The sequence below is a fragment of the Pongo pygmaeus genome, chromosome Y (assembly GCF_028885625.2).
Source record: "Pongo pygmaeus isolate AG05252 chromosome Y, NHGRI_mPonPyg2-v2.0_pri, whole genome shotgun sequence".
NCBI lineage: Eukaryota > Metazoa > Chordata > Mammalia > Primates > Hominidae > Pongo > Pongo pygmaeus.
In genome coordinates, this window is record NC_072397.2 from 31,380,854 (window position 1) to 31,452,942 (window position 72,089).

At 38.0% G+C, this 72,089-nt stretch overlaps 3 pseudogenes; all 3 read left to right on the plus strand.

Moving 5' to 3' along the window:
• Positions 1-4,077: 4,077 nt before the first annotated feature.
• Positions 4,078-4,554, plus strand: LOC129025909 (testis-specific XK-related protein, Y-linked-like; annotated as a pseudogene).
• A 14,295-nt stretch (positions 4,555-18,849) lies between these two features.
• Positions 18,850-19,974, plus strand: LOC129025910 (actin, cytoplasmic 2-like; annotated as a pseudogene).
• LOC129025734 (PTPN13 like Y-linked pseudogene) lies at positions 32,282-47,378 on the plus strand (annotated as a pseudogene).

Consider the following 72,089-nt stretch of genomic DNA (forward strand, 5'->3'; position numbering starts at 1 on the left):
TTGTTCTGGCTAAGGACTCTTATTGTTACATTAATAGAAGTAGTGAAAATGAACATCCTGGTCTTCCTTCAGATCTTCACAGAAAAGCTTTCACCTTTTAATTCCCTTTGAGTGTGATATTAGCTAAGGGTTTGTATATATGGCATTATCTGGTTATTTGGGTCTATGTCTTTTGTTGTGTTGAGTTACAGTTGCTCCACGCATAATTTGTTAAGAGATTTTATTGAGAAAATGTTGAATTTTGTCAATTTTTTTTTTCACTTATTGAAATGACTGCATGGATTTTGTTCTTTATTTTGTTGATATAATGTATGACATTTAATGATTCTAGTGTGTTAAACCATTCCTGCATCCCTGTAATCTCACTTGATCACAGTGAATGATTTTCTAAATGGTCATTATAAGTAATTTTCCCAGTATTTTATTGAGGATTTTTACATTATGTTTATCAGATATAATGGCCTATAGTTTTCTCCTTTTTCTTGTATCCTTGTCTGGTTTTGTAATCAGCATAATGCCATCCCGATGAAATGAGTTGGAACAGTTCCCATATCTTCCTTTTTGTTTTATGTTTTGACTAGGTTAAAAAAAAAGTGGCAGTAGTTTCTTTTTGTGGTAGGTAGAATGAAGCAGTGAATACATCAGGTCCTGGGCTTCTTTTTCATAGGTGACCTTTTATTGCTGATTTGATTTCTTACTATTAATTTGTTTCTGGATATCAGTGATGGTATCTCTTTTATGGCTCTGATTTCCTTTATTAGGGACTTTGTTTTCTTTTTTGTTTTTTTTTTTATTTTTGAGTTTAGATTTTTATTTTCTAATTCCTTCATTGAAACATCAAGTTGTGTATTTGATATCTTCTTGTAGTTGAAGGCATTTATTGTCATAACTTCCCTCTTAAAACTGCTTCGGTTGAATCTCATAGGTTTTGGTGTGCTGTGTTTCTATTTTTGTCTCAAGAAATATGGTGTTTCCTCTTTAATGTCTTCACTGACTTATTGGTTATTCAGGAGCATGTTTAATTTTAATATACTTATGAATTATGATTTCAGAAGAGATACTTGATATGACTTTGATCTTTCCAAATTCATTAAGATGTGATTTTTTTCCTAATGTGTGACATATGCTGGAAGATGTCTCATGTATGCCGTGGATAAAAATGTTTATTCTATAGCTCTTGGATGGATAGTTCAATAACTGTTTTTAGCATTTTCTCTACATCGCATTTTCATCCAATGTTTACTTATTAAATTATGTCTGCATTATCTATTCATTGCTGAAAGTAAGGTGCTGAAGTTTTCTAGTATTATCTTGCATTTTTTTCTTCCTGTGGATCTATTAACATTTGTATTATGTATATGCATATATTACTCATATAGATGAATTCCTGTTATAGTATGTTATTTTTTTTCTGCTGCTTAATTCTGTATCGTCTCTTTGTCTTTGATGTTTAGTGGCTTGATAATATTAAATCATGGGGATCTTTTTATAGCAATTGAATGCGATTGTAAGCCTTCGATATTCCTATAGCAGAATATTTATATTTTATTTAAGTTTGAAAGGCTTCTGTTATTATTTCTTCAAATAAGCTTTGTACTCTTTTTTTATATTTTTTTTCTGGGATGCAGGTTTGCTCTTGTCTCTCAGGTTGGAGTGCAATGGTGGGATTGTGGCTCACTGCAACATCGGCTTCCTGGGTTCCAGTGATGCTCCTGGGTTCCAGTGATTCTCCTGACTCAGCTTTCTGAGTAGCTGGGATTACAGATGTCCAACAATACACCCGGCTAATTTTTGTTTAATGATAGATAAACGGTTTCACCATATTGTCCATGCTACTCTCAAGCTCCTGATAACATATGATCCACCCACCTTGGACCCCAATGTGCTGAGGATATAGGCATGAGCCATCACACCCAGCTCTACCACACTCTTCAATGCCACCGTCTGATATATTTGCTCTTTGGAGGTTATCCCATTAATCTTATGAATCTTATTTATGTTTTCTCCTCTGACTGTACATTTTAAATTGACCTGTCTTTGAGTTTTGATGCTTGACCACTTCTATAGTCACTGCTGTCAATTGCATTTTTTATTTTGTTGTGTTTTATTCTTCAAGATTTCTGTTTGTTTTTTCCTCCCATTTTTTAATCTCACCTGTAAGTTTCTCTGATAAAATTCAGAGTTCTCTGTGTTTTGCTGAAGTTCACTGCATTGTCTTAAAACAAGCATTTTGAATTTCTTGTCAGGCCATGTGTCCATGCCCATTTCTTTTGGGTCAGTCACCAACAGCCCTTTATTTTGACCACTTGATGACATCATATTTCTCTCATTGATCCTAATGCTTGTGACTATGCATCAATGTCTATGCAGTGATGTAGGTGCCTAATTCAGTGTTTGTAGTTTGTCTTTGTTTGGAGGCTTTCTTCCACAGTAAGGCTGTCCAGAGATTCAGGGCAAGGAGAAGAAGGAAATTAAGGTCTTTAAGTCTATGATAACTTCAGCCCTGGTAGCATGAAGGGAAACATTAATGAGCAGACTTTCATGGCTGGAGTAATTTGACCGACAATGTTGACTCAGTGCAAGGTTGCACCTGCATCACACAGTTGAGCACTGGGTGCACTCAAGGCCTGTAGCTTCCATGGTCTCCCCTCTGACCTTTATTTGGTGCCTGAGGTTACTGTAGTCAATCAGCAGGAATATTGACTGGAACTCAGCTCCATTCTGCTGAGGTCATAGTTTCTTATCTGTTGCCAGCGTTGGTCTACATGATTACCCCTGGGTATCAACCTCATAAAGTGCTGGGGTAAGGGGACAGGCAAATAAAAGTCCCAAGGCAAAATGTACTATGCCTACTTCCTTTGCCCAGGCAAGCCTCCCACCTCCACCTCCTGAATAGTTGAGACTACAGGAAAGTGCCACCATGGCTGGCTGACATTTTTGGTGTTTTGTTGTTGTTTTTCTTGGGCTCAAGTGATCTACTCACCTCAGCATGATAAAGTGCTAGGGTTACAGGTATGAGTCACCACAGCCAGCTAAAATTTACTTTCTAAAATTTAACTTTTAGGTCATTTCTTTTTTTCAGTCTTATTTCTCATAAATGCAGTTAAGAATGTTATTGCTTTAGAGTTTCTCTTTGGGTATTCCTGAAGGAATAAATGGACTCTTGATATTCATTTTCTAAATAGTGTTAGAAAATGAACAATTACTTTAGATGAGTAAAGACTATTTGGCCTCTTTTTGTTTTCTGACTTCATTTCATTGTGTATGAAGACTGTGTTATTTTAACCCTCCTGTATACATGAAATGAATTTCTACTTTTTCAACTGAATGTAGTAGAAGATTGTTTAAACTGATTATTCAGCTACTACATAATTTTGGTTTTCTTCCTTGTGCATATTAGTCTAGTTATTGGGATAACAATGTCAAAATTAAATTAATTTTCATCTTAAAAAGTTTCTGATAAAATTACCTAAATACACACAAACAAAAACATGCCCACACATATCACTTAATTTCTAAAACTTTTAATTTTTCTGCTTCTCTAGCACCTTGTATTCCATCACTCAGCAAAATCTGGCAGCACCACTTCCAGAATTTACTTGGACTCCACAGATTATTTCTGATTTCCTGTTATCACCATTACACTGTAATTTCCTACTTTACACTCTAACTTTCCATAAAAAAGAAACTACCTTTTCAATATCTAGTTCAGGTAATTTTATTTGTTCTTAATTGAGACTTCTTTCTAGGTGCTGTCACACCTTATAGCATCAGATATGAATGTCTCTATCCAATTTCCTGTGTTCCAGTTATTTTATTTTGAGGGAATGTGTATATACATTTATAAATTTGGGTATGTGTGTATTCACTTATTATTTGTTTTTCCCAGGTGTAATATATGTTTTGCATGCAGATATTTACTAAATCCCTGATAATGGAAAGATAACAGTTTTTTTTTTTCCTTTTTGTAAGTAAATTATTTTCTGAAGGAGGTGGGTTGGGAGAAATATATCTTAACATGGCAAGTTTAAAAGAGAAAGTGGCCATTACTAATGAAAATTATTCTCTAACATTTACATGTTTATCTTTAATAGCATTGCTGATGCATATTCCCTCTTCTCAGTTGTGTAAGTGCCATTCACTGCAACATACTGGCCATCCACACTGTCAATGACTTTGCTGCCATTAAGCTACAGGTGATAAAATTCATCTATATCTTGATATGGCATTCCTTGGTGATTATCTCACATGTAGAGACTGTCATTTTTCCCTGCATCTCTGAAACAGGGGAGCTTACATTTTCTATTAATCACATATTTTGTGTTATTGTTGACACCATGGCTGGAGTTTTGGAAAAGTGGAGCTCATCTTCCTAGCAACACAGAAAATAATTCCAGCTTGGTGGGTAACTATGGATGCTTATCTTAATCATGCTAGTATATGCTGCCATCAATTCTCCTGCTGGTCAGCAGTGAAACTGCAGCTGTCAAATCAGGAATTGATAAGAGGCCAACGTGGGCCATACAATCCTACACTACAGTTTTCAGTTTTTAGAAAATGTGATAATAATAGTGATATTTAGATACTCTGGAGGAAACACTTTACTGAAGTCTTGCGACTAAATAACTGCTGTGTAGCTCATCATAACCTACATAGTAGCCATTGGCTTTATGCTCCTCTTCTGTCAGTATTTGCAACCAATGTGGTCAGTCAAAGTATTGCCAGGAGATACTGAAAATCATCCAGAAGCACTGTGATATAGTGTAAGCATCTGGAGAAAATTCCATTAAAATAATAAATGTAAGCAGCTGAGGAATTACTATCACTCATGGAGAAGGGTTAGATATTTTCAATAAATGAGTATGCTATATCCATATATACTTTCACAGAAGATAGAGAAAAGAGGGTGAGTGTGACTTTATAAAGATACTCATAAAAAATTATAAACAACAAAATCTTAGAAGTAGTTTCAAATAAAATTGACTTTTCTAATGTGACTATGCATTAATAATTTTTGTTTTCTTAAATATAATTGTACAACTTATTAAACAAAACAAAATCCAAACTCCATCTGGCTCCAAAAACTAAGCAGAAAAAATAACCATAATACATTTTTCACCTAGTACATTTTTGGAACTTATACCTTTAATTTCATAAGTGTTTGTAATATAGCATATAGATTATCAGTGAACATTTTCTTTTCACACTTTTCCCTCTGTGGTGCAGAAACACTTCAGTTTGATGTAATGTGATCCAATTGTTTTTTGTTGTGCTTTTGTAGTCTGTGCTTTTGGGGTCATAGAATTGAGTTTTCAAAAATACAATTAAATTAAAAATAAGAATTACCACATAATCCAGTTACTCTACTTCCAAATATGTACTCAAAGGATATAAAATTAGCATGTCAATGAGATATCTGCACTTCTGTATTCATCTCAGCGTTATTCATAACAGCCAAGATACGGTAACAACCCAAGTGCTCATCAATGCAGCAACAGATAAAGTGTGGCACATATACAGAAGGAGATATACTATACAGCCTTAAAAAAAGGAGAAAGATATTTTATTTATTTGTGATCAAATGAATGGAATTGGAAGATATTTTGCTCAGTGTAATAAGAGAGGCATAGAAAGACAAGTATACAATGATCACAATTATATGTAAAATCTAAAAAAGTTGAACTCATTCAAACTGTGAATATGACAGATGTGGTGGCTCATGCCTGTCACTCCAGCACTATGGGAGGATGAGGTGATTGGATAACTTGAGGTCAGAAGTTTGAGGCCACAGTGAGCCATAGTTGTGTCACTGTACTTCAGCCTGGGCAATGCAGCAAGGCCCTGACTCTTTCTACAAACACACAAAAAGTAGTCAGAGATTGGAGTGTGTGGTGGTGATGGGAGTGGATAGAGAAAGGGGAGGTGTTCATCAAATGACAACAAATTTCAGTGAGACAGGAAGAAGTTCTGGTGATCCTTTGCACCGAATGGTGATCACAGTTAATAAATGTCAACTTCAAAATTGTTTAATAAAAGAAGGTCAGGCATGGTGGCTCATGTCTGAAATCCCAGCACTTTGAGTGGCCATAGAGGGAGGATCATTAGAGGTCAGGAGTTCCAGACCAGCCTGGCCAACACGATGAAACACTGTCTCTACTGAAAATATAAGAATTAGCCAGGTTTGGTTGCATGCACTTCTCACCCCAGCTACTCAAATGGCTGAGGCAAGACAATAACTTGAACTCCGGAGGTGGCAGTTGAAATGAACTGAGTTTGCACCAGTGCACTCAAGTCTGGGCAACAGGAGCAAAACTCTATCTCAAAAATACAGATTGTTTAAAAATTAGAATTTACATATTCTTACCTCAAAGAAAGAAATAGTATGTATGTGAGGTAATGGATATGGTAAATAACCCAATATAATTATTTTGCAATATATACATGCATTATAAAATCACTTTGTGTCCCATAAATATTTATATTTCTTCATCTAAAATACAAATTTTAAAAGAATGACAGTTAAAATAAACTTGGCTTAATATATATAGATAGTAATATATGCTAAAGTTTTCTTCTATTTTGAATATTTGGCTTCTGTTATTTCTTGAGGAAACAATAACCATGGGAAGGGACGAAGAACACTAAAGCTTAACATTGTATAATTTACATTATTTTGTTGTGGTTGGTGTTTCTCCTTTTTTCCTTTCTACCAAAGCAATGGTGACAAATTTCTTTTTCACACTTTCTTTTGTGTTTCTTTCTCCTAAGAAATCACCACCAAAAAAAAAACTTGTATAGATTTGTGTGTACTTTTTACTGCTCCTTGTTATGACCCTCTTTGCCTTTGCTTTGAATTTCCCAGCTTCTTAAAACACTGATTTGCTTATTATTTATTGTCTCCTTGTACCATTACTTCTTCATTCTACCTGCAGGACCATTTCTTTTTATTTTAGTTTAGTTTAATTTTTTTGAGAGAAGGTCTCTGGCACAACCTTGGTTCAATGCAACCTTGGCCTCTTGGATTCAGGTGATTCTCCGGCCTCAGCCTCCTGAGTATCTGATATTATAGGCATGCACATCCACGCTTGGCTAGTTTTAGAATTTTTAATTGTGATGGTGTTTCACTGTGTTGCCAAGGCTGGTCTCAAACTGACCTCAAATGATCCACCGCCTCAGCCTCCCAAAGTGCTGCAATTACAGGTGTGAGCCACCAAACCAGGCTTGATCATTTTCTTTACTAGATCTACATCTTGCTTGTCTTAGTCCTAGATATGCCACTGTCAACTCATTTATTTAAATCCTGTGATAGGAAGACTCATGGAAAGAGTTGGCCCTGACAAGGTTTAATTTTATTTTTCTTAACTCTCCTTTCTTAAGGAATTTACCCTGTTTTTAGAATCATATCTTCTACTTGTCACTAAATCCCATGTATCACTTGTCTTTTGCATATCACTCAGTCATGTGTATTTGTAAAACTGAGTCACACCATCATTCTTGAAATACTATTTTGCTTTGGATTACATGACTCAACTTTCATCTGATTTCTCTATTTAGTTGTCAGTGTGTTTTGTTTCATTTTATCTCATAGATGTCTGTTCGTTAGACCACTAATGTAACTACACAGAATACCTCTTTCTACTTCCCTTTCTCCTTTCCCTTTTCCCTTCCCTTTTTCTTTCCTTTTCTTTTTTAAGAAAGTGTCCTGTTACCGAGTCTGGAGTGCAGTAATGAGACCTTGACTCACTACAGCCTCAAATTGCTGGGCTCAAGCAATTTTCCTGCATTGGTCTCCTCAGTAGCTGAGACTACAGATGCACACCATCACACCTGGCTTTTTATTGAGGTTGTTTTGAGAAAAAAGCCTCTTCAGTTTTAAATCTGTGGTTCTAAGGAATTCAACCAGTGATATGATCTCTGAATTTCTATACATTGTTTTTTTTTTCTTACGAGTGCCCCAAGACTAAGACAGCCAAATTTAAAACTTCCCCTGAACTTCTTTACACTTTCTATATGCCTCTCTCTTCTGTTATTTTTTTTCCAAAAGTGCATCACCTATACAACATAAAAACTGGGGATATTCCAAATACACTTATTTTCCCTCATCTCTTTCATATTTTATCTATACCAATATTTTATCTATTATCTACTGCCTACAATTTTTTTTCTTGTTGCTGTTTATGCATTAAAGGTGAGGTCATCATTTACTGTTCCCAAAATGATAGTATTAACATCTTAATTTACTTCCTTCTTCTGTGTTACCCTGATCAATTTATTTTTCATTGAGGGTCTAGAATTATTCTACTTTTCAACGAATGAAACACATCTCTTTTCTTTTCTGTTCTTGTTCCTTTCTGCTTTACTATTAACTGTTACTTTATGAAGTGAGGGGCCATTTCAGTGTTATTTACTATTATATCCACCATTTTAAGCTAGAATTTTGAGATATAATAATGTCTCTCTAAGTGTTTAATATTATAATAAATAATACAACTTTGTAATTTCAGTATTACATTTTTGAATACTAAGTCTATATAATATTTATGAAACAATATTTTAGTTGACTTGCAGATAAGCTTATGCTATCTTCTCACTCACTCCTTCCATTTCTATCCAACCTAGCTATAAGACCCTTAGAGGTGTGAACTTGACATATTCTTCTCTATACTTGAGAGCCTGTTATATGAATAAAGAAATGTATGCTCACTATTTAATTCATATAAATAAATATAAATGTTTAAAATTTAAAATGTATTTAAATTTTTTTTTATTTAAATATATTATTAGAGTTGTCATTTACATTTTTTATTATTCAAAACACAATACGGGAAACAAATGTGGAAATATCTCAAGTAATTCATTATTTATCATTCCTTTTATCATAGAGGTCACAAGCCTTCTCCTTACTGGTTAGGGTCATATTTCCAGAACAGTTGTAACATTTCAGTTTTCATTTCCCAGTGAAATCTGAAGAGTGTCTTTTGAAATCTATATTGATATGCCTACATCTACCAAGTGTAATTCTGCCTTCTTAGGAGGGTATGACTCTACAAGATGAATAGGATAGTGTCCTAAAATATCACCCTTACATTTAATTATATAAAACAACACTAATGTAATAATAATATATGAGCTGCACATTATATAGTCTATTTAGAGAGTTAATTTTTACACTCAAATACTTTAGTTAGGGACTGTGAGATTAAACTGGCCCAAGATGGAACTTAATTATTTATAACAACTACCATACTGTTGTGAAATGAAGTAACTGAACTCTTAATAATTTGGAAAATAGTAAAATCATATCATTTAAAAGTTGCTAACAGAAACATATATTCTTAAACATTTCTTACGGCATGAAAGACAGAATGGCTTTCATGATAATGATGGAAGCAGTGTCAAATAAAATCTTACAAAACTGTCTGGACAGGATGGCTCCATGACTGTAGTCCCAGCTCTTTGGGAGGCTGAGGGAGGTGGATGACTTCATTGCAAGAGTTTGAGATGAGTCTGGCCAACATGGTGAAACCCCTACTCTACTAAAAATAAGAACATTATTTAGGCATGAGGGTGCATGCCTGTAACCCCAGTTACTCAGGAAGCTGAGACAAGAGAATCCCTTGAACCTGGAAGAGGCTGCAGGGATCCAAGATTGCACCACTTCCCTCTGGCCTGGGTGAGAAAGTGAGACTACATCTCGAGAAAAACCTCTCTGAACATTAAAAAGCAAGGTAGATTTAACCAAGTTTCTATTTTAAGCTGTCATTAAAGTTAATTGAGTTAAAAGTGAAGATCTATAAGGAAGAGAAAACAACATCAGACTTGATTTTTGGAGCTCTGGAATCTAATAACATAACTCAGGGGTGTGTTTAATGAAGAAAGACCTGACCTCTAAGTTTGGGCAAGACAATATGTGGCATTTTAACTGACCATCATCACCAACTCCTTGGCTTCATGACAACTGTGAGGAAGATTAGATTCTAGATGCAGATTTTGATGCACGTGTGGAAATATGGAGCTTATCTCAAATAATTGTGGTTGTGTGATTTAAAATGTCTGAGGATCCCTTGGAGAATATTAGCTCAGAAGCTTTTCTTTAGCCCACCTCAGAGCTTTCTTGGGGGCATAAGTTGACTCCCAGGAGACATTTGTGGAAAGGAAATATACTAGTCGGGGCCACTAGTAGCAAGGAATAAGAGTCAGGTCAAGCAGTACACAAACAAAACGCCTAGAAATAAGAGTCTGGTAAAGAAAATTGATGAGGAAAATCACCTTTGAAAAATTCTCACAGTTTATTGCTGTTTATATTGGATTTGGTTTTAAATAGTCACATAACTTGCCCTGTGGCCCACATTGGAATCCTGTGGCATGATCATGGCCTTCTGCAGCAGCAACCTCCTTGGGTTCAAATGATCTTGCCAACTTAGCCTCCTGAGCATCTCACCTCTCTGGACTCCACCAATCCTTCCCCCTCAGCATTTCACAGTACAGGCATGGGCCTCCAAAACTAGCTTATTTTTGTATTCTTTTATACAGAAGAGATCTTGTCATGATGTCAAGGCTGGTCTCATAATTCTGGGCTCAAGTGATTTGTTCTCCTAAGCCTTCTAAATTGGTGGGATTACAGATATGAACCACCGCACCCAGACTCCTACTGGTATATTTAGACGGATAGAAGTATGCCCATTTTTGGATGCATGCATGGAGAAGACCCCAAAACTTTTAACTTTTTCCTGACTTTGTACTAAACACTAGAGTTCCTGAAAGAGTCCATATGCAAATTCTGGACAGTTTTTCTTCTCTTTCTTTTCCTTCCTTGGATTTTTTTTTTAATGTGTCAAGGAAAAGATATGAACAAAAATATGAGAGAAAACAGGTTAAGTGGCCATACATGACAAAGAACACAGACTACAAAACTAGCTTTAAAGAGTTTTAAACAAGTACACAACCCACAAACTAAGCAATTGTGGAGGTCAAGAATTTTTTATCTAAATATGCTGAATAATATCCAAAGTGTTCAAAATTCAACAATAAAATAAAAGCCATTCAAAGATAAATGCAAAAAAGCACATTCAAAGAAAACATGATTAAAAGAAACTATTTCAGAAAGCCCAGGCATGGTACTAACTAGGGAAATCTTTCAATTCTCTTCATTTTAATGTTCTCAAAGACCTAAGGGAACCCAGTAGAACAGTGATTCAAAATTGAAAATACCAATAAATACACATACATTATTTAAAAAATGAAATCTGTAACTAGAAAGATTGAATTGCTTGTGTGAGCATGCAAAAAGCATAATGAGGCAACTTGAAGATAGATTGTTTGATATTATTCAGTGTATGAAACAAAAAGAGAAGCAAGAATAATGAACAAAACTAAGGTTGCCATGGGATTCCATCAAGAATATCAACATATTCATAATGGGAGTTCCACTGATAAAAGAGAAATATGAGGTGAAGGAAAAGAATATTTGAATAAACAGTGGCTGAAACTTCACAAATGTGTTGATAGATGGAAATCTACTCATCCAGGTATCTCCAAAGAAAAAAAAAAATTCTCCAGGAAGAATAAACTCAAGGACATCCACACTGAAACACATGCACTGAAATTGACAGAAGACAAATAAATAGAGAACTTTAAGGAAATGTCACTGTGATGAGATCTTCAAAGTGCTGAAATAAACAAAATTAAGTCAATCATAAACTCAATATCTGTCCAAACCAAAATTTAAATTTATGAGCAAGTAAGGCATTGCCAAGCAAACAGAATTAAAGAGAGTACATTACTACTAGATCAGCCTTACCAAACATGATAAAAACATATAAGGAGTGAAAGTAAACCCGTACCTCATGTGCAAATCAAGAAATGAAATAAAGAATATCAATAAAGTAATTACACCAGGAAATAGAAAAGCCAATATTATTGTATATGGGGTTTCTGTAACTGTATTTTTCTACTGGATTTAAATGACAAGAGGAAAGGCATAGTATCTCACAACTGTAATCCCAACCAAAGATGAGGATTTCCTTGAGCCCAGGAGTTTGAGACCAGTCAAGGCAAAAAAACGTGACCCTGTCTCTACAGAAAATCAACAATATTAGCCAGCTGTGGTGGCATACACTTCTGTCACAGGTACATGAGGGGCTGAGGTGGAAGGATCCCTTACGCCCAGGAGCTCAAGGCTGTAGTGAACCATGTTTAGCCTATGTGACTGAAACCCTGTCTCAATGAAGTAAAATAAAATTCAATAATAAAATGAAGAAATGACAAAGAATAAAACAATAATTACATATCTGTGTTGTTACTACATATTGTATGACAAACAATTTTTGACAAAAAAAGTAGAAAGGTAGGGAGAGCAATATAGGAAAATGATTTGTGTATGTCAATACTCAGTTATTGTAATTCACACTGTATTATTATAAATTTCAGATATTAATTATAGTGCCATTAATGGCCAATAGGAAAATAACTGTTCAATATACTGAAGAGAAATGAAGGAGTCAGAATTGTACCCCAGAAAAACAAATGTAAATATGAGCAGTTTTGGAGGAATGAAATATAACAACAACAAAACTTGTAGAAAAAAGGACAAAAATAGGAAATTAAATTCTTGTCAGCAATTAATTTCAGTCCAAATAAACTCCAGTTAAATGTCAAAGACTGGCAGAATAACTTTTTAAATGTTTTAAAAGTGAGGGAAAAAATAACTCAAACTGTAACCAAAATAGAGGTGGAATTACTAGATAAATATCAAAATTGTTTAACTAATCAAGAAGATATATCACTTACATATATACCTAATAACAGATCCTCAGAATATGTGAAACAAAAACAAATAGATTTGTGGAGCTAGACAGTTCTGCAATAATAATAATAGTTGGAGATTTCAACAGCCCACTTTCAATAATGAGTGAAGCGACCACATCCAAGTTCAATAAGAAAAAAAAAGGTCTTGAAAAGCAGTATAAACTAAATAAGTCTCTCAGACATATACAAAACAGTCCACAAGCTGACTACACATTCTTCTAAACTGCTTATGTGTTATTCTCTGAGCTATCTTCAGAATAGACTTTATGGTAGTCCACAAAGCAAGTGTAATTATATCTAATATAATTGAAATCACACATAATGCTTTCTCCAACCACAATGGAATAAAACTAGAGACCCATTTTCTTTTTTTTCTTTATTTCTTTTTTTCTTTCTTTCTTTACAAAATAAATAAATAAGTTGGAGTTTCACTCTGTCACCCAGGCTGGAATTCAGTGGTGTGATCTCGACTCACCAAAACCTTTCATGTTCAAGCAATTCTCCTGCCTCATACTCCTGAGTAGCTGGGACTACAGGCACACACCACCATGCTAGGCTAATTTTTGCAGTTTTAGTGGAGAGGGAGTTTCACTGTATTGAGGAGGCTAGTCTCAAACTCCTGACCTCAGGTGATAAACCCACTTCAGCCTGTCAAAGTGCTGGGATTATAACCATGACCACCACACCTGACTGAGTCTCATTTTCTAAAAACTGAAAAAATACATATTGTTTGGAAACTAATAAACACACTCTTCAACAACCTATGGTTAACTGAAGAATCTGCAAGGAATTAAATAATTTTCACAAATAAAAGGAAAATTAAAACATACTAAAGCTTTTGAAATGCACTAAATCAATTTTGAGAAATATATATGTGTAAACATATAAATAAAAAAGAAGAAATGTAAAATTTATAACATAAATGTATACAAAAAGAAGCAGAAAAAGTTTAAACTAGAGTAGAGTACTTTTATAAAAAATATGGCATAGTAAAGGAAGCTGCCATCAATTGCCTCCAAGCCTAACCCCCAAAGAACACCCACAGAAAAACTGAGTATACAGTGCTGAGATTATCACCATCAATAAAGCAGAGATCAAAATTGAGAATGAGGCTGCTCCTAGGGTGACAGAGAAGTGAAGAAACCAGGCAAAGTGTAAAAAATTTGACCTTTTATATTCATGACACTTGTCCCCTATTCTGCTGACAACCAAGTGTGAAAAAAAAGAAAAAAGTTTGGTAGGCAAGATGGCCGAATAAGGAAAGATTCCGCTCTACATCTCCCAGCATGAGTGACACAGAAGAAGGGTGATTTCTGCATTTCGATATGAGTTACCGGGTTCATCTCACTAGGGAGTGCCAGACAGTGGGTGCAAGGCAGTGGGTGCAGCCCACTGTGCACGAGCCAAGGCAAGGCAAGGCAAGGCATTGCCTTACTCAGGAAGTGCAAGGGGTCAGGGAGTTCCCTTTCCTTGTCAAAGAAAGGGGTGACAGCTGGCACCTGGAAAATCGGTTCACTCCCACCCTAATATTGCGCTTTTCTGATGGGCTTAAAAAACAGTGCACCAGGAGATTATATCCCACACCTTGCTCAGAGGGTCCTATGCCCATGGAGTCTCCCTGATTGCTAGCACAGCAGTCTGAGATCAAACTGCAAGGTGGCAGCGAAGCTAGGGAAGGGTCGCATGCCATTGCCCAGGCTGGCTAAGGTAAAGAAAGCAGTCAGAAAGCTTGAACAGGGTGGAGTTCAACACAGCTCAAGGAGACCTGCCTGCCTCTCTAGGCTCCACCTCTGGGGGCATGGCACAGACAAACAAAAATACAGCAGTAACCTCTGCAGACTTAAATGTCCCTGTCTGACAGCTTTGAAGAGAGCAGTGGTTCTCCCTGCACGCAGCTGGAGATCTGAGAATGGGCAGACTGTCTCCTCAAGTGAGTCCCTGACCTCTAACCCCAAGCAGTCTAACAGGGAGGCACCCCCCAGTAGGGGCAGACTGACACCTCACATGGCCAAGTACTCCTCTGAGACAAAACTTCTAGAGGAACAATCAGACAGCAGCATTTGCAGTTCACCAATATCTGCTGTTATCATCCTGATACTAAAGCTGAGCAGAGACACAACCAAAAAAGAGAATTTTAGACCAATAACCTTGATGAATATTGATACAAAAATCCTCAATAAAATACTGGCAAACCAAATCCAGCAGCACATCAAAAAGCTTATCCACCATGATCAAGTGGGCTTCATCTCCGGGATGCAAGGCTTGTTCAGTATATGCAAATCAATAAATGTAATCAAGCATATAAACAGAATAAAAGGCAAAAACCACATGATTATCTAAATAGATGCAGAAAAGGCCTTTGACAAAATTCAACAACACTTCATGCTGAAAACTCTCAGTAAATTAGGTATTGATGGGACGTATCTGAAAATAATAAGAGCCATCTATGACAAACCCACAGCCAATATCATACTGAATGGGCAAACATGGAAAGCATTCCTTTTGAAAACTGGCACAAGACAGGGAAGCCCAATCTCACCACTCCTATTCAACACAGTGTTGGAAGTTCTGGTCAGGGCAATTAGGCAGGAGAAGGAAATAAAGAGTATTCAATTAGGAAAAAAAGGAAGTCAAATTGTCCCTTTTTGCAGATGACATGATTGTATATCTACAAAACCCCATTGTCTCAGCCCAAAATCTCCTCAAGCTGATAAGCAATTTCAGCAAAGTCTCAGGATACAAAATCAATGTATAAAAATCACAAGCATTCTCATACACCAATAACAAACAGAGAGCCAAATCATCAGTGAACTCCCTTTCACAATTACTTCAAAGAGAATAAAATACCTAGGAATCCAACTTACAGGGGACGTGAAGGACCTCTTCAAGGAGAACTACAAACTACTGCTCAATAAAATAAAAGAGGATACAAACAAATGGAAGAATATCCCATACTCATGGGTAGGAAGAGTCAATATCATGAAAATGGCCACACTGCCCAAGATAATTTATTGATTTGATGCCATCTCCATCAAACTACCAATGACTTTCTTCACAGAATTGGAAAAATCTACTTTAAGGTTCATGTGGAATCAAAAAAGAGCCCGAATCACCAAGTCAATCCTAAGCCAAAAGAACAAAGCTGGAGGCATCATGTTACCTGACTTCAAACTATACTACAAGGCTACAGTAACCAAAACAGCATGGTACTGGTACCAAAACAGAGATATACATCAATGGAACAAAACAGAGCCCTCAGAAATAATGCCACATATCTACAACTATCTGATTTTTGACAAACCTGAGAAAAACAAGCAATGGGGAAAGGATTCCCTATTTAATAAATGGTGCTGGGAAAACTGGCTAGCCATATGTAGAAAGCTGAAACTGGATCCGTTCCTTACACCTTATACAAAAATTAATTCAAGATGGACTAAAGACTTAAACGTTAGACCTAAAATCATAAAAACTCTAGAGAAAAACCCAGGCATTACCATTCAGGACATAGGCATGGATAAGGACTTCATATCTAAAACACCAAAAGCAATGGCAACAAAAGCCAAAATTGACAAATGGGATCTAATTAAACTAAAGAGCTTCTGCACAGCAAAAGAAACTACCCTCAGAGTGAACAGGCAACCTACAAAATGGGAGAAAGTTTTTGCAACCTACTCATCTGACAAAGGGCTAATATCCAGAATCTACGAAGAACTCAGGCAAATTTACAAGAAAAAAACAAACAACCCCATCAAAAAGTGGGTGAAGGACATGAACAGACACTTCTCAAAAGAAGACATTTATGCAGCCAAAAAACACATGAAAAAATGCTCATCCCCACTGGCCATCAAAGAAATGCAAATCAAAACCACAATGAGATACCATCTCACACCAGTTAGAATGGTGATCATTAAAATGTCAGGAAACAACAGGTGCTGGAGAGGATGTGGAGAAATAGGAACACTTTTACACTGTTGGTGGGCAGCTATAAAGACACATGCACACATGAATGTTTATTGCAGCACTTTTCACAATAGCAAATAATTGGAACCAACCCAATTGTCCAACAATGATAGACTGGATTAAGAAAATGTGGCACATATACACCATGGAATACTATGCAGCCATAAAAAATGATGAGTTCATGTCGTTTGTAGGGACATGGATGAAATTGGAAATCATTATTCTCAGCAAACTATAGCAAGGACAAAAAACCAAACACCACATGTTCTCACTCATAGGTGGGAATTGAACAATGAGAACACATGGACACAGGAAGGGGAACATCACACTCTGGGGACAGTTGTGGGGTGGAGGGAGTGGGGAGGGATAGCATTAGGAGATATACCTATTGCTAAATGACGAGTTAATGTGTGCAGCACACCAGCATGGCACATGTATACATACGTAACTAACCTGCATGTTGTGCACATGTACCCTAAAACTTAAAGTATAATAAAATAAAATAAAAAAATAAAATAAAATAAAATAAAATACTCATCTGTATTCACATTAAAAAAAGAAAAAAGAAAAAAAAAAACTCCTCCGACTCTTAGTTACTACACAGAACAAAATAAAGTTGAAGTGGATAGACAGATTCCCCATCACTGTGGATTCCCTGGCAGGAGACTTATTCTTGTCTTCACCCAAGGAAGCCCTGTGAGTGCTGAAAAGAGAAAAAAAAAAAAAAAAAAAAAAAACCTGAGGACAACCAGGCATGAAGTAGAAAGGCAGGACTACCATCTCCAGCCTGGATATCTCAGTCACAGGAGATGTCAACCCTGAGTGCCTGTACAGCATTACCATAAGGTAGGAGGTATAGTGCATAATTTCCTTGATCACAAGCCTATGGAGAGCCTTCCCACACTCTTAGGATATCCCTTTCAAAATCTCTCAGATAAGAGACTGGCAGTGTTTCAAAGTTTGTTAGAGCCGTGATAAACCTGGGCTTAAGGCATCATCTACTGCCAAAACAGAGGCACTGACCTAGCCAAAATCAAGCAAACAATACCCCACAATACTTATGTCTTAAAGAAAGCTCAAAATGCAAAATAAGACAGAGAAAACAATAAAGTAAATAACTACTCCTTCAATAAAGAGATATAGATGTACAACTACAAGAAATAATACCAAACAGGAAATTATAACCTCCCTAAATGGACAAAACATAAACCATTGACCAATGCCAATTAATGAGACGGCTATCAGTGTTTATTGGATCAAGAATTCAAGGTATCAGTTTTCAGGAAACTCAGATCTCTAAAACAACACAGAAAAGGAACTGATACACTTCTGAAAGAAATTTTTAGAAATGGACTGAAATTATTTAAAAATAAAAAAAGTCCCAGAACTGAGAAATATACGAGTTGAAGTTTAAAATTCAGAAAGCTTTCAACAGCAGAATAGATCAAACAGAATAAAGAATCAGTGAGCTGTAAAATGAGTTATTAGGGCCAGGTGTGCAGGCTCAGGCCTGTAATCACAGCACTTTGGGAGGCTGAAATGGGTTGATCACTTGAGGTTAGCAGTTCAAGACCAGTCTGGACATCATGGTGAAACCTTGATTTTTCAGGGAGTCAATGTGGTGTCATTGAACTCCAGCCTGGGCAACACAGAGAGGCTTTGTCTAAAAAAAAAAAAAAGAAAAAAAAAGAAAAAGAAAAAAGAAAAGAAAAGTAAATTAACAGAGGTTATTAAGAAATTCACAAAGAACAAAACAGAAAAACAATCAAAAAGAATGAAGAACATTTACCAGATATACAGAATTACCTTAAATAAGAAAATCTAAGATTTAGCAATATTCATGAAAGAGTTCAGCAAAAGGAAGTTATATACAGCATATTCAAATGAATAATAACAACTTTCAAAAATTTGAGATAAATATAAATATATAGGTTCAGAAAGATCGGAAACTACAAAAAAGATTAACACTGCATAAAACTATCCCACAACAAACAAGAATCAAACTCTCGCTCCCAGTCACCACTGCCAGCTCCTCACCTTGTTCTTCTGTGGCTCCACTATCCCACTCCTCCGCCCATCGCAATAGAAGAAGTGATCGCCATGCTGGTCATTGACAATGGCTCTGGCATGTGCAAAACTGGCTTTGCTAGGGACAGCATTCCCCGAGCCATGTTTCCCTCAATTGTGGGTTGCCCCTGACACCAGAGCGTGATGGTGGACATGGGCCAGAAGGACTCCTAAGTGGGCAAGGAAGCCCAGAGGAAACGCAGCATCCTGACCCTGAAGTACTCCATCAAGCATGACATCGTCACCAACTGGGACAACATGGAGAAGATCTGGCACCACTTCTACAATGAGCTGCATGGGGCCCCAGAGGAGCAGCCAGTGCTGCTAACCAAGGAACCCCTGAATCCCAAGGCGAACAGAGAGAAGATGACTCAGATTATGTTTCAGACCTTCAACACCCCAGCCATGTATGCGGCCATCTGAGATGAGCTGTCCCTCTATGACTTTGGGTGTATCACTGGCATTTTCATGGACTCTGGACACAGGGTCACCAACACGGTGCCCTTCTGGGAGATCTAATCCCTTCCTCATGCCATCCTGAATCTGGATCTGGTTGGCTGGGACTTGACTGAGAACTTCATGAAGATCCTCAACAAGCTAGGCTACAGCTTCACCACCACACCCAAGTGGGAAATCATGCACGACATCAAGGAGAAGCTATGCTAGATCTCCCTGAACTTCAAGCAGGAGATGGCCACTGCCACATTCTCCTCTTCTCTGGAGAAAAGCTATGAACTGCTCAATGGTCAGGTCATCACCATTGACAACGAGTGGTTCCAGCGTCCAGAGGTGCCGTTCCAGCCTTCCTTTCTGGGCATGGAATCTTGCAACATCTGCGAGACCACCTTCAACTCCATCATAAAGTGTGACGTGGACCTCTGCAAAGACCTGTATGCCAACATGGTACTATCTGGCAGCACCACCGTGTACCCAGGCATTGCTGACAGAATGCAGAAGGAGATCACTGCCCTGGTGCCCAGCAATATGAGGATTAAGATCATTGCTCCACCAGAGCACAAGTACTCAGTTTGGATTGGTGGCTCCATTGTGGCCTCACTGTCCACCTTCCAGCAGATGTGTATTAGCAAGCAGGAGTATGATGAGTTGGGACCCTCCATCGTCCACCACAAATGCTTCTAAATGGACTGAGCAGATGTGTAGCATTTGCTGCATAGGTTAATACAGAAGAAGTATAAATTTGCCCTTAGCAAATGCATACACCTCATGCTAGACTCATGAAACTGGAATAAGCCTTTGAGAAGAAATTGTCTTTGAAGCTTGTATCTGATATCATCAGCACTGGATCATAGAACTTGTTGCTGATTTTGACCTTGTATTCAAGTTAGTTGTTCCCCTTGGTATTTGTTTAATACTGTGTACATATCTTTGAGCTCAAACTTTAGTGCACGTGGCTTGGTCACTTCATGACTGAGGTAAGAATGTGCTTGTGGAAGACAAGCCTGTGGCTTGGTGAGTCTGCATGGCCAGCAGTCTCTGATCTGTGCAGGGTATTAATGTATCAGGGCTGAGTGTTCTGGGATTTCTCTAGCGGCTAGCAAGGACTCCTGACTTAGTTGCTTCTGTCCTGCCTCTCTGTCACAGTTGAAAAGCCCAAGCCATAGGACCCAGTTTCCTTTCTTAGCTGATGTTTTTTGCCAGAACACCCTGGGCTGTCACTTGCCTTGAGTTGAAAGCAGTTTGCATTTACACCTGTAAATGTATTCATCCTTTTAATTTATGTAAGTTTTTTTGTATGATATTCTAGATTCTTTAAAGACATGATAACAAATTTTTGTTTCTACTGTTATATGAGAACGTTAGGACCCAGCAACACATCACTGTGTAAGAAAAAATAAAAGTGCTGCCAAAAAAAGAATCAAACTCTCAAAGGTTGAGAAATAAAGAAAATTCTAAAAGCACTAAGGGAAAATAAACAAAAAAAGGAGGAGCTTGAAATCATTCAGCAAAAGACTTGTCACCAATAGGATTTTAAGGAAGACACTGTATTAAAAGACATAAATTGTGACATCAAAAACATAATTGGAACAGAGGGTAAATGTCTATAGTTTTTATATGACAAAAGTTGTCAGCTTAAGCTAGTTGATAATTAAGTATAAGATGTTTTCTCTGAGCCTTTGAAGACCATCAAAAACTACAGCAGCAACACTAATGATAAAAACAAAGCAATCAAAGCTTATCACTACTGAAATTATTTAAATGCTAAACATTTAAAAGCAGACATGGGAGGAAGAAAGGAAAAAATGATGTATGACTCAATCAGAAACAACTAACAAGATAACAGTAGTAAGAACTTACTTATCAATAATTATCTTGAATGCAAATGAATTAAATTATGCAATTAAAAGTTGTGGAGTGACCAAATGGATTTTAAAAATGGAATTCAACAACATGTTACCTATGAGACCCACTTAATCTTTAAGGACAAACATGGGCTGAAAGTGAAGGAATTGAAGAAGATACTGCTATGCAAATGGTAATAAAAAATTTGGAGTGGCTATACTCCTATCTATAAAAGAGATTTCAATTCAAAACCTGTCATAAGACCAAGAAGGTCATCATTTAATAATAAAGCAACCAATTCATCAAAAGGTTATAACAGTTATATATATAAATCTGCACTCAACATTGGAGCACCTAAATATTTAAAGCAAATATAAATAGAAATGAAGAGAAAAATGGCAATAAAATAGTTGTAGGAAATTTCAGTACCTCAATTAAAACGAGGAACAGACAAACTCGGCAGAAAATTAATAAGAAAATGCCAGACTTGAATTGTAGTTTTAGCTAAATGAACCCACAGACATATACAGAACTTTTCATCGTGTAGAAGCCGAATATATGTTTTGCTGTAACACGCCTAGAGGATTCTGTAAGATAGACCATATGCAAGGCCATAAAACAAGTCTTAACAAAGTAAAATGGCTAAAAATATAGTGAGTATTTTTTCAGACCGTCATGGTAGCAAACCAAAAATCAGTAAGAAGAGAAATCTTAAAAAAAAAAAATCGCAAATAATGAACATTTTTTTTTTTTTTGAGACAGAGTCTCGCTTTGTTGCCCAGGATGCAGTGCAGTGGCACAATCTAGGCTCATTGCAAGCACTGCCTCCCAGGTTCACGCCATAGTGCTTCTCCAGTCTCCCAAGTAGCTAGCACAAAAGGCACCTGCCACCACGCCCAGCTAATTTTTCATATTTTTAGTAGAGATTGAATTTCACCATGTTAGTCAAGGTGGTCACGATCTCCTGACCTCATGATCTGCCCAACTCGGCCTCCCAAAGTGCTGAGATTACAGGCATGACCTACCACCCCCCAGCCTACATGGCATTTTTAAAACATTGTCCTGAATAATGAATTGATGAAATGAAAAATGAAAAGAAAAATTCATAAATATCTTGAGGCAAATAATAGAGGAAACTCAACATACCTATACCTATGGTGTGCAGTGAAGCAGAATTATGATGGAAAATTACAACAATAAATGCATACATTAAAAAAAAAAACATACCAAATAAGCAACATCTCATTGTATCTAAGAAACTAGAAGGAAAAACATCTAAATTCAAAATTAGCACAATTAATAAAATAATAATTAAAACAGAAACAAATCAAATAGGGAACATAAACATCTGATGAGAAAAAAATAAAGGCAGCCAAATTATAAAGAAATAAGTAAAGTTGTCTCTCTTTGCAGATGACAAGCTCCTATATGTAAAGACAGTTCAAATATTCTATTTAAGAAACTGTTAGAACCAATGAACGAATTTGGTAACATCATTGTACAAATAATTACCTAACTGAAAAAGAATTCAAGACACTCATCTGACTTATAAGCATATCAAAGAAATTAAATACTTAAAAAAAGGTAACCAGAAAGTAAAAGATCTCTCCATTGAAAACTATGAGACATTGTTAAAAGCAATTTAAGAAGACAAAAATAAATGGAAAGATTGTCTATGCTTATGGATTGGGAGAGTTAATATTGTTAAAATATTTATAGCATCAAAATCAATACACAGATTCAATGCGATCCAACAAAATTTCAATGGCATTCTTCACAGAAATAGAAAACAAAATATAAAACTTGTATAGATATATAGAGAGCCATAAATTGTGAAAACAATTCTTGAGAAACAAAAAAGAAGTAGGAAGAATCACATGACCTTATTTGAAATTGGCATGAACACAGAATCATGACCAAAGGAACAGAACAGAACATCCAAGCATATGTAGTCAATTAGTTTCTGAAATCTACAGCAAAATCATAAAATGAGAAGAGGGATCATGTTTTCTATGAGTAGTGCTGGGAAAACTAGATTTCCACATGCAAAAGAAAAAAATTGGATCCACATTTTACATCATACACAAAAATCAAATGAAGATGAGTTGAAAAATCCTAAATGTAAGACTGCAACCTCTAAAACACCTAGAAGAGAACACAGAAAAAAGCTCATGAACGATGGCCTTGATAATAATTATTTTGAATACCATATTAAAAACTCAGTCCACATAAACAAAAACAAATAAGCAAGACTACATCAAATGAAAAAGGAATCAATCGACCAAATACAATAGCCTAAATATTGGGGAAAATATTTTCAAGCTATATATCTGATGATGGGTTAAGATCTAAAGTTTATGAAAAAATTGTATGTGGGAAAGAAAGTTTCTGGGGTGCCAGTTGATTTGATCTCCCCTGTGTGAGACACCCATGGGGAGCCATGGGTGGCTTCTGAGGAGAAAAATCTCCTTACTGCCTTCATGTCTTTTTCCCTGAGAGCACAACTGCACAGCACATTCCACTGGTTGCTCAGGGAGATAACACTCCCTTGAAGCAGTGGAGTATGATCAAACGTCTTGGCTCTTCCTGAAACCTGTTCCCACCCATTTCAGTTCTGATAAGTTAAAGATCTTAAGTAGTTTAGCCACCCGCCTTTGCTCAAGGGAATTCACAGAAATCACCAGTGCTATACATCTTACTCAATGACTGAGGAGTTCTCCTTCACTGATTAATCATTTTCCTCATTCCTTCCTCCCCCTCCCATCTACCCTAAGAACAAAGAACTTGTAAACCACTAAATTAGGTGGAGCCTGACAACTTTGGGCCGTGAGCAAGCCTCCAATGCTCAGGCCCCCTGGACCAGCATTTTAAATGCTTATTCTCTCTCTTTCTATCTCCTTTGTCTCCCCCAGACTCAAGGTACCTGCGGGGTGTTGTGAGACTGTTTTCCCCGACATTGTACAACTCAACAGTAGCAAAACAAATAAATATATTAAAAGCTGAGCAAAAGCTCAGAATTGACATTTCTCCAAGGAACATGTAAAAATGGGCAACAGGTATTTAAAAACTTTTCAACATCATTAATCATCAGAAAAAAATTAAATCAAAGATACTTTGAGACGTTACATAACTCACATCAGGATAGCTATTATTAAAAACTCAAAAGATCACAAAGATTGGCTAGGATGTATTGAAAATGAAACTCATGTACAGTGTTGTTGGTAATGTGTAGCAATTATAAAAATCGGTATGGAGGTTTCCAGAAAATTAAAAATAAAGCCACTTATGCCTCAACAACTCTTCCTTTAGACATATAACCAAAGGAAATCCCTACCTCATAGAGATATTTGCACTGTCATGTTCATTGCAGCATTATTAACAATAGCTAAATATGGAAACAACCTTATTGTCCAGTACAAAGAAATATTATTTAGCCCTAAGCAAGAATGAGATCTTGCCATTTGCCCCACCATGGAGGAGCTTGGGGGTAACTATGCTAAGTGAAATAAACCAGACACAGAAAGAGAAATATTTATAGTCACATATATGCAACAGAAGGGAGGGCGGTGCCAGGCTTTTTTTTCTTAATGAGTTCTCAAAGGCTAATAAAAAAAGATCTCCCTCCTTATCACAAGAATGACACTAAACTCTTCAAAAAGTATCCACCCCCAAGACCTGAGCATCTCCCACTCAACCTTTCCTCCAACACTGGGGATCAAATTTCAGCATAAAGTTTGTAAAAGCAAATATCCAAACTATAGGAGTAACTATGTGAGATTAGAAATATGTTAATTTGCTCTAGTATGGTAGCCTTTGAAATAGCAATAGGTATCCCATAGTATATGTCGTACACATGAAATGAACATAATAGGATGCATTTTTATTTATTTATTTATTTTTAAATTTTTATTATACTTTAATTTCTAGGGTACATGTCTACAGTGTGAAGGTTTGATACATAGGTATTCGTGTGCCATGTTGGTTTGCTGCAACCATCAACACATAATTTACATTAGGTATTTCTCCTAATGCTATCCCTCCCCCAAATCGCTGCGCCCCCCCCATTTCCTGACAGGCCCTGGTGTGTGATTTTCCTTGCCCTGTGTCCAGCTGATCTCATTATTCCATTCTCACCTATGAGTGAGAACATGTGGTGTTTGGTTTTATGTCCTTGTGAAAGTTTACTGAGAATGATGGTTGCTAGCTTATCCATGTCCCTGCAAAGGACAAAAACTCATCTTTTTTAATGGCTGCTTAGTATTCAGTGGTGTATATGTGCCACATTTTCTTAATCCAGTCTACCATTGATGGACATTTGTGTTGTTTCCAAGCCTTTGCTATTGTAAATAGTGCCACAATAAACAAATGTATGCATGTTTCTTTATAGCAGCATGATTTATAATCCTTTGGTTGTATATCCAGTAATAGGATTGCGGGATCAAATGGTAATTCTAGTTTTAGATCCTTGAGGAATCACCACACTGTCTTCCACAGTGGTTGAACTAATTTACTCCCAGCAACAGTGTAAAAGTATTCCAATTTCTCCACATCTACTCCAGCATCTGACTTTTTAATGATCGCCATTCTAAGAGGCATGAGATGGTATCTCATTTTGGTTTTCATTTGCATTTCCCTGATGACCAATGACGATGAGCATTTTTCCCTGCACCTGTTGGCTGCATAGATGTCCTCTTTTGAGGAGTGTCGGTTCTTATCCTTTGCCCACCTTTTGATGACTTTTTTTCATATAAATTTGTTTGTGTTCTTTGTTGATTCTGGATATTAGTTCTTTGTTGGATGGGTAGATTGCCAAATTTTCTCTCATTCTGTAGGTTTCCTGTTTACTCTGATGGTAGTTTCTTTCACTGTGCAGAAGCTCTCTAGTTTCATTAGATCCTATTTGTCTATTTTCACTTTTATTGCCATTGCTTTTGGTGTTTCAGTCATGAAGTGCTTGCCCATGCCTATGTTCTGAATGGTATTGCCTAAGTTTTCTTCTAGGGTTTGTATGGTTTTAGGTTTAACATTTAAGTATTTAATCCATTTTGAATTAATTTTTATGTAAGGTGTAAGGAAGGGATCCAGTTTCAGCTTTCTAAAAATGGCTAGCCACTTTTCCCAGCACCATTTGCTAAATAAGGAATCCTTTCCCCATTTCTTCTTTTTGTCAGATGTGTCAAAAATGAGATCATTGCAGATGTGTGGTGTTATTTCTGAGGCCTGTCTTCTGTTCCATTGGTCAATATATCTGTTTTGGTACCAGTATCATGCTGTATGGTACCAGTACCATAGCCTTGTAGTATAGTTTCCAGTCAGGTAGCATGATGCCTCCAGCTTTGTTGTTTTTGCTTAGGATTGTGTTGGCAATGTGGCTTCTTTTTTGGTTCCATATAAACTTTAAAGTAGTTTTTTTTTCCAATTCTCTGAAGAAAGTCTTCGGTAGCTTGATCAGAATGGCTTTGCATGTATAAATTACTTTGGGCACTACAGCCATTTTCAAGCTATTGATTCTTCCTATCTATGATCATAGAATATTCTCCCATTTGTTTGTGCCCTTTTTTATTTTGTTAAGCAGTGTTTTGTAGTTCTCCCTGAAGACGTCCCTCACATCCCTTGTCAGTTGGATTCCTAGGTATTTTACTCTCTTTGAAGCAATTTCGAATGGGAATTCACTCATGATTTGGCTCTCTGTTATTGGTGTATAGGAATGCTTGTGATTTTTGCACACTGATTTCATATCCTGAGACTTTGCTGAAGTTGCTTATCAGCTTAAGTAGATTTTGGGCTGAGACAATGGAGTTTTCTCAATATACAATCATGTCATCAGAAAACAGGGGCAATTTGACTTCCTCATTTCCTAATTGAATACTCTTTATTTCTTTCTCTTACCTGATTGCCCTGAGCAGAACTTCCAACACTATGTTGAATAGGAGTGGTGAGAGAGGGCATCTTTGTTTTGTGCTGGTTTTCAAAGGGAATTCTTCCAGTATTTGCCCACTCAGTATGATATTGGCTGTGGGTTTGTGATAAGTAGCTTTCATTATTTTGAGATACGTTCCATGAATACCTAGTTTATTGAGAGTTTTCTAGCATGAAGGACTACTGAATTTTGTCAGAGGCCTTTTTTGTATCTGTTGAGATAATCATGTGGCTTTTGTCGTTGGTTCTGTTTATGTGATAGATTACATTTATTGAATTGCATAAGTTCAACCATATTTACATTTCAGGGATGAAGATGACATGATAGTTGTGGATAAGCTTTTTGATGTGCTGCTGGATTCAGTTTACTGGTATTGCACTCAGGATTTTCACATCAATGCTCATCATGGCTATTAGTCTAAAATTAACTTTTATTGTTGTGTCTCTGCCGGGCCTTAGTATCAGGATGACGGTGACCTTATAAAATGAGTTAGGGAGGATTACTTCTTTTTTTATTGATTGGAATATTTTCAGAAGGAATGCTACCAGCTCCTCTTTGTACCTCCAGTAGAATTCAGCTGTGAATCCATCTGGTCCTGGACTTTTTTTTCTTTGAAAGGCTATTAATTATTGCCTCAATTTCAGAGTCTGTTTTTGGTCTATTCAGAGATTCAACACCTTCCTGGTTTAGTTTTTGTAGGGTGTATGTGTCCAGGAATTTATCCATTTAGTCTAGATTTGCTAGTTTATTTGCATAGAGGTGTTTATGGTTTTCTCTGATAGTAGTTTGTATGTCTGAGGGACTGTTTGTGATATCCCCTTTATCATTTTTAGTGCTTCTGTTTGATTATTCTATCTTTTCTTCCTTATTAGTCTTGCTAGGGATCTATCAATTTTGTTTATCTTTAAAAAAAGCAGTTCCTAGATTCATTGATTTTTTGAAAGGTTTTTTGTATTTCTATCTCTCTCAATTCTGCTCTGATCTTCCTTATCTTTTGCCTTCTGCTAGCTTTTGAATTTGTTTACTCTTGCTTCTCTATTTCTTTTGATTGTGATGTTAGAGTGTCAATTTTAGATCTTTTCTGCTTTCTCTTGTGGGCTTTTAGTGCCATAAATTTCTCTCTACACACTGTTTTAAATGTGTCCAGAGATTATGGTACATTGTGTCTTTGTTCACATTGGCTTCAAAGAACATCTGTTTTTCTGCCTTCATTTCGTTATTTACCCAGCAGTCATTCGGGAACAAGTTGTTCAGTTTACATGTAGTTCTGTAGTTTTGAGTGAATTTCTTAATGCTGGGTTGTAATTTGATTGCAGTGTGGTCTGGCAGACAGTTTGTTGTGATTTCTATTGTTTTACATTTGCTTAGTAGTGCTTTATTTCCTATTATGTGGTCAATTTTAGAATAAGTGTGATGTGGTGCTGAGAAGAATGCATATGATTTCGGGTGGAGAGTTCCATAGATGTCTATTAGGCCTGTTTGTTGCAGAGCTGAGTTCAGGTCCTGGATATCCTTGTTAACTTTCTGCCTCGTTGATCTGTCTAATATTGACAGTGCGGTGTTAAAGTCTCCCATTATTATTCTGTGGTAGTGTAAGTCCCTTTGTAGGTCTATAAGGACTTGCTTTATGAATCTGGGTGCTCCTGTATTGGGTGCATATATATTTAGGATGCCTAGCTCTTCTTCATGAATTGATCCCTTTACCATATGTAATGGCCTTCTTTGTCTCCTTTGATCTTTGTTACTTTAAAATCTGTTTTATCAGAGACTAGGATTTCAAACCCTGCTTTTTTTTTTTTTCTTTCCATTTGCATGGTAGGTCTTCTTCTATCCCTTTATTTTGAGCCTATGTGAGTCTTTGAATGAGACATGGGTCTCCTGAATACAAAACACTGATAGGTCTCAACTCTTTATCAAATTTGCCAGTCTGTGTCCTTTAATTGGGGCATTTAGCCCATTTACATTTAAGGTTAATATTGTTATGTGTGAATATGATCCTGTCATTATGATGTTTGCTGGATAGTTTGCCCATTAATTGATACAGTCTCTTCATAGCATTGAAGGTCTTTACAATTTGTCATGTTTTTGCAGTGGTTGGTACTGGTTGTTTCTTTCCATGCATAGTGCTTCCTTCTGGAGCCCTTTTAAGGCAGGCCTGGTGGTGACAAAATCTCTCAGCATTTGCTTGACTGTAAAGGATTTTACTTCTCCTTCACTTACAAGGCTTAGTTTGGCAAGATATGAAATTCTGCATTGAAATTCTTTAAGAATCTTGAATATTGGCCTCACTCTCTTCTGGCTTGTACGGTTTCTGTTAAGAGATCCACTGTTGGTCTGGCAGGCTTCCCTTTGTGAGTAATTCAACCTTTTTCTCTGGCTGCCCTTAACACTTTTTCTGCATTTCAACCTTGGTGAACCTGACAGTTATGTGTCTTTGGGTTGTACTTCTCAAGGAGTATCTTTGCGATGTTATCTATATTTCCTGAATTTGAATGTTGGCCTGCCTTGCTATGTTGGGGAAGTTATCCTGGTTATTATACTGAAGAATATTTTCCAACTTAGTTCCATTCTTTCCCTCACTTTCAGGTACACCAGTCAAATGAAGATTTGGTCTTTTCACTTAGTCCCATATTTCTTAGAAGATTTGATTGTATCTTTTTACTCTTTTTTTTCTAACCCTGTCTTCTCATTTTATTTTGTTGATATGATCTTCAGTCACAGACACCCTTTGTTCCACTTGATCATATTGGCTATTGAAGCTTGTGCATGTGTCACAAAGTTCTCGTGCCATGGTTTTCAGATCCATCAGGTCTTTTAAGGTCTTCTCTACACTGTTTCTTCTAGTTAGCCATTCATTTAATCACTTTTTGAGGTTTTTAGCTTCCATGTGATGGGTTCAAACATGTAACTTTAGGTCAAGGAGATTTGTTATCACCAACCTTCTGAAGCCTACCTCTGGAAACTCATCAAAGTCATTCTCCATCCAGTTTTGTTCCACTGCTTGTGAGGAGCTGTGCTCCTTTGAAGGAGAAGATGTGCTCTAATTTTTAGAATTTTCATCTTTTCTACTCAGGTTTCTCCCCACCTTTGTGCATTTATCAACCTTGGGTCTTTGAGCTTCTTGACCTATACGTAGGGTTTTGGTGTAAATGAACTTTTTTTTTTTTGATGTTGAAGCTATTCCTTTCCATTTGTCAGTTTTCCTTCCAACTACAAGGTCCCTCAGCTGCAGGTCTTTTGTAATTTGGAGGAGTTCCACTCCAGATTCTGTCTGCCTGGTTGTCATGAGCAGAGGATGCAGAAGAGCAAATATTACAGAATGGCAAATATTGCTGTCTCATTCTCCCTCTGGAAGCTTTGTCCCAGAGGGGCAACTGCCTATATGAGGTCAGTTCCTACTGGAAGGTTTCTCCCAGATAGGCTACAGAAGGGTCAGGGACCCATGTGAGGAGGCAGTCTGTCTATTCTCAGAGCTCAAATGGAATTCTAGTATAACCACTGCTCTCTTCAGAGCTGTCAGACAGGGATGTTTCAGTCTGCCAAAGTTGTCTGCTGCCTTTTTTTAGCTATGCCTGGCCCACAGTTGCAAAGTCTAGAGGCAATAGGCCTTGTTGAGCTGTGGTGGGCTCTGCCCAGTTCAAGTTTTCTGCATGCTTTGTTTACCTACTCAAGCCTTAGCAATGGTGGATGCCCATCTACCAGTCAGGCTGCCACCTTCGGGGTTGATCTCAAACTGCTGCATTAGCAGTGAGCAAGGCTCTGTGGGCATGGGACCCACCAAGCCAGGCATGGGAGAGAATCACTTGTTCTTCCAGATGTGGTGACCTTGGAAATGTGCAGTATTTGCACAGGAGTACCCTTTTTTTTCCAGGTAGTCTGTCATGTCTTCCCTTGGCTAGGAAAGGGAAATCACCCAACCCCTTGCACTTCCCAGTAGAGGTGACACCCCGCCTTACTTCAGCTCACTCTCTGTGGGCTGCACCCACCTCCATGGGCTGCACCACTGTCCAACCATTCCCAGTGAGATGAACCAAGTACCTCTGTGGGAAATGCCGAAATCACTGACCTGCATTGATCATTCTGGGAGCTGCAGACTGTAGCTGTTCCTATTTTGCGATCTTGGAAAACCCCCAGGAAAAAATAGGATGCATTTTTAAAAGTAATTTTTTTTTAAGATGGAATCTCATTCTGTCACCCAGGCTGGAGTTCAGTGGTGTGGAGAGTGCTTCCTCCACACACTTCCCTGTCCCTGTCAATCAGCTGGCTGTGAGATCATTGAAACCAGTGATCTGAGGCTCAGGACGGGCCCAGGCAGTGTTGTGGCTGCCTGCCTGCATTTCAAGGTCACTGTATGATAGGGTCAGTTCTTTGGCTACAGAAAAGGTTATCGTGTCACCAGAGGAGGGCTTTTTGAGTTGATTTGAGAGACAATACAATCAACAAGATTTGGAATGTAACAGCTTAGTGTTGGGGAAACCAACCCCACACCATTCAGTTGGTACCCTGACTCTGGAGAAGACAAAGGAATTAGAAAGAGATAGAATAAACATTTAAAAAGTAGGTCCAGGGGACCAGAGCATTGAAGGCTTGCTCATGGCCCATTGCTCTTGGGCTTCACCCTATTTATTGGTTTACAAGCTCTTTGTTCTCAGGGCATCTGGGAGGGGGAGTAAGGGATGAGGAAAATGATTAATCAGTGAAGGAGAACTCGTGAGTCATTCAATAAGATGTTTGGCACTGGCAGTTTCCATGAATTTCCTTGAGCAAAGGTGTGTATCTAACCTACTTAAGTTCTGTAACTTATTGGGCCTGAAACAGGTGGGAGTTGGTTTCAGGAGGAGCAAAAATGTTTGATTATACTCCACTGCTTCAAGGGAGTGTTATCTACCTGAACAACCTGTGGAGTGCTGCTGAGCAGTTATGCACTTGGTGCATAAATAAGTGAAGGCAATAAGGAGACTTTTCTCCTCAGAGGCTCCCCATGGCTCCCCATGAGTTTCTCACACAGGGGAGACCAACATAACTGGCACCCCAGAAACACGCTTTTCCACAGTTAGCAATTATGGGTTTTTGGTTTGGACCAAAGAGAGGACAAGAGATAAACAAAAATATTGGGGTGGCCCTGTGGTGACAGCATTTTCCAGCCAGCAGGCCTTCTTTACCTTCTGGGAAGAAGGCTGGGCCTCAGAGTCCCACAAACTTCTTCTTCCATCTGATCCCTTCTAGAGGGACATGAATAAAATGGGCCTCCACCGTCCCAAGAAAGCACTCAAGGACTTGGGCTTGGACTTTCCTGGAGACAAGACAATTTGAATGCCACTGACTACCAGGTACAGTCATCCCATGGGCCACAAGACCATTTCACCTGTTCAGTTCCTCTCTACATTTTATTGGGGACTAAGGCATGGAATGGGTGTAGGGATGACAGACGACAGGGCCCTGTCTGTGGGATAAGGACAGACCCCAGGGAAGGGGAAGCCTCCAGCCAGGAGTCCAGGTCGGGGGCCAGGTGTGGGCAGCAGTTTCCTCTGACCTCATGCTTACTCCTGCAGCCTGACTCATCACCTGAATTTATGTCTATTTTGGAGAATGGAGAAAACAGACTTAGAAAAAGACACTTGCAGTCCTGTCACCTAAGACAAACCCAGTTGTAATTCTGGAGTGTTTATTTTTAGTATTTTGTCTGTTTCTCTTTTCTCATGTTTCTGCTACATGTCAGTGCTTTTTTGAGCAAACTACCTGCACTCCGTGATCTTCCTTTGATGAGGAGGATCCTTTAAGATAAGAAAAGTACCGGCTGGCCAGCTGTGGATCTGGTCTACATTTCGGGCTGGCCTACATCTTGTCTGGCCTTCACATCATGTGCACTTTTTCTCCTCCTTTCCACATACCGTAAGGATATTATCATGTTTCCTGGCACCTCTTTTGCCAGCTTATATTTAGATCCCGCACTGCCCAGATGTGTGACCCTAGGCAGGTTAATGTGACTTCTCACCTCTAAAATGGGGATGGTGCCAGGACCTGCCATGGGGATTGTTGCAAATTTAAGTGGCAGTGGTTATCAAAAGCCTAAGAGTACCATTGAGGTACAGTGTGCATTCATGAAATACAAATTCTTTATTATCAAGTGCTGCCTAATTGTTCTTTAGGATCAATCATCATTTATTCAAATAACTATCAAGCTCTTGTTAATCGTTTTCCTATTTTCAATACTGGAGAACTGTACTTCATTGAAAGTCATTGTAAATAAAGTGCTAACATATTATCAATTTCAAGTAATAGGCATTATTAAGTGCCTCATGGGTGCCAGGTCAATAGAGCCTGAGCCAAGTGTTTGCAGCCACAGAGAAAATGGGAAAGGCATTGCAATTTGTGATATCCTGGGACCCACAGCCACGAGTGGCCAAATTGAAACAGGAAACCACATTCCTCAGCTTGTCTTCAGTTTCTTTCCAAGTCGTACTACTCTGACCCGAGAGAGCCTCTGCCCACCAAAATAAGGTGTTCTTTGTGTCCCCCAGGCCACTGCAGGGTAGTGAGATGTACCAGTAGGGGCCCAACCATGTTGTCACCGCCCTTCCTCTCATCTTTCTTGCTCCTTTCATCTGCCTTCTGGCTGCTTACAGTAACATGCTGGACCACTCTATGGCTGCACCTGAGTCGTGGTTGATGGCACTAGAACTGGCATCCTCTAAGGAAATTTCCTTCCAGACTGGGAAGTTGGTCTACAGTTAGGGGCTGGACTTCATGATGCACACTGCAGACACCTCTGTGGTTGTGTCTATTGATACCATTGGTGATGCCTACATGTGGATCTGCTTTGGAAAGATCTTGAGTTTTTGAGTTGGATCTGGTGATTATTTGGGTCTTGTTTGAGGGAGTGGAAGTGTGGGTAGAGCCAGGATTTTCTGCTGGAATCTGTGACATTTAATTAGACTTGGAACAAGTACACCTGGAACAGAGACTGTTCCTAGAGTCTCTGATACCATATATTATTTCTCATATATTTTATTTTGAAAATAAAAATATATACACATGACTGAAAAATACAGACGTGAGCCAAGAGTAACATAGAAGGAGCTGCCACCATGTACACCTCACTCTAGTCACCTGAACTAACTGTTAACAACCAGGTACCACAGAGGACAACCGAATTTCTTACATTCCCACCTTTCCTCCACCCTCAGCCAATTATAGGAATGCCATGATTTTAGTTTCTTTCTTAGTTATCATTGAAATTGTAAGTAACTATAGAATATAAATATTTATATATATATATTTTGTTGATCCAATACAATAGAATCTTGTGACTTTCCTCTTGTAGGAAGTATATTATCACTGTGAATTCACACACACATCTTGGTGTTCTATGGGTATATACACATTTGTTCTTTAGCTCTCTATTTTCTTGAAGTTTCTATTCCTTTTCTTCTCTCTTTCTATTTAAAATTAAATTGTCTCCTTTTATCACATCCTTAACATCTTCCCTCATTTCTAACCTCCCATCTGAAAAGTCACTGCTGGATGCCTTCCTTTTTCCTGTTCCCACCTAACCAACATCTCTCTAGGCCTGGGATGGAGCTGTCATTCCAAGGGCTTTCATAACTGCCTCCCTGGGTTTTTACATGTCAAATGCTATTTCACTACTGCAACTCGATGACTCATCTCCCAGAGAGCTAACCACTTTTCTTATGGTTCATTTTTTTAGTTGTATGTGCTTTTGAAATATTTTGTAGATTCTGTCTTCCATTTTTTGATAGTTACACATTTTAAGAGAATTTCAAGCTGTCTTTCCTAATCTCAGAATTTTCTTATTATCTTCCTAAATTTTGTTACTTTCTATGGATGCAATATTTTATACTTCTTTGAGACTATAGGGAGCATGCATTCTGAAATTTCCTTGAACGGAGGGCATGGGGTCAGAAGGAAAAAGGAACTTAAAGACTCGTTTCTCTGGAGGTGAGTTGTGTGTTTGATCATATATGTCTTTTATTTTTTGCAGTTTTAAAAACTGTTGAACACTCATGTTTGCCTGTGCAATTAGTACTTAGGCTGAAATAGGGATGTTTACAGGCTCATTTCACATTGGGACAAGAGGAGCTGGCCATCAATCCAGGGGTCTACACATGGGAAGGATGATTTCCTCTGGGAATCCCTAAGCTTCCTTGTTTCCTCTGCAGTAACCTTCACCTTCAGTTGTCCTGCTGCTGCCTTGGCATGGCGATGCTCTTCCTCCACTTGCAATCTGACTTGCACAACCATGGACATTGTGCTCATGGCTTTTCCCTTCTCTTTGTCTTAAAGAGAGACAATGCAACCCATTTCTCTACTGTGATGGAACCAGAATGTTCATATTAGAACTTGAACATCATTTCCTCTACATCAGAGGGCATGTAAGATTCTGCATGTAAGAGGAAATATCAGAAAATAGACACAAGGACAGGAAAGTCACTTTGACCTATAAAGGTCCTCAGGGGTAGCCGGGTACTATGTTAGATCGTCACTCTTCTGTGCAGAAGGAAGGACTGTGTGAGCCTTCCTCTCAGGCCTGTTCTGTTTATGAGCTCAGGGCCAACTTAATTCTCATTGTACAGCCTCATAAATTAGGAAAAGAAAAAAATCTGCCTTCTCAGACCTCCTGCTCATCCATATTCTAAGCTTCAGACGGTGATTCCTTATTTAAAAACAGCTTCATTGAAGTGTGATTGGCATACGGTAAACTGCACATGTGCAGATAGAAGAACTGGTGGTTTTCTCCATGTGAGTATTTCATTCACCGAAAGACCAGAAGTGCAATGAAGGTCATGAAAACATACCTTCCTCCCCACAATAACAACCTCTCTCTGGCCAATCTCAGATCACAGATTTGCTTCTTTGACTAAAATTTAGCAGGTATTTTATAGAATTACATGTAAATACAGTATGTACTTGGGTCTATGTGCATCATTCTGATCTGGCTTCTTTTATTTAGCAGAACCACTTTCAGAGTCACTCTGTTCTGAGTGCATAAACAGTCCATTCCTTTTCATGCTGAACCACATGCCATGGTGTGGATGTGCCACAGCTTGTTCACCCTTCTTCTGTGTATGGGCATTTGGGAGCTCCTGGTTTGGGAACATTGTGTATAAGGATGTCTTGAAAATTTATTTATGTATGTAGCCTGTAAATTTGCCTTCATTTCTCATCGTTCATTCCTAGGAGTGCAGTGGCTACATCATGTCATGGTAGGTCTGCTTCAACCTTGCTAAGGAACCACTGACCCTTGTGCTAAGTGTTTGGTCCATTCCCTGATTTCTGTCTTGCTCCATCTGATTTAGTCATACTAACATCTTGTCTCCTTCACCCTCAAGGGCAATAACTTCTTAGCATACCACCCTTCCTTTACACTTGGAATCACCAGCTCCTTCTCCATGTTATGGCTTTGATTCCCTCACTAAAGTTGCCTTCTGTGACCCATGTGTAACACATTGCCCTTGAAACATCCTATGTATGAGAGGGTTTTGGGATAAGAGAGTGTTCCTGATGAGTATCAAGTACCTACAATAGCTCTGAATGGAAGAAAGATGACTGGGTGTGTCTTGTCACCCCTTGTCCCTGGAGCTCATCTTGGTTGATAGAAAGAAGACTGGGTGTGGCCTGGACATGTGTTCAAGTGACTCACCAACTTTTTCTAAATGACAACTGGAGACCTGGCCAGGGGTTGGAACCTGAAGTTACTTGGAAGCTGTGTGATTGAAAGTGAGTCACTCAATCACCCTATCCTGGCCTTTTTCTCTACATGTTGGACTACCCATACCTGGCAGAGTTACTGTGAGTTCACCTGGGCAAGTCATCTGCACATAGTGGTGCTCAGAAAATGTTAATTTCCCTTTATTTAAGTGGAACAATGCATGGATATTATATGTGAGGTCTGGATTACAAAAGAGCAAGATGCAGAAGACCTTGTATACCCTGAGTAGACATCACTGATCACTGGGTGTTTGGATAGGCAGCATAGAAAAAGTGACCTGTAGCTTGAAATGGCCAGTGGGTGTGTTACAGATATTTAAATAGGCATCAGTGGGGCAGGAGAGGGATTACTTTATACCCACTAGAATGTCTTTTTTTTTTTTTTTGGTAAAAGGGAGAGTTGGAGTGTTTGTGGAGAAAACAGAACCCTTGTGTATTGCTAGTGAGAATGTGAAATGATGCTGATGGTTGCACAATAACATAAACTTACTTAATGCCACTTACCTATACATGTAAAAATGTTAGATTAGTAAAGTTTATGTTATGTTTCTTTTAACACATACAATAAAGGCTTCCTGAGAACTGGTCCTGAAATAGTTCCATGTGGAACAAAACAATACTCTTCTTTCCTAGAGTGAGTAGGAACCTTTTATTTTTTTCAAACGGAGTCTTGCTCTGTGGCCCAGGCTGGAGTGCAGTGGTGTGGCCTCTGCTCACTGCAGAGCTTTGACTATGGCCCCAACCAGCTAGTGAGACTCGCATTAATTTAGTAAAGATTAATTGACCAAGGCTGAAGTCAACACCACTAAAGGGTAATTGACAGTTTGGACTTCCCAATTAGAAAGCAATCTAGCACTGTACTAAGTCAAAGATTAAACTTAGGACCACATGAGTAAGCAAGCTAGTTAGATAAACACCCCATATTCATTTGTTTCTATTCTAACTTACTTAACTAAAGGGAAAAGGCCATTTTCAGGCAAGTTTATTACTGGGGCTTGTGCCAACCTGCTAGGCCTTGCAAGAAGGCTTGCATCTGCTAATTTTGCCCACCATCTTGACTGAAACCCCACAGATATCAACGCAACAACAGGAATTTCTAGAGTACAAATTCGTTTCTGTGAAAATTGAAGAAATCATTGATTTCAATTTTAGTGCATACTTCACAATGCTTAATACTTGATAGAGATTAGAAATCTCGAGGTTTACCTTCTTAAATCTGCTTTTTCAAAAGTAAATGAAAATGTGAAATCACATGTTTTTGGTCTATTCATTTTTCTTCACCTTTCGTAACGTGGCACAGCTTTCGATTGACATTTGAAGACAGAGATTAATATATTAAATCATTTCTCACTGTTCTTTTCCCTTTGGCTTTGAGACATTACAAGTGAAACTTCTCATAATTTCAGCAGTGCAAACTTTAAATAAGAAGAAAAGGTGATGGGCATCTGGCAATATGGTTGAAAAGTAACAACTCTGGTCTACAGCTCCCAGCAAGATGAACACAAATGACAGGTGATTTCTGCATTTCCACCTGAGTTACCCAGATCAGGTCACTGGAAGTGGTTAGACATTGAATGCAGCCCACAAAAGGCAAGCAGAAGTAGGGTGAGTGTTGCTTTACTCAGGAAGTGCAAGGAGCTGAAAACTTCCTCCCTTAACCAAGGAAAGCAATTGGGGGCTGTGCTATCAAGCCCATAACCTGCAGTTTTCCATGGTTTTTACAATGCAAAGACCAGGAGATTCCCTAGTGCGCTTTCAAAACCACAGACCTGGGTTTCAAGCACAAAACTGGGTGACTGCTTTCACAGATGCTGAGCTAGCTGCAAAATAATTTTTGTACCCCAGTGGCATGTGGAACACCAGTGACACAGAACCACTAACCCCTCTGGAAAGGGGCTGAAGCCAGGGAGCTAAGTGGTCTCACTGAGCAGGCCCCAATCCCATGGACAACAGCCAGCTGATATCCAATGTCTTCAAGTTCTCACTACACACAAAGAAGCCTGAAGTCAACCTAGACTGATCATGGTTGGTTGGGAGAGGGTTGACCACCATTACTGAGACATGAGCATAAGGATTTCCCCTCAGAGTGTTAAGAAAACTGCCAGGAACTTTGGACTGCATGGAACTCACAGAAGCATGCAAAACAGCTGTGGCCACATTGGCTTTCTAGATTCCTCCTCACTGGGTAGGGCGTCTCTGACAGAAAGGCAGCAGCCTGAGTCAGGGGCTTATATGTAAAACTCCCATCTCCCTGGGACAGAACACCTGGAAAAAGGGATGGCTGTAAGTGCAACTTCAGCAGACTTAAACATTCCTGCCTGCTTGCTCTGAAGGGAGCAGTGTATCTCCCAGGACAGTGCTCAATCTCTGCACAGGGACAGACTGGCTTTTCAAGTGTGCACCTGATGAATGTGCTTCCTGACTAGAAGACCCCTTCCAGCAGGGGTCAAAAGACACTTCGTACAGAAGAGCTGTGGCTGGCATCAGCCAGGTATCACACTGAGAGAAATATTCCAATCATTGCTGTTGTGCAACTTCATATGGTGATACCCAGGCAAACAGCATCTGAGGTAGAGAAGCAAACTGTAGCAGATCTGTAGAAGAGAGACCTGACTGTTAGAAGAAAAACTAACAAACAGGAAACAGTAACATCAACATCAACAAAAAGACACTCACACAAAATCCCAATCCAAAGACATTCAGGATCAAAAATCACAGGTAGATAAATCCATGAAAAATAAGGAATAGCCAGCAAAAAAGAGCTGAAAATTGAAAAAACTAGATTGCCTCTTCTCCTCCAAATGATTGCAACTCCTCTCCAGCAAGGGCACAAATATGAATGCAGAATGAGGAAGATGAGTTGGCAGAAGTAGGCTTCAGAAGGTCAGTAATAACAAAATTCTCTGAGCTAAAGGAGTATGTTCTAAATCAATGCAAGGAAGGTAAGAACCTTGATAAAATGTTACATAAGCTGCTAAGTAAAATAACCAGTTTAGAGAAGAATATATGTTAACTCATAGAGCTAAAAAACACAGTGCAAGAAACATTGTGAAGCAAAAACAAGTATTAATAGCTGAATCAATGAAGAGGAAAAAAGAGTATCAGAGATTCAAGATCAACTTAATGAAATAAAGCATGAAGACAAGATTAGAGAAAAATGAAAGAAAAGCAAAAAACAAAGCCTTCAAGGGATGTGAGACTATGTCAAAAGACCAAATCTATAATTGATTGGTGTACCTGAAAGTGATGGGGAAAAATGGAACCAAGTTTGAAAACACACTTCAAGTCATTACTCAGGAGAACTTCACAAATGGAACAAGACAGGCCAACATTCAAGTTCAGGAAATACAGATAACACCCTAATATACTCCTTGAGAGGAGTAACAGACATATAACTGTCAGATTCTCCAAGGTTGAACAAAAAGAAAAAATATTAAGGACAGCCAGAGAGACAGGTCAGGTTACCTACAAAGGGAAACCCATTAGACTAACAGAGGATCTCTCTGCAGAAACTCTGCAAGCCAAAACAGAGTGGAGTCCAATATAAAACAATCCTAAAGAAAAACCATTTCAACCTAGAATTTTATATTGAGCCCAACAAAGCTTTATAAGCAAAATAAAAATAAAATTATTACAGACAACAAAATGTAGATGGTTTTGTCACCACCATGCCTGCCTTAGAAGAGTTCCTGAAGAAAGCACTAAATATGGAAATAAAATACCAGTACTCACCTGGTGCAGAAGCTCAGACCTGTAATCCCAGCACTTTGGGAGGCATAGCCAGGAGGATCATGAGGTCAGGAGCTGGAGACCATCCTGGCTAACATAGTGAAACCCCATCACTACTAAAAATACAAAAAAATCAGCTGGCTGTGTTTGTGGGAGCCAGTAGTCCCAGCTAGTCAGACTCAGGGGGCTGAGTCAGAATGGCGGGACTTTTCAGTGAGCCGAGTTCACACCACTGCACTCCAGCCTGGACGACAGAGTGAGACTCCATCTCAAAAAACAAAACAAAACAAAAACAAAACAAAAGAAAATTGGTACTCACCATTGAAAAAAATAGCAAATTATAAAGAACAACAACACTATGAAGAAAGTGGATCAACTAATATGCAAAACAACCATCTAGCATTGCCATGCCAGGATCAAATTGACACTTAAGAATATTAACCTTAAATGTAAATGAAATAAGTTTGCCAATTAAAGTACAGAGACAGGCAAATTGTATAAAGAGTCAAGACTCTTCAGTGTGCTATATTCAGGAGACCCATCTCATAGGTGAAGACACACATTGGCTCAAAATAAAGGGATGGAGGAACATTTACCAAGCAAATGGAAAGTTAAAAAAAAAATGCAGGGGTTGAAGTTGTAGTCTATCCTAAGACAAAATTTAAGCCAACACAGATCATAAAAGACAAAGAACAGAATTGCATAATGGTAAAGGAATCAATTCAACAAGCAGAGCTAACAATCCTAAATATCTATGAACCTAATACAGGAGCACTCAGATTAAAAAGCAAGTTCTTAGAGACTTACACAGACTTAGACTCACACACAATAGTAACAGGAGACTTTAACACCCCACTATCAATATTACACAGATAAATGAGACAGAATTTTAACAAGAATACTCAGGAAGGGAATTCAGCCTTGACCAAGTAGAGCTAATAGACATCTGTAGATGTCTCCATGCCAAATCAACAGAATATACATTCTTCTCATCACCACGTAGCACTTATTGTAAAATTGACCACATAATTGGAGGTAAAACACTCCTCAGCAAATGCAAAAGAACGGATATGCAAACAAACAGTGTCTCACACCGGAGTGGAATAAAATTAGAACTCAGATTAAGAAAGTTACTCAAAACAGCACAATTGCATGGGAACTGTAAAACCTGCTTCTGATTGACCACTGGGTAAATAACAAAATTAAGAAAGAAAGAAAAAAGTTGTTTGAAATCAATAAGAACAAAGACACAACCTACCACAATCTCTAGAACACAGCTAAAACAGTTTTAAGAGAGAAATTTATAGCACTAAATGCCCACATCAAAAGTGGGAAAGATCTAAAATCAACACCATAAAATCACAATGAAAAAAACTAGAGGGACAGACATAGTGGCTCATGCCTGATATTTCAGCACATTGGGATGTTGTGCCAGGCAGGTCACCTGAGTTCAAGTGTTCAAGAACAGCTTAGCCAACCAACATGGTGAAACTCCATCTCCACAGAAAATAAAAAGAAAAGAAATGGAGCCTGGCATGGGGGCACACAGCTGTAATACAGGATACTTGGGAAGCTGAGTTGAGATAATCTCTTGAACCCAAAAGATAAAAGCCACAGTGAGCTGAGGTAGCACCACTCCACTCCAGTGTGCATGGCAGAGCAAGACAGCTTCTCAAAAAGAAAAACAAAAAAATGAAGAAGAAAGAAAGAAAAAGATCTGGAGAAGCAAGGACAAACAAATCCAAAAGCTGAGACAAAAAAAGAAATAACTGAGTTCAGAACATAACTGAAGGTGATAGAGACAGGAAAACCCTTCAAAAAATTCATGACTCCAGGAGTGTTTCTTTTTTTATTTTTGTAAAAATTAACAAAATAGATACACTGCTAGCCAGACTAATAAAGAAAAAAAGAGAAGAATCAATTAGACATAGTAAAAAAAGATAATGGGGATGTAACCACTGATCCCACATAAATATAAACTACCATCAGAGAATACTCTAAACCCCTCTATGTAAATAAAGCAAAAAATCTAGAAGAAATAAATAAACTCCTTGACAAACACACTTCTAAAAGACTAAACCAGAAAAAATTAGAATCCCTGAAGAGACCAACAGATTCTAAAGTTGAGGCAGTAATTAATAGCCTACCAACCATAAAATGCCCAGACCAGACAGATTCACAGCTGACTTCTAGCAGACGTACAAAGAAAAGCTGGTGCTATTTCCTTCTGAAACTATTCCAACAATAGAAAAAGAGGGACTGCCCCCGAAATTATTTTAAGAGGCCAGCATCATCTTAATACCAAAACCTGTCAGAGACATAAAAAAAAAAAGGCCAATATCCCCAATGAACATCAACGTGAATATTCACAATAAAATACTCACAAACTGAATCCAGCAACACATCAAAAAGCTTATCTATCATGATCAGATCAGCTCCAACCAGCAAGGCTGGTTTCAAAGTACACAAATCAACAAACGTAATTCATCACGTGAAGAGAACCAATGACAAAAACCACATAATTTTCTCTATCGATGCAAAAAAGGCCTTAGATAAAATTCAATATCCCTTCCTACTGAAAACACTCAATTTACCAGGTATTGATGGAATGTATCAAAAACTAAAGAGAACTGTTTGTGAGAAACACATAGGCAATATTATACTGCATGGGCAACAGCTGGAAACATTTCCTTTGAAAACATAAAACACAAGGCACAAGACAAGGATGGCTTCTCTCACCACTCCTATTCAACACTGAATTGAAAGTTCTGCCCAGGGCAATCGGGCAAGAGAAACAAATAAAGAATATTCAGATAAAAATAAAGGAAATCAAGTTTTCCCTGTTTTTAGAGGACATAGTCGTATATTTAGAATACCCCATTATCTCACCTCTAAAACTCCTCAACAATAGACAAGAAACTTGTCTTTTGTATGAGTTTGCTTAAGCTTATAAGCAACTCCAGCAATCTCAGACTACCAAATCAATGTGCAAAAATCACAAGAATTTCTATACACCAATAATAGACAAACAGAGAGTCAAATCATGAATGAACTCAAATTCACAATTGCTCCAAAGAAAATAAAATAACTAAGAATAAAAATTACAAGGAACATGAAGGACTCCTTTATGGAGAACTACAAACCACCATTCAAAGAAATAAGAGAGGACACCAAAAAAAAAAAAAAAAAAAATCGTGTTCACGGGTAAGAAGAATAAATATCATGAAAATGACCATACTGCTTAAAGTAATTCACACATCTACAGTGATCTGATCTTTGACAAGCCTGACAAAAACAAGCAACTGGAGAAGAATTCCCTGATATGGGAAAACTGGCTCACCATACACACAAACCTGAAACTAGATCCCTTTCTCACACCACATAATTAACTCAAGATGAATTAACAGACTTAAACATAAAACCTAAAACCCTAAATGCCCTAGAAGAAAATCAAGAAATTACCATTCAGGATATAGGCATGGGCAAAGCCTTTATTACCAAAAAACCAAAAAACAATTGCAACACAATGCAAAATTGACAAATAGGACCTCACTAATCTAAAGAGCTTCTCCACAGCAAAAGAAAATATCATCAGAGTGAACAGGTGACATACAAAATGTGAGAAAATTTTTTCAACCTATCTATCTGAAAAAGGTCTACAATTCAAAACCCACAAGAATTTTTTTAAAATATACAACAATATAAAAAAACCCATCAAAAAGTGGGCAAAGGAGATGAACAGACAATTCTCAAAAGAAGACATTTAATCAGCCAACAAACGTGTATATAAAAAGCTCTGCATCACTGGTCATTAGAGAAATGCACATCAAAAGGACAATTAGATACCATTTCACACCGGTCAGAATGGTGACCATTAAAAAGTCAGGAAACAACAGATGCTGGTGAAGATGTGGAGGAAAAGGAAGGCTCTATACTGCTGGTGGGAGTGTAAATTAGTTCAATCATTGGGGAAGACAGTGTGGTGATTCTTCAATGATCTATAACCAGAAATACCATTTGACCCAGCAATCCCATTATGTTGTATACCATAAGAGGATTATAAATCATTCTACATAAGGAAACATGCACACATATGTTTATTGCAGCACGATTCAGACGCAAAAAAGACATGGAACAAACCCAAATGCCCATCAATTATGGACTGGATAAAGAAAATATGGAACATATATACCATGGGATACTATGCAGCCATGAAAAAGAATAAGTTCATGTCCTTTTCAGGGACATGAATGAAGCTGGAAGCAATCATTCTCAGCAAGCTAACATAGGAACAGAAAAGCAAACACTACCTGTTCTAACTCATAAGTGGGAATGGAACAATGAAGACACAATGGAGCCTGTCAGGGAGTAGGGGGTAAGTGGAAGGAGATCATTAGGACAAATACCTAATGCATGCAGGACTTAAAACTTAGATGAGGGGTTGATGGGTGCAGCAAACCACTGTGTCACATGTACACCAATGTAACAAATCTGCCTGTTCTGCACATGTATCCTAGAAGTTAAATTATGATTTTAAAAAGTCAGGTTAAATGACAGACTAAATAGTATCCATGAATTCATGATTACTCCCTATTTGGTTTTTACTTTATAATTTGTCTGTGCTTTGTGTGTCCAGGGAAACAAAATAAAAATATATTGTACCGAACATTTTAAAAGAATTTACTAAAAAGCAGTTGGAGCCAATTCTTTTATCTCTTTATGAAGACAAGTATGGATTAAAAACCAACTCTCCTAATGCTTGTCAGTGCGGCAAGGTTCTTATGATAAAAATAAAACTTCCAACCTAATGACACTTGGCAGCCTCCAGAACTTTAAGGAAAGCGGAGAAACAAAATATCCAACTTCAGGCTCTTTCTGGGAAAGGATGCCCAGTGCCTTGAGGACTCTTGGACCCTGGAGGAAGGATGGAAGTGGGGTAGGTGGGGGCGGCCTTTGGAGTCACTGCTGCTCTGGCAGCCACTGCTGTTCCCCATGGATAGCTAGGAGTCTCAGCCTTCAGCAGAAAGAGCAGGCTTTCCGCAAGCAGTGTTTGGCGTGCCTGCCTGATTTCCATCTCTATATCTTCCTTAGTGAAGTATCTACTCAGGTTTTTACCTTGGAATTGGGTTGCTTATCTTTTTGAGTTTGAGAGTTTCCTCGTATATTGTCCATGCAAGTCACTTTTCAGATGAGTTTGCTAAATTTTTCTACCTGTGGCTGGCTTTTTGTTTCCCTTTATCGGATTTTTATTTTTTTTGATGTGGAGTCTCATTTTGTCACCAAGGCTGGAGTTCAATGACCAGATCTAGCCTCACTGCAATCCCCACATCCCAAGTTCAAAGGATTCTCCTTGCTCAGACTCCTGAGCAGCTAGGATTACCGGCACACACCAGAAATCCCAGTTAAATTTTTGTATTTTTAGTACAGACGTGATTTCACCATGTATACGATGCTGATCTGGAACTCCTGTCCTCAGGTGATCTGTCCACTTTGACTTTCGAAAGTGCTAAGATTACGGGCTTGAACTGCCATGTCCAATGGCAACAGGGTGTTTTACAGAGTAGACAATTCAGCTTCCAATAAAGTTCCTATTATCCATTCTTTTTCTTTCATGGACTTGCTAATAACTCATTACCAAACCCAGACCCATGAAGATATTTTCTAATTACAACTTTGCATTGAATAAATTTAATGTATGGGTATTTTTGACTAATTTTTTAACTGTAAAAGTTTTGTCTATATTCATTGGTTTCCATTTAGTTTCCAGCAGTTTTCTTGACACTTGTGAAATAGCTTTGCCTCTTCCAAAGAATATGCTTTGCCTTTTTGACAAAATCAGTTGACTTGGGATGGTTTTGGGGCTATCTATTCTCTTCCACTTATCTGCTTGTCTATTAAATTATGAATGCCACACTCTTCTTTATTACGTTAGCTTTAGTGTAAGTATTCCTATCCAGATGTGCAAGTCCCTTAGCTTTGTTCTTCTTCAGTCTTATTTCATCTATTCTAGGTTTAGGAAGAGTTTGTTGATATATTTACCTGGAATTTGATTGGGATATGGCTGAAATAATCAAAAATGTACTTCTCCAGAACGAGAAACATCTGTTTATTGATTGATTGATTGATTGAAAAAGAGTTGTGTCACCCATGTTGGAGTGCAGTGCTGCTATCTCAACTCACTGAGATTCTCCTACTTCAATGACTCAAGTAGCTGGGACTACAGGCGTTGTATTTTTGGTAGAGATGGATTTCACCCTGTTCCCCAGGCTGGTCTCCAACTCTTAGGCTCAAGTGATCTGCCTGTGGCAGCCTCCCAAAGTGCTGGGATTACAGGCATCTGCCAACATGCCAGGCCTCTCTGCATTTACTAACATTTCTTTTGATTTCTCTCAAAGGTGACTTGTTGTTTACTGAATGAATCTTGCATATTTTGTTACATTTATACTTAATGTATTCAATTTTGTGGGTAGTGTTGTAAGTGGTGTTTTAATATTCAAATTCCAAAGATTTCTATTCATTATTTCTGATATACAAAAACTCAATCGAGTTTTATCTATTGCCCGTCTTCTTTGCTTCTTTTTATCTCCACTCAGGTATGGGAATGTTGGCTGTATTTCACTTCCACTTCCTGAGATTACCTCCTGTATGAACCCACCCCGAATTTCAGAGATTTTCCCGGGCTACCACCAGAGGGTGCACGGAGCCTAGGCACTGAGACCGCAGAGCCCGGAAACCAACTCTCTGAGGAGCAGGGTGTCCTCACAGTGCTTCGGACAGTGCTTCCTTCTCCTCAGGACACAACGGAGAAAGGCCGTTGTTTCAGGGTATGTGGGGACACCTGTGGCACGTTCCTGGTGAAGACTAAGCCTCCTTCATCTCAGGACCTGCCTAAGTGTGGTCGCGGCTTTGGCACACCTGGGGTCGCCTCCACCATGAAGATGAAGCCTCTTTCTCTTTCGTACATGTCCAGGAGTGGCCGTTGCTACAAGAGATCTGGTGCTATGACCAGGTGAGAATAAAAACGTCTCCTCGGCACCCTCCCAGGAAAGGACATGGCATTCAGACATCTAGTGGCGAGGTGAGGAAAAGTCACCCTGTCTGCCGCACCCAGAACTGAGGAGGGGCACTGCCCTGAGCCTTAATTCCCAGCCTTAGCCTACAATTCTGACTATACGAAAGTGTCCCTTGAATGAGTCAGTGAACACGCATTGTCACAGCTTCCAAAGTGTGGTTTGCAGATGATCTGGGCTTGTTTCTGGGGGAGATTCTGGTACAGGGAAAGGAGAGGCGCTGAATGGAACCACTATGACTGGCTGAGGCCAGGGGAGAAATCACAACCTCCAACAACACTTTTTTTCATGATTTAATGACTCATTTTTCTTAGAGAACTAAAGTAGTTCAAACAATATAGAAACATTTTTAAGTAGGTATATGAGAACTTGAATGATTATTTAAGTTTAAATATATGATATATGACTGGTTAGCAACAATTTTTCTTTTCCTGACACAGTCACAGTTTAATTGAGAGTGGATTTCTAATGACGATGGAAATATCCACTTTGTGAAGATTGACATCCTACATTAGGTGAGATGTACTAACAGTATCAAATTTTAATATTACACCATAAATTAATTGAAGAATTCTGAGCCAAATATGATTGACAAATGGTCTATGACACAGCCCTACTCAGGAAATCCTGAGAACATGTGCCCCAGGTGGTGTGTACACAGCCTATATTTATGCATTTTAGGGAGACAGGAGACATCAATCAAACATATGTAAGATGTACATTGGTTTGGTGGAGAAAGGATGGACAACTTGGAAACAGCGATGGTGCAGGGTTGGACTTTCAAGTTACAGGTAGATTTAAATATGTTTTCATTGGCAGTTGTCTGAAAGAGTTAAGTTATTACCTAAAAACCTAAAATCAAAAGATAGGAACGACTGGGTTACAATAAATAGTAAGGGCTGTAGAGACCAAAGTTTTAGCATGATGATGAAGATTCCATGTAGCAGGCTTGAGAGAATAGAAGGTAAATATTGCTTATCAGACTTAAGTTATGTGTTGCTGTTAATGATGATCAACTTTTTCTAAAGTTCAAAAGGGAGGAGCATGTAATGAATCATGTGTGTCCCTCTTTCCTGTTGGGAACTGGATCACTTTTGGAATGCCCTTGGTCAAATGGTGGGGTTCATTCAGATGACTGTGGTGGGTGGGGGGACTTAAGAGTTAATTTTTTTTAAAAGGTTTCACTTCTATTTACAAAACTATTACCTATTAAATTGTTATACATAATAATTAGTCTAAGAGAAAAAAGGGATTTCTTAAATTAAAAAAAAAAAAACACTAAAAAATCTAAGCCACCAAATCTTGCCAGATTTTTTTTTCTTTCTGTTTTTAAAGTTGTCAGAGATGCTTTGCTTTTAAGTCATATAGCTGACTTGTTGACCATCTGTGTATAGTTCTGTTGCTTCTTCAAATACTGTACCTAATAACCTTCCAAAATTGTTTTTAAGTAAATTTCTTAAATTGTAGTAGTAAACAAAATGAAGACAATATTAAACAATACTGAAGTTTATCACAGGATATAAAATTTTCAACAATTATTCCTTTTCTTCTTCTTCTTTTTTCTTTTTTTTTTTTTGAGACAGGATCTCATTCTTTTTCCCAGCCTGGAGTACAGAATTGCCATCATCGCTCACTGCATCCTCTAGCTGCAAAGATCAACTGATCCTCCACATTGGACTCAGCTATCATCTCTGCCTAACTTTTTGTATTTTTTGGTGGAGACAAAGCTTTGCCATGTTGCCTGGACATGTCTCAAATGCCTGGACTCAAGTGATCTGCCTGCCTTGGCCTCAAAAAGTGCTGAGAGTATAGGCATTAATAAAATGTTTCTGTTAGGGTTAGATAAAAATTAGTCTTGAAAACTGGCTAGCCATATGTAGAAAGCTAAAACTGGATATCTTCCTTACACCTTATAGAAAAATTAATTCAAGATGGATTAAAGACTTAAACGTTAGACCTAAAACCATAAAAACCCTAGAAGAAAACCTAGGTATTACCATTCAGGACATAGCCATCGCCAAGGACTTCATGTGTAAAACACCAAAAGCAATGGCATTAAAAGCCAAAATTGAAAAATGGGACCTAATTAAACTAAAGAGCTTCTGCACAGCAAAAGAAACTACCATCAGATTGATCAGGAAACCCACAGACTGGGAGAAAATTTTTACAACCTGCTCATCTGACAAAGGGCTAATATCAAGAATCTACAATGAACTCAAACAAATTTACAAGAAAAAAACAAACAAACCCCATCAAAAAGTGGGTGGAGGATATGAACAGACACTTCTCAAAAGAAGACATTTATGCAGCCAAAAGACACATGAAAAAATGCTCATCATCACTGGCCATCAGAGAAATGCAAATCAAAACCACAATGAGATACCATCTCACACCAGTTAGAATGGCAATCATTAAAAAGTCAGGAAACAACAGGTGCTGGAGAGGATGTGCTTTAGATTGCATTTAGAATGATGCTTTAGATTGCCTTACCTGCATAGGCCTTCTGAAGGTGCGTTTGAAGCTTCAGTCTTGAAAACCATACAGGCTGGAAAAGTATCTAAAGAACTATTTATTTGAGATGGCACATGTTTCTTCAGAAACTCAAGTTGTTTCTCCCAGAGATGAATGAACTGATTCAGAAGCCTCCGCTAGATGGCTACTGTGTAAACACACATTCCTTCGGGACTCAGACTTAAGGTCAATGATTGAAGAAAATGCTGTTCAGGCTTTTTCACAAGAATCCTTGTTAAAATGGCCATGTGACACAGTTTGTGTTTCTGAGCCAGATAAAGATAATGATTTTTTTTCTCTGATTTTCCCCAGGAAATATCAGAAAATATTTGAGAGTGACCAATTCAAGTCTATTCTATGTGATGAGAATGGAACTTGCCTAGTGATTAATGAAGAACTCATCAAGAAAGAAATTTTGGATAGAAAGACTCCTTACGGAATATTTCAAGCTGACAGAATCAAAAGTTTTGCTTGACAGCTCAGCCTTTATGGATTTAGTAAAATTTGACAGAATTTTCAAAGATCTGCCTTTGTAGCCACCTTTCTGGCAGAAGAGAATGAATCCATTATCTTAAGCAAGATATTTAACATATTTCAGTTACCACTTTATATAGAGTATATATGTAATTTTACTTTCTACCTCAGTAAATATGTTAATACATGCAGTAAGACCAGATCTTGAAAATTATATAAAATACTAAGTTAAAATTTTTTAATTCTTTGAAATTATTGAGTTCAGCTTGAGCATTAACCTTCCAGCATTTTAAGAAATTTTGCTAACAACTTTGAATCTTACCAGTGAAATCAAAATAAATGTACCAAAGCCACTTAATGCAATGTCACTATTAATATATAAAATGTTTTCACTTGAGGGCTTAGCAACTTTAGTGCTTTTTTCCCAAAAGCACATTCTTGAAAATAGTAAACCATGTTCATGAATTTTTTGATGATATTAAGTTTGTGTGATGAAACAGAAATCTGATATTTTAAGTGTTTGTTATTGTCACTTGTCTCAACAAATTGCAACAGATCAGCATGCTATTTTAAATCAGTTGACCTCTATTCATATGCACTCTCATAGCACCTGCATCCAAGCAAGTGGCCACATTGTGAATTTCATTACAACCACAACTTCTCAATACCACAACATATCTCCCTTGCAAAACTGTTTTCTGGGGCTGATAGTGGAACCATATGCTCTTCCAACAAGATATCCTGTGATATTAGTCAACGAGGCTCCACATCCTAACCTGCTACCAGTAGGCAAACAATGGTTGCAAAGGCCTACGATACCTGATACATCAGCTGTCACCCATTCGAGGCCAGATCTTCAACCATCACAACTGGACAAATATCACCCTAATTACAAATGATCTTCCATTAAAACAGTATCAGATTATGCATGACAACAGAGACTAACATTTACATAGACCAAAAAAACCCTAAAAATATCTGCAATTATCTTACTGAAAAATAAAACTGCATGTCAACTTATATGTTTGCTTTTTCTTTATTTCTCAAAGTATAGTTAAAAGTAAAATGGTGTTTTCTTTCAGTGTCAGGCTATTGTACTACTTCCTATAAAAATATATGTGGGCTTTTTGATTATTTGTAAGGAAATTTGATGTGCTCCTTTGTAAGTTAAGTAATTTAGTTCTTTAAAGAAGAAAAAATAATAAAGTCTTTGGGTCCACTTGCTGCTGAAACAACACGGTACCACTACCTGGGTAATTTGTAAAAAGGCTTATTTTGCTCATGGCTCTTGAGGTGGGGAAGTCCAATGGGCTGCATCTCATGAGATCTTCTTTCTATGTTACAACATGGCAGGTTGACCTTACATGGTGAAGGGCATGAGATGAACAGAAAATCGGGACCAAACTCATCCTTCATCAAAGCTCACTCACAAAATAACTAATTTGTTCTCCAGATAATACCATCAATTTAGTCACGATGTTACACACACGGCTAATCAACTCTCAAAAGTCCTACCTCCCAACATTGTCACAATGAACACAGAAATTCAATGTGAAATTTGGAGGGGACATACAAAACCATGACAGCAGGCAAGGGAAAGGAAACAACTGGAGTTAGGAAAAAGTAGTAAGTGACTTCTCAGGTAGTCTGGCACAAATCAAATAGGGCATAAATTTGGGCGGCACAAAGGGAATAGATACTCACATAAATGCACACAGACACACACACAGAGAACATCTAGAGAAAGGTTAACACACACTATATACTTCAGTATTTTCTCAGTTACATTTCCTCAGTTCTTTGAAACTTAGATTTTAGTTGGCAAAGATTTTCTTCTTTGCAATCCATACGTAATGAGCTCAGTGTCCATGATCACAATAATTTGTGTCATCACTTGAATAATAAGGTTTACATCATATTATGCTCATGGATTTCTTCACTGTCAGCACATGGTGGAATTTTACAGCTGGCATTAACAAAACATCATTTAAATCTTATATCAAAGCTTTCCAACATGCTTGTGACTTTCATTACCTCCTGCTAGAGTCCACCATTCATGTTTTCTAATGCACATTTCCTTACTTTTTTTTTTTTTCTCTGAGAACATCTCCCTGTGTTACCCCAGATGGAGAGCAGTGGCATTATTTCAGCTCACTGCAAACTCAACCTCTGGGTTCAAGCAAATCTTGTGCCTCAACCTTTTGAGCAGGTAAAATTATATATGCCCACCATGCTGGGCTAATTTTTATATTTTTAGTAGAAATGGGGTTTCAACATTGTGGCCAGGATGGTCTTGAACTCCTGGCTGCATGTGATCCACCCACCATGGCCCCTAAAAGTGCTGAGATTACAAGCTTGAGCCACCAAACCCCACCTCTAATGCAGATTTTCATCACATTGGTTTCATGCTCCATACAAAGTCAGAGTTAATTGCTTTTGTCAGGATTTAATACCTTTTGGATTCTGAGTCCAGATCCTCAGCATGGCTAAATAAATCGCTTTCAGACCTGTTATTTGTTTTCCTTTCAGCTTCATGTCCTTCTCTTTCACCACAGTGAGAGATTCAGACAGCTCCACTTTCAGACATGCCCTTTTCCATCTGGCAACTTGAGTCCCATTTATTTCTTGGAGATAAAAATGTCTCCCCCATTTGCCTACTTAAGACTCCTACAACACAGACATCACTCCTTCCAGGAGTTGCTTCTTATCTATCACATTAGTTTTCTTGTCTGTCTGTCTTGGACACCCAGAAATGATGTAACACAGTACCTAATACATATATGTGTGTGTGTGTATGTATACACATATGTATGTGAATTAGTCAATATTGACTGGGACATACGAATATAACATCTATTTTCATTGTCAAAATGAACATTCTTGGTGTTGTGGCATTACTTTTTATTCTTTTTTCCTCACCACAACTTTTTCTAAAAGGGTAGGTCACAGTATCATTCATTAGAGATGCAATAATTTTGACTTATGGGGACTAGCATCACTGGTTATCACTTCAACTATCACACTTTCTTTTTATGTCTAGTTATGATTTTTCCATGCTTCATCTAAAACTTCTTTTTCATCTTCTGCTTTGATTGGTAGGTCCTTGCCTGAAAGAACTAGCTGTCTCCTTACCACTCTTTCCTTTATGTGCAGTAGCAATTCCCAGTGGCAAAGGGATATTTGGGAGCCCCTTGTGGCCTATTGAAAAAATTCAAATATCCCAAAATAAAAACTTAAAGAAGCTATTTTTGAAACTGACTTTGTATGCATGGATTCATTTGATAGAGTTCAACTTTTCTTTTGATTCAGCAGGTTGGAAACACTCTAATTGTAGAATCTGCAGTGGGACATTTGGGAGCCCACAGAGGCCTATGGGGAAAAACTTAATATCCCCATGTAAAAACTAGAAAGAAACTATCTGTGAAACTGGTTTGTGATGATGTGTGGATTCATCTCACAGAGTTAAACCTTTTCTTTGATCCAACAGTTTGGAAAACTTTTGGAGAATCTGCGAAGAGACATTTGGGAGTCCTATGAGGCCTATAATGAACTACAGAATATCCACAAACAAAAACTAGAAAGAAGCCATCTGTGAAATGCCTTTGTGATGTGTGGATTCATCTCACAGAGGTAAAACTTTCTTTTCATTCAGCAGTTGGGAAGCACTTTTTTAACAGAATCTGTGAAGGGACATTTTGTAGCTCATGAGGTCTATGGTGAAAAACAAGATATCCCTGGATGAAAACTGGAAAGAAGCTATCTGTGAAACTGATTTGGGATGTGTAAATTCATCTTACAGAATTAAACCTCCCTGTTGGTTCAGCAGGTTGTAAACACTCTTTTTGGAGAATCTGCAAAGGGACATTTGGGAGCCCATTGATGTCTTTTGAAAAGAAAAGAATATCCCCAAATGAAAACTAAAAAGAAGCTATCTGTGAAACTATTTGGTGATGTGTGGATTAATCTCATAGAGTTAAACTGTTCTTTCAATCTAGCAGGCTGAAAACACTCTTTTTGTAGAATCTGTGAAGCGACATTTGGGAGTCTTTTGAGGCCTATGAAGAAAAACTGAATATTCCCGGATAAAAGTTAGAAAGACGGTATCTTTGAAACTATTTTTTGATGTTTGGATTCATCTCACAGAGTTAAACCTTTCTTTGATTCAGCAGGTTGAAAACATTCTTTTTGAAGAATCTGTGAAGGTACATTTTGGTGTCCATTGAAACCTATGGAGGAAAATGTGATATCCCAAGATAAAAACTAGAAAGAAACTATCTCTGAAACTACTTTGTGATGTGTGGATTCATCTCACAGAATTAAACCTTTCTTTTGATTCAGCAGTTAAAAAACACTGTATTTGGAGAAGCTGTGATGGGACATTTGGGAGCCAATTGAGGCCTAGGGTAAAAACAGAATATCCCCGTATCAAAATTGAAAAGAAGCTATGTATCAAACTGTATTGTGATGTGTGGATTCATCTCACAGAGGTAAACCTTCCTTTTAATTCAGCAGGTTGAACACACTCCTTCAGGAGATCTGTGATGGGATATTTGGGAACCCTTTGAGGCTTAAAGGAAATAATCAAATATCTGCAGATATAAGCTAGAAAATGTCTACCTATGAAATTGCTTTATGATGTGTGGATACATCTCACAGTGTTAAATTTCGCTTTGATTCAGTAGGTGGGAAACATTCCTTTTGGAGAATCTGCAAAGGAACATTTTGAGGCCAATGGGGAAAAACAGAATATCCCCAGGAAAAAACTAGAAAGAAGCTATCTGAAACTGCTTTGTGATGTCTGGATTCATCTCACAGAGTTAAACAATTCCTTTGATTTGGCAGGTTGGACACACTCTTTTTGGAAAATTTCCAAAGGGACATTTGGAAGCCCATTGAGGCCAATGGGGAAGACCAGAATATCTGCAGGTAAAAACTAGAAAGAAGTTATCTGTGAAACAGCTTTATGATGTGTGGATTCATCTCACAGAGTGAAACATTTCTTTTGATTCAGGAGATTGGACACAGTCTTTCTGAAGAATATGCAAAGAGACATTTCACAGGCCATTGAGACCTATGGGGAAAAAGAGAATATACCTGGGTAAAAACTAGAAAGAAGCTCTCTGTGGAACTGCCTTGTTCTACAGATGAGAAGTGGATTCATCTCTCAGAGTGAAACATTTCTTTTGATACAGTAGTTTGGAAACACTCTTTTTGGAGAATCTGCAAAAGAGCATTTGGGACACTTTTGAGGCCTAAGGGAAAAAACTGAATATCCTCAAGTAAAAACTAGAAAGAAGGTATCTGTAAAACTGCTTTGTGAGGTGTGGATACATCTCACAGAGTTTAAACCTTTCCTTTGATGCAGCAGGTTGGAAGCACTCTTTTTGGAGATTCTGATAAGGGACATTTAAGAGACCTTTGAGGCCCATGCAGAAAAAAACCACATATCCTTAGGTAAAAACTAGAAAGAAAGTATCTGTGAAACTGCTTTGTTTTGTGTGGATTCATTTCACAGAGTTAAACATTTCTTTTGATTCAGCAGGTTGGAAACACTCTTTCTGGAGAATCTGCAAAAAGACTTTTGGGAGCCCATTGAGACCCATAACGAAAATGCCAATTTTTCCCCATACCTAGAAATAATATATCTGTGAAACTGCTTTGTGATGTGTGGAGTCATCTCATAGAGTTAGACGTTTCTTTTGATTCAGCATGCTGGAAAAACTTTTTTTTGGAGAATGTGTAAAGGAAAATTTTGGAATCCCAGTGAGGCCCATGGGGAAAAAACAAATATACTGAGGTAAAAACTAGAAAGAAGATATTGGTATAACTGATTTGTGATGTATGCTTCATTTCACAGTTTTAAACATTTCTTTTGATTCAGCAAGTTGGAAATACTCTTTTTGAGGATCTGAGTAGAGACATTTGGGAACCTATTGAAGATTATGGGGAAAAGATCAATATCCCCAGGTAAAAACTAGAAAAAAGCTATCAAGAACCTGCTTTGTGATGTGTGGATTCATCTCACAGAGATAAAATTTCTATTGATTCAGCATGTAAAAAGTACTCTTTCTGGAGGATCTACAATGGAACATTTTGGAGACCATTGAATCATATGGGGTAAAACTGAATATCCCCAGGTAAATACTAGGAAGAAGTTATGTGTAAAACTACTTTGTGATGTGTGGACTCACCTAACAGAAGTAAAATTGCCTTTCTATTCAGCAGATTGGAAACACTCTTTTTGGAATATCTGCTTAGGGACATTTGGGGCCCCATTGAGGTCTTGAGGAAAAACAGAATATCACAGATAAAAATTGGAAAGAAGATGTATGAGAAATGGCTTCATGATGTGTGGATTCATGTCACAGAGTTAAACCTTTCTTTTGATTCAGCAGGTTGGAAAGACTCTTTTTGGAGAATCTAGGAAGGGATATTTGGGAGCTCATTGAGGCCCATGGGAAAAAATCAAATATCCCCAGAAAGTCTAAGGAATGTATCTGTAAAACTGCTTTGTGATGTGTGGAGTCATCTAACAGAGTTACAACTTTCTTTTGATTCAGCAGGCTGGAAAAACTCTTTTTGGGGAATCTGTAAAGTTAAATTTAGGAGACTAGGGGACCATGTGGAAAACGGAATGTACCCAGGTAGAAACTAAAAGCAAGCTGTCTGTCAAACAGCCCAGAGTTAAAACTTTCTTTTGATTCAGCAGGTTGGAAACACGCTTTTTGGAGGATCTGTGAAGGGACATTTGGAAGGTCATTGAGGCCAGTGGGGTAAAATGCAATATGCTGTGATTCAAAACTGGAAAGAAGCTATCTGTGAAACTGCTTTGTGGCTTGCAGATTCTTCTCACAGAGTTAATACTTTCTTTTGATTCGACAGGTTGAAAACACTTTTTTTTTTTGGAAAGTCTGTGAAGGGACATTTTAGATCCCATAAAAGATCATGGGGAAAGTCAGAATATTCTCAGGTAAAAACTTGAAAGAATCTATGTGTGAAACTGCTTTGTGATTTGTGGATTCATCTCAGAATTAATCCTTTCTTTTGATTAAGCAAGTTAGAAAATCTCAGCCAGGTGGGGTGGCTCATGCCTCTGATCTCAGGACTTTGGGAGGCTGAGGTGGGTGCATCACAAGGTCAGGAGTTTGAGACTGTCCTGGCTAACATGGTGAAACCCCATCTCTATTAAAAATACAAAAAAATTATCCAGGCATGGTGGTGGGTGCCTTAGTCCCAGCTACTTGGGTGGCTGAGGCAGGAGAACAGTGTGTACCTGGGTGGTGGAGCTTGCAGTGACTGGGAAATTGGAATATTTCACTCCCAACTGGGTGACAGAACAAGACTCCACCTCCAAAAAAAAAGAAAAGAAAAAGAAAATCTCTTTTTGGAGTATATGCAAAGGGATATTTGGGAGACCACTGAGGCCCATATGGAAAAACTTAATATCTCCAGGTAAAGACAAGAAAAAAGCTGTCTGTGAAACTCCTTTGTGATGGGTAGATTCATCTCAAAGAGTTAAATGTTTTTTTTGATTCAGCAGGATGGAAACACTCTTTTTTAGAGATTCTGCTAAGGGATATTTGTGAACCCATTGAAACTTATGGGAAAACTAAATATTCCCAGGTAAAAACTAGAAAGAAGGTATCTGTGAAACTGCTTTGTTGTATGTGGATCCATCTCTTAGAGATAAACCTCTTTTTTGACACAGCAGGTTAAAACACTCTTTGTGGAGGATCTGCAAATGGACGTTTGGAAGCCCATTGAGGACAATGTGAAAAACCAAATATTGCCAGGTAAAATCTAGAAAGAAGCTATCTGTAAAAATACTTTGTGGTTTGTTGCTTCTTATCAGAATTAGATGTTTTCTTTGATTCAACATGTTGGAAACAATCTTTTTGGAAAATTTGCAAAGGCACATTTGGTAGCCCATTGAGACATACAGGGAAAAACCCAATATCCCCAGGTAAAAACTAGAAAAAAACTTTCTATGAAACTGGTTTATGATGTATGGATTCATCTTTCTGAATTAAACCTTTCTTTTGATTCAGCAGGTTGGGAACACTCTTTTTGGAGAAACTGTGAAGGGATTTTTGGGAACCCATTGAGGTCCATTTGGAGAAACTGAATTTTCACAGGTAAAAACTAGAAAGAATCTGTGTAACAGCTTTGTGATGTGTGGATTCATCTCACAGAGTTAAATCTTTCTTTGGATTCAGCAGATTAAAAGCACTCTTTTTGGAGAATCTATGAAGGGATTTTTGAGAGCCCATTAAGGCCTATTGGGTAAAAAACTAGTATCCTTAGGTAAAAACTAGAAAGAACCTATCTGTGAAACTGCTTTTGTCACGTGTGGATTCATCTCACCGAGTTAAACCTTTCTTTGGATTCAGCAGGTTAAAAACACTCTTTTTGGAGAATCTGCATGGGATATTTGGGAGTCCATTCAGGCCCATGTGGAAAAACCCAATATCCCCAGCAAAACATTAGAAAGAAAGTGTCTGTGAAATTGCTTTGTGATGTGTGGATTCACCTCACAAAGTTAAACCTTTCTTTTGATTTATCTGGTTGGAAATGTGGGAAAGAGAGTTTCTGGGGTGCCACTTGTGCTGGTCTCCTCTGTATGGGACACACATTGAAAGCCATAGGTGGCCTCTGAGGAAAAAAGTCTCTTTATTGCCTTCGGGATTTTATGCCCCATGAGCATAAACACTCAGCAGCATTCCACAGTTTTCTCAGGGTGATAATACTCCATTGAAGCAGTGGAGTATAGTCAAACATCTTGGCTTCCCCTAAAACCTGCTACCACCTGCTTCAGTCCCAATAAGTTAAAAGTCTTAAGTAGTTTAGACACACGCCTCTCCTCAAGAAAATTCACATAAATCACTACTGCTATAAATCTTATGGAATGATTCACAAGCTCTCCTTCACTGATTAATCCTTTACCTCATTCCTTCCTCCCCTTTCCATCTGCTGTAAGAACAAAGAGCTTATATACAAATAAATTGGGTGGAGCCTGAGAACTTTGGGCTGTGAGCAAGCCGTCAATGCTCCAGCCCCCTAGACCCACCTTTTAAACACTTATGCTGTCTCTTTCTAATTCCTTTTTTCTCCACCAGAGTCGGGGTACCTGCTAGGTGGTGTGGGATTGGTTTCCCCAACATCTGGCACCCAACACGGGTCTCCCTATAATCTCTACAAATAATCCAGTGAAGATATGTCAGAGCATGGAAAGTGGAGCATGACTGACAAAGGACATCCATGTAAGTTTTCACTTCAGGCTCTATGGAGAATTCAATGGTAACTGCAGGAAAATATGGGTCAGGCTGAAAGTAAGTTTGCTAATTACTTAAGGCTGGTGCTGCAGTCATTGTGCTGCAGTGGGGCAATTGTGAGTACCCGAAACCTCACATCTTTGTTCCGTCTTATAGAAGAGTATTCTCCTTGGTTCCTGGAATATGGAAAAAAAGAATGTAAAAGATTGGTATAAGGTCAGATCAGACTCAAAATGAGCACAACAAGAGAGCCACAATATTCCTTTCTTCTCTTGGTCTGTGTCATTGGCAATTAAAAGAGCACTAAAGTGCTTCCTCACTGAAGTGGAAGGAGTAGGAGTTTCAGGATGACATAGAAAATTGTAATAATCAGAAGTCTGATGATCAGCAAAGTGAACCATTATGGTCTAGGCTTAAAAAGGGGGAGAAATGGGAAACTATATATGCTAACTTCCTAAAACTTATGAAAGGAACAGTTCCACCTACTGCAGAAACAGTGCCACCTACTGTGCCTTTAGGGGAACGCCTGGAATGGCCACCCCTGCCTCAGCCTTATGGATTTCTGGAAAGGGAGACTGAGATGTGGCTTCCCACTCCCGTTTCATGCCCCACCATTAACTATGGTGAAGGAAAGCTTCAGGCTTACCCAACAGTGAATTACAGTGAGGGAATAACCCAAGCTTGTACTCCTGATAATTATGGTAAAGGAATGTTGTGAGCCACCCCAAATACTAATGATGGCTCAGGGATAATGCAGGCATCCATTCTCCCAACAGGATAAATGGGGTATTTGGATGTTTGGCAGTTTTCATTAAATATTTTGCCAGCTGAGAAGTCCAGAGAACATGATGAAGCAGAGTGGGAGCTATTTTATTTTAAAATATTAAAAGACTTAAAGCAAGCAATTGGACAATATGGACCAAATTCTCCTTATGTTCATTCCTTATTACAATCTGTGGCTTATAACCAACATTTAATACTTATAGATTAGGAGTCATTAACCTGATCCACACTGTTCTCTCAATTTCTGTAATTTAAAACCTGTCAGATGGATCAAGCAATAAATCAGACATGCAGAAATGCTCAAGCCTAACCTTCCATTAATATCACATGTGATCAGTTGCTTGGAATTGGACATACATGAAGTACTGAAAATCAAGCAATGATAATGGGTGTTGAAACTGTTCATCAGCTCAGAACTATATGTCTAAGAACCAGGCAAAAAAATTCATGACCTTGGTACTATTTACCCATATTTTAACTCAGTTCAATAGGCTTCAAGGGAGCCTTATCCAGATTTTGTCACCCATTTGCAAGACACGATTCAAAAGGCCATTTTGGATTACTATGCCGGGAAAGTGATCTGTGAAGGAACATTTTGGAGCCCATTGAAATCTATGGGGAAAAACCATATATTCACAAGTAAAAAATAGAAAGAAGCTATCTATGAAACTGTTTTCTGATGTGTGGATTCATCTTACAGATATAAAACTTTCTTTTCATTCAGCAGGTTGAAAACACTCTTTTTGGAGAATCTGCAATGAAACATCTGAGGCACATTGAGGCCTAAGAGGGAAAACTGAATATCTCCGGATAAAAACTAGAAAGTAGCTATCTGTGAAACTGCTTTTTGATATAGAGATTCATCTTACACGTTAAAACTGTCTTTTGATGGAGAAGTTAGAAACATTATTTTTGGAGAATCTGTATGAAGACATTTGAGAGGCCATTGAGGCCTATGGAAAAAGAACCAAATGTCTTCAGATAAAAACTGGAATCTCTCTGTGAAACTACTTTCTGATGTGCAGATTCATGTAACAGAGTTAAACCTTTTCTTCATTTAGCATGTTGCAAACACTCTGTGGAATCTGCAAAGACAGATATTGAGCTCACTAAAGTGAGTGGTGAAAAACAAAGTATCCCCAGATAGAAACAAGAAACAAGTTATCTGTGAAACTTCTTTGTAATATTTGGATTCAGCTCAAAGAGTTACACCTTTCTTTTGATTCAGTGGTTTGGAAACTCTCCTTTTAAATGATGTCCAAAGGGAATTTTTGAGCCCATTGAGTCCTTGGTGAGAAACTGAATATCCCCAGGTGAAAATTATGAAGAAGCTATCTGTGAAACTGCTTTGTGATATGTGGATTCATGTCACATAATTAAAATTTTCTTTTTGTGCTGCAGGTTGGAAAGACTTTTTTTGGAGAATCTACAAAGTCACATTTGGGTGCCGTTTGAGTTTTATGTGGAAAAACATAATTTCAAGGGATAAAAACTAGTACGAAGCTGTTTGTGAAACTGCTTTGTGACTTTTGGATTCATTTCACAGAGTTAAATCTTTCTGTTGATTCACCAGCCTGAAAACACTCTTTCAGGACAATCTGCAATAAAACATTTGGGGGCCCATTGAGGCATATGGGGAAAAACCAAATATCTCCATTTAAAAACTAGAAAGACTTGAGGGACTGATCCAAGATGGCCAAATAGGAACAGCCTACAGTTCCCAGAGTGACACAGAAGACAGGTGATATCTGCATTTCCAACTGAGGTAGTGGGTTCATCTCTCTGGGACTTGTTGGACAGTGGATGCAGCCCATGGAGTGTGAGCTGAAGCAGGCTGGGACATTGCCTCACCCAGGAAGGATGGGGGTTGGGAAATTCATTTTCCTATCCAAGGGAAGACATGGTGGATGGTACCTGGAAAATCAGGACACTCCCATCTTAATACTGCACTTTTCCACAGTGTTAGCAAATGGCACACCAGGAGATTATATTCCGTGCCTGGCTCAGAGGGTCCCACATCCACAGAGCCTTGCTCACAGCTACAACAGCAGTCCAAGATTGAGGTGCAAGGCAACCGCAAGGCTGGAGAGGGGCGTCCACCATGGCTGAGGCTTAAGTAGCTAAACAAAGCAGCTGGGAACTTCAAATTTGGTGGAGCCCATCACAGCTCAATGAGGCCTGCCTGCTACTGGAGACTCTACCTCTGGGGGCAGGGTATAGCTGAACAAAAGGCACTAGAAACTTTTGCAGACATAAAGGTAACTGTGTGGCAGCTTTGAAGAGTGTAGTCGTTCTTCCAGCATGGAGTTTGATATCTGAGAATGGACAGACTACCTCTTCAAGTGGGTCCTTGACCCCCAAGTAGACTAACGTGGAGACACCTCCCAGCAGGTGCTGACTGATACCTCATACAGCTTGGTGCACCTCTCAGATGAAGCTTCCAGATGAAGGATCAGGCAGCAACATTTCCTGTTGTGCAGTATTTGCTGTTCTGCAGCCTCCGTTGGAGATACCCAAGCAAACAGGGTCTGGAGTGGACCTCCAACAAAGGCTAACAGAGGTGAAACTGAGAGCCCTTATTTTTAGAAAGAAAACTAATAAACAGAAAGGAATAGCAACAACATCAACAAAAAGAACATCCATGCCAAAGCCCCATCTGTAGGTCACCATCATCAAAGACCAAAGGTAGATAAAACCACAAAGATGGGAAGAAACCAGAGCAGAAAACCTGAAAATTCTAAAAATCAGAGCATCTTTTCTCATCCAAAGGAAAGCAAGCTTCTCCTCAGCAACAGAACAAAGCTGGAGGGAGAATGACTTTGATGAGATGACAGAAGTAGGGTTCAGAAGATTGGTAATAACAAACTTCTCTGAGATAAAGAAGGATGTTTGAGCCCATTGCAGAGAAGCTAAAAACTTGGGGAATACAGATTAGACGATGGGTTAGCTAGGATAAACAGCCTAGAGAAGACCTTAAATGACCTGATGGAACTGAAAACTATGGCATGAGTACTACGTGATGCATGCAGAAGCTTCAGTAGCTAATTCAATCAAATGGAAGAAAGGGTATCAGTGATTGAAGATCAAATGAATGAAATGAAGCAAGAAGACAATTTTAGAGAAAAAAGAGTAAAAATAAATTAAGAAAGCCTCTAAGAAATATGGAACTGTGAGAAAAGACCAAATCTACATCTGATTCGTGTACTTGAATGTGACAGGGAGAATGGAACCAAGTTGGAAAACACCTGCGTGATATTATCCAGGAGAACTTCCCCAACTTAGCAAGGCAGGCCAACATTAAAATTCAGGAAATACAGAGAATACCACAAAGATAATCCTCAAGAAGAGTAAACACAAGACACATAATTGTCAGGTTCACCAAGATTGAAATGAAGGAAAAAATGTTAAAGGAAGCCAGAGAGAAAGGTTGGAATTCCCACAAAGGGAAGTCCATCAGACTAACAGTAGATCTCTCAGAAGAAACTCTACAAGCCAAAGAGAGTGGGGCCTATATTCAGCTTTCTTAAAGAAAAACATTTTCAACCCAGAATTTCATATCCAGCAAAACTAAGCTTCATAAGTGAAGGGAAAATACAATCCTTTACAGACAAGCAAATGCTGAGAGGTTTTGTCACCACCAGTCCTGCCTTACAGGAGCTCCTGAAGGAAGTACTAAACATGGAAAGGAACAATCGGTAAGAGCCACTGCAAAAACATGCCAAACTGTAAAGACCATCAATGCTAGGAAGAAACAACATCAACTAACGAGCAAAATAACCACCTAACATATTAATGACAGGATCAAATTCACATATACAGTATTAACCTTCAACACCAGTGGGCTAAATGCCCCAATTAAAAGACAGACTGGCAAATTGGATAAAGTGTCAAGGCCCATCAGTATTCTGTATTGAGAAGACCCATCTTCTATGTAGAGACACACATTGGCTCAAAATAAAGGGATGGAGGAAGACCTACCAAGCAACTGGAAAACAAACAACAACAAAAAAAGCAGGGTTTGCAATCCTAATCTCTGATAAAACAGACTTTAAACTAACAAAGATCAAAAGAGACAAAGAAGGCCATTACATAATGGTATAGAGATCAATTCAACAAGAAGAGCCAACTATCCTACATATATATGCACTCGATACAGAAGTACACAGATTTGTAAGGCAAATTCTTAGAAACCCACGAAGAGACTTAGAATCTCTTTAACACAACAATAATGGGAGTCTTTAACACCCCACTGTCAGCATTAGAGAGATCAACAACACAGAAATTTAACAAGGATAGCCAGCACTTGAACTCAGTTGTGGACCAAGTGGACCTAATGGACATCTACAGAACTCTCCAGCACAAATAAACATAACATACATTCTTCTCAGCACCACATCACACTTTTTCCAAAACTGACCACATATTTGGAAGGAAAGCATCCTCAGCAAATGTAAAAGAACAAATATTATAACAAACTGTCTCTCAGACGACAGTGCAATCAGATTAGAACTCAGGATTAAGAAACTTACTCAAAACCACACAACTGCATGGAAACTGAACAACTTGCTCCTGAGTGACTACTGGGCAAATAACGAAATGAAGGCAGAAATAAAGATGTTCTTTGAAACCAATGAGAACAAAGACAAAACATAACAGAATCACTGGAAGACATTTAAAGCAGTTTGTAGAAGGAAATTCATAGCACCAAATGCCCACAAGAGAAAGCAGGAAAGATCTAAAATTGACAGCCTAACATCGCAAATAAAAGAAATAGAGAATCAAGAACAAACACATTCAAAAGCTAGCAGAAGATGAGAAATAACTAAGATCAGAGCACAACTGAAGGAGATAGAGAAATAAAAAAAAATACCCTTCAAAAAATAAATGAATCCAGGAGCTGTTATTTTGGAAAGATCAATAAAATTGATAGACCACTGGCAAGGCTAATAAAGAAAAAAAGAGGGAAGAAACAAATAGATGCAATACAACACACCAAGGCTAAACCAGGGAGACGTTGAATCCCTGAATAGATCAATAACAGGCTCTGAAATGGAGGTAATAATTAGTAGCCTACCAACCAAAAAAAGTCCAGGACCAGACAGATTCATAGCTGAAATCTACCAGAGGTACAAGGAGGAGCTGACACCATTCTTTCTGAAACTATTCCAATCAATAGAAAAGAGGGAATCCTCCCTAACTCATTGTATGAGACCAGCGTCATCCTGACACCAAAGCCTGGCAGAGACACAACAAAAAAAGAGAATTTTAGACCAATATCCCTGATGAACATTGAAGCAATGATCCTCAATAAAACACTGGAAAACTGAATCCAGCAGCACATCAAAAAGGTTATCCAGCACAATCCAGGGGGCTTCATCCCTAGGATGCAAGGCTGGTTCAACATATCCAAATCAATAAACGTAATCATCCTATAATCAGAACCAAAGACAAAAATCGCATGATTGTCTCAATATATGCAGAAGAGACCTCTGACAAATTTCAACAGCATTTCATGCTAAAAACTCTCAATAAACTAGATATTGATGGGATGTATCTCAAAATAATAAGAGCTATTTATGAAAAACCCACAGCTAATATCATATTGAATGGGCAAAAACTGGAGCATTCACTTTGAAAACTGGCACAAGACAGGGATGCCCTCTTACCACTCCTGTTCAGCATTTTGTTGGAAGTTCTGTCCAGGACAATCAGGCAGGAGAAACAAATAAAGGATATTCAAATAGGAAAAGAGGAAGTCAAATTGTCCCTGTTTGCAGATCACATGATTGTATACTTACAAAACTCCATTGTCTCATCCCAAAATCTCCCCTTAAGCTGAAAAGCAACTTCAGCAAAGTCTCAGGATACAAAATCAATGGGCAAAAATCACAAGCATTCCTATACACCTATAACAAACAGAGGCATATCATGAGTTAACTCCCATTCACAATTGCTTCAAAGAGGACAAAATACCTAGGAATCCAACTTACAAGAATGTGAAGGACCTTTCCAAGGAGAACAACAAAGCACTGCTCAAATAAATGAAGGAGGACACAAACAAATGGAAGAATATTTCATGCTCATGGTTCAGCAAGTTGGAAAAAATCTCACTGGAGAATCTACAAAGGGACTTTTGTAAGACTACTGAGGACTTTTGGGAAAAACTGAATATCCCTAGATAAAAACAAGAAAGAAGCTACCTGTGTAACTACTTTGTGATGTGTGTATTCAACTCACAAAGTTAAAGCTTTATGTGGATTCAGCATTTTTGAAACACTGTTTGTGGAGAATCTGAAAATGGACATTTGGCAGTCCATTGAGGCCTAAGGGGAAAATCAGAATATCTCCAGAAAAACTAGAAAGAAGTTCTCCATGAAACTGCTGTGTGATGTTTGAATTAATCTCACAGGGTTAAAAATTTCTTTTGATTCAGCAGTTTGGAAACACACATTTTGAGGAATCCACTATGGGACATTTGGGATCCCATTCAGGCCTATGGGGAAAAGCCAAATATCCTGACATAAAAACTGGAAAGAATCTCTGTGAAACTGCTCTGTGATGTGTGAATTTATCTCACAGAGGGAAACGTTTCTTTTGTTTCAGCAGGTTGGAAACACTCTTTTTGAAGAAAGTGCAAAAGGGCATTTGGAAGCCTACAGTGGCCCATGGGGAAAAACTGAATATCCCAAGACAAAAACTAGACAGAAGCTATCCTTGAAACTGCTATGTGATGTGTGGATTTATCTCACAGAGTTAAAATTTTTTTCTGATTCAGCATGTTGGAAACACTCTTTCTGGAAAATTTGCAAAGGGACATTTGGGAGCCACAGAGGCCTAAGGGGAAAAACAGAATATCTCCAGATAAAAACTAGAAACAAGCTATCTTGAAACTGCACTGTGATGTGTGGATTCATCCCAAACAATTAAAACTTTCTTCTTATTGAGCAGGTTGGAAACACTCTTTTTGGAAAATCTCACATGTGGGTGCCCATTAGGGCCTACAGAGAAAAACAGAATATCCCCTTATAAAAACTAGAAAGAAGCTATGTGTGAAATTGCTTTGTGATGTGTGGATTCACCTCACAGAGTTAAAATTTTCTGTTGATTCAGCAGGTTGGAAACACTTTTTTTGGATAATCTGCTATGGGACATTTGTAAGCCCATTGTTGTCTATAGGGAAAAACTGAACATCCCCAGATAAAAATAAGAAAGAAACCACTGGTGAAACTGCTTTGTAATGTGAAGATTCAACTCTTAGATTTAAACGTTTCTATTCATTTAGAATGTTGGAAACACTCCTTTTGGAGAATCCACAAAGTGGCATTTGGGAGCCCATTGAGGCTGATGGTACAAAACAGTATATCCTCCGATAAAAACGAGAAAGACGGTATCTGTGAAACAGCTTTAGGATGTGTGGATTCAGCTCACAGGATTATACTATTCTTTTAATTCAGCAGCTTGGAAACACTCCTTTTGTAGAATCTGTAAAGGGACATTTTGGACTGCATTAAGACCTATCGTTAAAAACCAAATATCCCACAATAAAAACTTGTAAGAAGCTATCTGTGATACTGCTTTTTGAGGTATGATTTCAGTGCACAGTGTAAACCTTTATTTTGATTCCACAGATCAGAAACCCTCCTATTTTAGAATCTACAAAGGGTCATTTAGAATATACGAAGGGTCATTTTGGAGAGCAGTAAGGCCTATAGTGAAAAACCAAATATACCTAGAAACAAAGAAACACGTTTTCTGAGAAACTGCTTTGTCTCCTTTCAGCTCACGGAGTTAAGCTTTTCTTTTGGTTCAGCAGTTTGGAAACAGTCTTATTGTAGAATATGTAAAGGGACACTTTGAAGGACCTTGAGGCCTATAGTGAAAAACTGAATATCCTGTGACAAAAAGTATAAAGAAACTATGTGTGAAACTTCTTTGTGATATGTGGATACAACTCACAGAGTTAAACTGTTGTTTTGATTCAGCAGGTTGGAGACATTCTTCTTGTAGAATCTGCAAAGGGACATTTTGGAGCCCATTATGCCTATAGAGAAAAACAGAATATCTCATAATAAAATTTCAAAAGAAGCTATCTGTGAAATTGCTTTGAAATGAATGGTTTCAGGTCACAGAGTTAAATTTTTAGTTTGATTCAGGAGGTGTGAAACTCTTTTCATAGAATATGTGAAGGGACATTTCAGATCACAGTAATGCATACAGTAAAAAACCGAATATTCTATGAGAAAAACTAAAGAGAAACTGAAACAGCTTTGCAATTTGTTGATTCAGCTCACAGAGTTAAACCTTACTTTTGATTCAGCATGTTGGAAACACTCTTTTTGTACAATCTGCTAAAGAACATTTTGGAGCACAGTGAGACCTATAGAGAAAGATCAAATATGCCACAATAAAATATTGAAAGAAGCTATATTAGTAACTGCTTTGTGATGTGTGGATTCAGCTCACAAAGATAAACCATTCTTTTCATTCAGCAGTTTGGAAACACTCTTTTGAAGAATCTGTGGAAGGACAGTTCACAGGGCAGTAAGGTCTATAGTTGAAAATCAGATATCCTTATGTAAAAATTAAAAAGAAGATATTTGCAAAACTGATTGATGATATGTATTCAGCTCACAGAATTAAACCCTCCCTTTACTTCCAGCATGTTAGAGACACTCTTTTTGCACAATCCACTAAGGAAGATTTTGGAGCACCATAAGTCCTATAGTGAAAAATCAATATTCCATGGTAATAACTAAAAAGAAACTATATCTGAAGCTTTTTTCTTAGTTCTACATTTAGCTCACAGATTTAATCTTTCTTTTTCATTCAGTAGTTTGGAAACTCTGTTTTGTCAAATCTGTGAAGGGACAATTCAGAGCCTACCAGGCATATAGCAAAAACAGAAGAGCCCAGGTCAAATTTAAAAAGAAGCTATCTGTGAAACTGCTCTGTTATATATGGATTCAGCTCACAGAGTTAAAGCTTTCTTTGGATTCAGCAGTTTGGAAACACTCTTTTTGTAGAATGTGCTAATGAACAATTTGGAATGCACTAAGACCTATAGTGAAGAACAAAACATACTACATTAAAAACTAGAAAGAGGCTATCTGTGAAACTACTTTGTTTTGTGTGAATTCAGCTCACAGAGTTAAATCTTTCTTTTGATTCAGCAGATTAAAAACACTCTTTTTATAGATTCTGTGAAGGCACATTTTGGATTGGAGTAAGGCCAATATTAAAAAACTGAATATCCCACAATAGAAACTGGAAAGAGGTTATCTGTGAAACTGCTCTATGATGTGTGAATTCAGCTCAAAGAGTTAAAACATACTTTTGAATCAACACTTTGGAAACTGCTTGGAAACTCTTTTTGTGCAATCCATGAGGTGATATTGAGGGCTTTAGTGGAAAACTGAATGCCCTGTGATAAAAAACAGAAGAAAGCTATCTGTGAAATGGCTTTATGCTGTGTGGATTAGGCTGCTAGAGTTGAAACTTTCCTTTTTTTCAGCAGGTTGGAAACACTCTTTATGTAAAATCTGCAAAGGGACATTTCAGAGTGCAGTGAATCTTACATTGAAAATGGAATATCCCACTAAAATACTAGAAAGAATGTATCTTTGAAGCTGTTTTTTTATGTGTGGACTCAGCTCATACATTTAAACATTTCTTTTCATTCAGCAGTTTGGAAACACTCTTGTTGTAGCATCTGCAAAAGAACATTTCGAATCCCATTTTGCTTATAGAGAAACAGAATATCCCGCAATAAAATATAGAAAGAAGGTATCTGTGAAACTGCCTTGTGATGTGTGTATACAGCTCACAGAGTTAAAACTTTGTTTTGATTCAGCAGTTTGGAAAGAGTCTTTTTGTAGAATCTGCAAAGGGATACTTCAGAGCACAGTAAGGCCCATAGTGAAAAACTGAATATCCCACAATAAAAATTAAAAGGAAGTTATCTGTAAAACTATTTTCTGATGTGTGGATTCAGCTCACAAAGTTAAACCATTTTTAATTCAGTGGTTTGGAAATAGTCTTTTTGCAGAATCTGTGAAGGAACGTTTCAGAGCACACTAAGGCCTATAGTGAAAAATTGAATATCTCATGATATAAAATAGAAAGAAGCTATCTGTGAAAAAGTTTGTCAAGTCTCCATTCAGCTCACAAGGTTAAATCATTCTTTTGATTCAGCAGTTTGCAAATACTCTTTGTGTAGAATCTGTGCAGGCACATTTCGAGACCACTAAGCCTACAGTGTAAAAGTGAACATCTCATGATGAAATCTAGAAAGAAGCTATATGAGAAACTATTTTGCTATTTGAGGATTCGGTTCAAAAAGTTAAACCATTTTTTTGGTTCTGCCGTTTGGGAACACTTTTTTTATAGAATCTGTGAAGGGACATTTCAGGCCACCATCAGACCTTCAGTGAGAAACAAAATACTCCTAGATAAAAACTAGAAAGAGATTATCTGTGAAACTGCTTCCTGTGCATTCAGCTCACAGATTTAAACCTTATTTTGATTCACCAGTTAGAAAATACTCTTTTTGCAGAATATGCAAAGAGACATTTTGGAGCACAGTGAGCTCCATAATGATAAAGTGCATATCCCATGATAAAAAACTAGAAAGAGGCAATCTTTGAAACTGCTTTGTGAAGTGTGCATTTGGTTCACAGAAATAAACTGGTCTTTTGATTCAACAGTTCAGAAACACTGTTTTTGTAGGATATGTGGAGACATTTCTGAGTGCAGTAAGTTCTATAGTGAAAAACCAATTTTTCCACAAGAAAAATTAGAAGGAAGGTTGTTGTGAGTCTGCTTTGTGATGTATGCACTCAGTTCACAAAATTAAACCTTTCTTTTCATTCAGCAGTTCAGAAAAACTCTTTTTGCAGGATCTTTGAATGAACATTTCTGATGACATTGAGGCCTATAGTCAAAAAATGAATAGCCTGTGATAAAAATTAGTAAGAAGCTATCTGTGAAACTGCTTTGTGATGTGTAGATTCAGCTCATAGAGTTTAGCCTTTCTTTTGATTCAGTAAGTTGGTAACACCCTTCTTATAGAATATACGAAGAGACTTTTCAGAGAAAAGTAAAACCTATAGTGAAAAACAAAAAGTCCTATGACAGAAACTGAAAAGAAGCCATATGCAAAACTGCTTTGTGATGTGTGCATTCAGTTCACAAAGTTAAACTTACCTTTGATTCAGTGGTTTGGAAACACTCTTTTTGTAGCATCTGCTAAGGGATATTTCACAGTGAAGTAAGAAAAAAACTGAATATCTCAAGTAAAAACTATAAAGAAGCTATCTGTGAAAATGCTTTGTGAAGTCTCCATTCAGCTCACAGTGTTAAAATTTTCTTTTGATTCAGTGTTTGGAAATACTCTTTTTGTAGAATCTGCAAAGTGACATTTTGGAATCCAGTAGGCCTATAGTGAACTACAGAATATTCCATGATAAA